Source organism: Oryctolagus cuniculus, chromosome 2, assembly GCF_051225735.1.
Source record: "Oryctolagus cuniculus isolate XC-2025 breed Fujian yellow rabbit chromosome 2, ASM5122573v1, whole genome shotgun sequence".
NCBI classification, from domain to species: domain Eukaryota; kingdom Metazoa; phylum Chordata; class Mammalia; order Lagomorpha; family Leporidae; genus Oryctolagus; species Oryctolagus cuniculus.
The window spans coordinates 82088315-82159717 of record NC_142868.1 but is presented as its reverse complement, the minus strand read 5'-3'; the positions used below and the strand labels follow the sequence as shown (position 1 = coordinate 82159717).

General features: G+C 45.6%; 2 long non-coding RNA genes and 2 pseudogenes across 4 annotated transcripts; 1 reads left to right on the top strand and 3 right to left on the bottom strand.

The window, feature by feature from the left end:
* Positions 1 to 20901: 20901 nt before the first annotated feature.
* LOC149127864 (sperm-associated antigen 7 pseudogene) lies at positions 20902 to 23079 on the bottom strand (annotated as a pseudogene).
* A 7090-nt stretch (positions 23080 to 30169) lies between these two features.
* Positions 30170 to 59313, top strand: LOC149127863 (uncharacterized). The gene is made up of 3 exons (XR_016230002.1): positions 30170 to 30285; positions 57241 to 57324; positions 59224 to 59313. It is a non-coding gene; the product is annotated as an uncharacterized LOC149127863 (long non-coding RNA).
* LOC100339297 (large ribosomal subunit protein uL11 pseudogene) lies at positions 52529 to 53001 on the bottom strand (annotated as a pseudogene).
* Positions 59314 to 61128: 1815 nt separating the features above from the next.
* Positions 61129 to 71140, bottom strand: LOC149127862 (uncharacterized). 3 transcript variants are annotated; one of them, XR_016229612.1, is made up of 4 exons: positions 70831 to 71140; positions 67008 to 67122; positions 63910 to 64057; positions 62604 to 62787 (listed from the first exon to the last, which is right to left on the bottom strand). It is a non-coding gene; the product is annotated as an uncharacterized LOC149127862 (long non-coding RNA). The 3 variants fall into 3 exon arrangements; XR_016229611.1 differs by lacking the exons at positions 62604 to 62787; positions 67008 to 67122 and adding an exon at positions 61129 to 61547; XR_016229610.1 differs by lacking the exon at positions 67008 to 67122.
* Between the last annotated feature and the right edge of the window lie 263 nt (positions 71141 to 71403).

The following is a 71403-nucleotide window of genomic DNA, read 5'->3' as shown; positions in this document are numbered from 1 at the left end:
CCAGATGACAAAAGTCCTCTCTCGGTCTGTTGCTTGGGGAGTTGCAGTCAATCTGGGTGTGCTCTTCCGTCTCCGAGACACATCGTCTCTGGGTGCACTTCCAGGTGCAGCCTTGGGTTTGAGGCTGCTGGGGGCGGCTTCTGAGAGGTGAGGGTGCTGTGGTGGTACTTGAAATGAACTGGGTATCAGCAGCCCAAGAGACTTGGGGGAGTTTTGTGCTGGTATAAACATGTAGATGCTGTTTGCTTTTGACCTCTGCTTCTAGTCCCTGCTGCACAGGCAGGCTTCCCAGGGTCCCAGAATCCTCCGCTGCCCTCCTGGTGTGTACCCTGCTCTTCTCCGGTCTCTTGCCACTATGGTTGAGGGGCGAGGTATACTTTTCTCTCTCTCTCTTTCTTTCTCTCTCTCTTTTTCTTCCTCCCTCCCTCTCTCCCTCCCTCCCTTCCTTCCTCCCTTTCTCTCTTTCTTTCTGATTTGAAAGAGTTACACAGAGAGAGGTCTTCCATCTGCTGGTTAACTCCCCAGTTGGCCGCAACAGCCAAGCTGTGCTGATCTGAAACCAGGAGCTAGGAGTTTCCTCTGGGTCTTCCCATGTGGGTGCAGGGACCCAAGGACTTGGGCCATCTTCTACTGCTTTCCCAGGTCACAGCAGAGAGCTGGATCAGAAGTGGAGCAGTGAAGGCTCGAACCTGCACCCATATAGGATGCCGGCACTGCAGGTAACGGCTTTACCCACTACGCCACAGTGCCGGCCCCAAGGTATGCTTTTCTTCCCAAAGGTCATTCTTGGTCTATTTTATTCATGAAAGTACACACTGGCCAAACTCATTAACCATCACTCTGGGCCCTGACAGTCCTAGAGTTAATACGTGTGCTTCTACCCATTTGTTCCCTGTTCCCCCTTCCCTGCGCCATCTGGGTGATGGTAAAGACAAGCAGGGCATGGTGCTGTCTTCTGATTTTCTCCCAGCGTTCCTGGTAGAACTCCTGATTTTTAGCTCAGCATACGGAATATGCTGGAGTACACTCTGTACTTCCCATCACTTTTTGCCCTGGATACAGCTTTATGACTAAATTCTGGCCAAAGGATGCAGGTGGGAGTACTGTGCAGTGAGTTTAGAGAACCTCTCGTCCTCGTTCTTCCTGGGAGCACATGCTGTCAGCTTGGATCGTGAAGTCAGGGCCCACTTGGTGGAGCAACAAGACAGAAGGAGCCCAGGGTTGACTTAAGAGAACCCACACCACTTCCTGTTTGCAGAAGCCTCTGTTAGCTTTGTTTATTGATCACTCCAAGCTAACTCCCAACAGGTAAAGTGCAATCTAACAGCAGCCTGGGTAGCTTGCTTCTTACGCAGGCCTGCTCAGGACCTGGAGATCTGTCTCCATCTCTCAGGCTGTGGTTCCTTCTAGTTTGTGATGCTGATACATAGTACAGGAATAAGGTTGGGATGTATAGTTACATGATTCGTTCCCTGTTTGGCCAGTAGGAGAAGCAATGAGTCAACAGCCCCCAGAAGTCCAGCTCATCCTATTACTGCACAAATCAGATTCTTCAAGTTTGTTCTTCGTCCAAAGCACAGATTCCCCCAAACTCCTCTTTTGCCCTTTTTCCTCCAAGATGAAGCCCCTTTCTCCTTATGGAGCGCAGTCTCAACATTACAGTTTTCTTCTTTGGAATATGTTTTTTTTCCCCTCACTGTAATATCATTGCCAAAAGAAGGGGAGTGGGCTAATAGGACAGTTAGCAGTGGGCACATGCAATGCAGCCTTAGCTGAATCCTTTGGGGACTTTTGAGGCCACAGGTGCACATCGTTCCACAGTTCTGCTTTTTATTTTATTATTATTATTTTTATTTATTTATTTTTTGACAGGTAGAGTTATAGACAGTGAGAGAGAGAGACAGTTGGTTCACTCCCCTAATGGCCACTATGGCTGGCAATGCACCGATCCAAAGCCAGGAGCTGGGTACTTCCTCCTGGTCTCCCATGCGGGTGCAGGGCCCAAGCACTTGGGCCATCCTCCACTGCACTCCCTGGCCACAGCAGAGAGCTGGACTGGAAGAGGAGTAACCGGGACAGAATCCAGTGCCCTGACCGGGACTAGAACCTGGGGTGCTGGTGCCGCAGGCGGAGGATTAGCCAAGTGAGCCATGGCGCTGGCCAAGTTCTGCTTTTTTATCTTTTCCTTTTCCCCACTGTCTGTGTCTTACTGCAAGGTCTGACTGCCCTGTTTAGTTTTCCCAAATTTATTAATTTAATTTTTCCCACCAGCCATCTTGATGTCTTTTTCTTTTCCTACAAATGAAATTCTCCCATAGACTCCCCGTTTCATTAACACACCAGTTGGAGCTTGAAGCTACCTATTCTTCCACTTGCCCTCTCCCCACTGTCTCCTGTTGCTAGCCAACTCCCAGAATAAGGACACCAGTGAGCTTTCAATGGTGTCAATTAAGGGCAATGAAAACAGCTTTGAAAAGATCAAGGGCTTTGCATGAGACCAGAGCATGCCCAGAACAACCCTGTGTGTGATTCCCTTCTTTTCTTTTTGCCCCCACTTTTACCTTTTATTGAGATCTATTTTCTTTTTTTTTTAAGATTTTTTATTTATTTATTTGTCAGGTAGATTTACAGAGAGTGAGAGAGACAGAAAGGTCTTCCCCTCCACTGGTTCACTCCACTAATGGCCACCACGGCCGGCGCTGCGCTGATCCGAAGCCAGGAGCCAGGTGCTTCCTCCTGGTCTCCCATGCGGGTGCAGGGCCCAAGCACCTGGGCCATCCTCCACTGCCTTCCCGGGCCACAGCAGAGAGCTGGACAGGAAGAGGAGCAACTGGGACTAGAACCCGGTGCCCATATGGGATGCCGGCACTGCAGGTGGAGGATTAGCCAAGTGAGCCATGGCGCCGGGCCGGAGATCTATTTTCAATTGACGTTGTACACATATGATTAGCTCTATGTTAAGAAAGGAGTTCAACAAATAGGATGAAGAAGAAAAAAGGTTTTATTGTTGGAAGGAAAGAGGCAAGGAAAGGAGGCTGGGATTGGAAGCTATGAGCGGCAGTCTGGAACTCTGAACACTGGTTCAGACACGGAATCCTGGAATTTGTTCCAACAAAAGAAGACCAAGTTTTATTTTCTCCTAATTGTAACACACACAGAGGATATTATACCATAAAGCTACGGGAACTCTCGTGATGGTTGCGTAGTGCCTCTGCCACAGCCGTAATGTTTTTGTTGGCAAGTGGGATGCATATTCCTGCATGCTGCAGTATTAATATTTCCTCGGGGCTTTATTTCTTGTGTAGTATGTTTATCATTATGAAGGCTTTTCATTTACTTTGTAAATTTTCTTCATTTTCCTTATCTTTCTACTGTTAAAAATTAATTTGCATACAAATTTCAGCCAGGAAACCATTTTTGTGAACACTGCTGTTATTTTCCAAGATTGATTTATTTGTCCCTGAACCATAATCTGGCCTGCTTCAAGGATATACTTTACATTTCTTTGTTCTGCTTTTGAGTGGTTTGGCTGTTTATAAAAACATTTTCTGGGCTGGATCTCTTTTTCCTTATCATGTATTTAGAGATACTTGGATAGTTGTATCATTGGTTTTTAGATGGTATGGGCCTGAGTGTGATGTAATTTGAGGTCTGTGCTATAACTGTTCCAGCGGCTTAAACCAAACCTTCAGGGATTTTTATTGTCAAAAATCCTCAATTGGCTGCCCTTATATTTTCCTAAAGCCCATTGTCAAGCTGTTTTGTAGACAATCACCTTGTTCTGGTACATTAGCTTTTTGTTACTACAGCAATTAAGACACGCTACTAAGGAAGGAAGGAGGTTTATTTTGGCTGAAGATTTTGGAGGTTCACAGTCTAAGATTGAGCAGCCCCGTCGGCTTGGCATCAGATGATGGCTTCCCTTAATGATGGCAGAGTCCCAGGGGGCACAGAGCTTCACGTGGCAAGAAGGAGTGCGTGTCTCTCCTAACGCCAAGAGGATTTGATCATGGGGGCTCCACCCTCAAAACTTAGCCCAATCCAATCACCTCCAAAGGACTTTCCTCTAGACACCATAATTGGTTTAGGTGTCCACTTTCTTAATACCGTTAGTTTAAGAATTTGGAAACGAAGCTTTTTGCCCATCCAGACTGATATCCGAGCCACAGTGTCTGCCTACTGCTTCCCTGCTTCTGAGAACACCTTTGGTCACCTGGTGAATTGATGAGACCACAGACTCTTTCTCTTGAGTCCAAGAACCAGAGGGAAGCACAGATCGACTTGACTCTTCTAAGCTGGGTTGTCATAAAAAATCCTGAACCTCAGGGACTTTACCCAAGAATAAGAACAAGCATTCATAATTTCATGAACAGGAAACATTTAAAATTTACCTCTAACCCATGTGTTTAAATTGCAGCTACCAGGTGTGAATGTGCAACTCTGTGTTCTGATGTTTGCTTGAGCATCTGATTCCAATTTATTTGTATTAGCATTTCATTTACCATAAATACTCATATAATTCATAAATATGGTTTTATTGATGGGCCACAATGTTTCTAATAATTTCTCTTTTTTTTACTGTACTTTTATTATGTTTTTTCAGTTAATAAGATTCTTAGTCTTGGAAGCAAAAGGGGGCTGCCACTGTGGTGTGGTAGGCTAAGCTTCCACCTGCAGTGCTGGCATCCCATATGGGTGCTGATTGGTGTCCTGGCTGCTCCTTTCCTGATCCAGCTCTCTGCTATGGCCTGCAAAATCATTAGTGGATGGCCCAAGTGCTTGGGCCCCTGCACCCACATGGAAGATCTGGAAGAAGCTCTTGGCTCCTGGCTTTGGATCAGCCTAGCTCTGCCTGTTGTGTCCATTTGGGGTAAACCAGTGAATGGAAGATTTTTTTTTTCTGTCTTTTCCTCTCTCTGTCTATAATTCTACCTCTCAAATAAATAAATAGAAATCTTAAAAAAAATAGCAAAGCCCTGAATGGACCATTTTCTAGGTATGTGTTAATAAGAACTAAAAATCAGTTTCTTAAAAAACTGAAAAAAAAAAACCAATTAGGCAAAAAACACATGAAAAAGTACTAGATATCTCCTACTTTAACATGTATTTTCATCATTTTTATAGTCTTTTTTTTTTAAGATTTCAAAATTTATTTGACAGGCAGAGTTACAGAGAAAGAGAGTTCTTCCATCCACTAGTTCATTCCCTAGATGGCTGCAACAGCCGGGGCTGGGCCATACTGAAGCCAGGAGCCCAGAGCTTCTTCCTGTCTCCCATATGGGTACGAGGACCCAAGCACTTGGGCCATCTTCTGTCTCTTTTCCAGGTACATTAGCAGGGAGATGAGTAAGAAATGGAGCAGCTGGCTCTCGACCTGGTGCCCATATGGGATGCCAACGTAGTAAGTGGCAGCTTAATCTGCTATAACACAACCCTAGCCTCAATCATCCTTTTATATTCTAACCCAGTATATGTGTATATCTATGCACTCTATCCATTTTCCAACATGTACTTATGCTGTTTATGGAATTTACAATCTTTTTTTCATTTTATATAAAACCATACACAGAGGCTTTGAAATCATTATTTTAAGTGAGTGAATGATATAATAGTAAAAAGCTATTGGAAATAAAGCTGCAATCTACATTTCTGCTCTATAATTTAAAAAAAATTAATGAATTATTTCCTGGAACCAGAATCAAAAGGTAACATATTTCATGATACTTAAATATAATGTCATGGTACTTCCCAATATATAGTGATGCCAACAAGATCTGAATTTATCAGTTTTTCTACAATGTTGATAACATTGGATGTTAAACATCAATAGACTAATGGATGTAAAATGATAACTGTTCCATGATTAAACATGGAAGCTACTAACCATTAGATAGTGAATAAATTATCCAAGTCTCCCTAAAAAAATCTTTATTTTATTCTGAATAATTCATCAAAGAATAGATCACCTTTCTGTGTGTGGCCAAGGTCGGTCATGGTAATGCAATAAGACATTAAGATGACATTAGATAAACAATCTACCACGTAGTAAAGGATATCTTCCTATTGTTTTAATTTGGCTTGTGGAGTTGTGGAGGGAGGTAAGGACGCGAATTGAACACTAGAGGGTACTCCTGGCTACTGAATAGCTCTGCCCTTTCTTCCCATTCATTTTTCCTTAGCATTGTCTCATAGAAAACAGCTGCACCATTGCACATGGCTGAATGAATACCGCTTCATTCATCCCTGGCCTGATGGTCTCAGATAACCTGAAATGCAGTGGGACTTGTGTCTTTTTTCCTTTTCTTGTATTAATGTATGACATGGTTGTTTTCAAGAGCAAAGATATTGAAGGAGTTTTCAGTGGCGGATATGACGACGCGCAAAGGATTCCACAGATTCCACAGGCGGATATGTGCAGCAAACCCACGCAGCACGGATCACTCAAGTGCTCTGCAGCTGGGCCCAGGCCTTGGCATTTGGAGATCTCAGTGCTAATTTGGATGGGGATGGGGACTGGATCAGGAGCGGCCAAAGGCAGACCCAGAAGGAGATGCAGGAATAGACACACAGGTTCCTGGGAGGGGTGGAAAACAAGGGAGAAGGAAAAAACTGTGAGCCCCTGGGGTCTTCCTGCAGGAAGAGAAGCAGCAAGGTGGCCCTTAATTATGTTTTGCCCTGTCTCTTATTAGCCCCGGAGATGGCTCTGTGGGGCCAGCTCCCAGGGTGCCACCTTGTTTCCTGAACAAGCATGCAAGTCCTGAACATGCAAGGGCAGCGAGCAGAAGCAGGGGCCGTGCTAACAGCCTACGTGATAAGGTGACTGTGGTTGTGTGCGGTTTCCCGGCGCTCTGAGCTCCAGAGCCTCATGTTTCAGTAACTTGGCTTTCTCCAGCAGCTCCAAGACTTTCAGTCTCCTGTCTCAAGTTCTCTTGTATCTGTCTTCAAACAAATTCAGCTTTCTCTTACATTCAAAACAAACACCCTCAGATTACGCTTCCTTCCACCTGCCATCCCTTGGAGCAAACTTCCTGTCTTTATCTATCTTTCCAACATCAAGAATGATGAATCTTTATTTAAAACAGTACAAGCTTTGAAAGAAGTCTATCCTAGATGTTGGCATAAATTCGAGTCTAGGCAAAAGTTGGGTCTAGGCCAAAAAATAAAAATTAAAACCAGCATTTGAAGACTTTAATTACATAGACAAATTCCCCCAGATATAATTTAAATGAAACATTCAGGAATGAACCATCATATAAAGCATGATTCCAATTAAAAAACACAGCCCTCCCTAATACATGCATAGGAAAATGTCTGGAGGGAACCATCCCAAGATGTTCATCATTTTTCTCTCTGGGCTTGGGAGCTTGGGGAGTGCAAGTTGTGTCCTTTGTGCTTCCTTAAAAAGGTTTGACTCTAAAATGATGCTGATCTCCACTCCCTCTGATTGGCTACCTTCTTACATAAGCCTTGCCCTTCACTGTACATCTCCCCATCTACTGAAGTGGTTCTCTGCAGGGTTGCTTGGAGAAGTGGTCACCTGTGATTTAATTTAGTGGATTTTTTTCCTCTCCTCTTCACCCAGTGGAGATCGTTCTACCTGCCACGCTGCCTTGCTGACATATCCAGATGAGTGCCCCCTGGGACTTCAGTCTCAAAATAAATACTCTTGGCTGGCGCCGTGGCTCACTAGGCTGATTCTACACCTGCGGCGCCGGTACCCTGGGTTCTAGTCCCGGTCAGGGCGCCGGATTCTGTCCCGGTTGCCCCTCTTCCAGGCCAGCTCTCTGCTGTAGCCTGGGAAGGCAGTGGAGGATGGCCCAAGTGCTTGGGCCCTGCACCTGCATGGGAGACCAGGAGGAAGCACCTGGCTCCTGGCTTCGGATCGGTGCAGCAAAAAAAAAAAAAAAAAAAAAAAAAAAAACCAAGTAAATAAGAGTATTTTTTTTTTTACAGGCAGAGTTAGATAGTGAGAGAGAGAGAGACCAAGAGAAAGGTCTTCCTTCCCTTGGTTCACTCCCCAAATGGCCACCATGGCTGGCGCGCTGCAGCCGGCGCACCATGCTGATCCGATGGCAGGAGCCAGGTACTTCTCCTGGTCTCCCATGGGGTGCAGGGCCCAAGCACTTGGGCCATCCTCCACTGCACTCCCTGGCCACAGCAGAGAGCTGGCCTGGAAGAGGGGCAACCGGGACAGAATCCAGCACCCCGACCGGGACTAGAACCTGGTGTGCTGGCGCCACAAGGCGGAGGATTAGCCTGTTGAGCTACGGCGCCGGCCTATTTACTTGTCTGGACCCCTCCCTCCTGTCCTCTCCCTGCCCAGATATCCTTCTCGTGCTTTTTTTCTGTAGATGGTATTGCCTTTCGGCCATAGATCCATATGGTGCTTCCTGTCTTCTTGTTCATTCCCATTCATTCTGTTACTGAATTCTCTGAGATCTGTTTCTGTAAGTTCTCTCTCCTCTATCCTCCATGCCCCTGCTTCTTCTTCTTCTTCTTCTTTTTTTTTTTGCCCTCACTGTGCTGCTTTTTAGCTATGAAGCTCCATGACTGTTATCTGGGTGGTGTTGATGGTATCCCAATAGCTTGCTCTGTCTCTAGTCTCTCCCCCATAGCAGCCAATTGGCCCAGCCACAGAGGACCAGAGCCTGGCTCTGGGCAGATTTCTACTCGGCAGAAATCTCCGTAGGTTCCTCATGATCTCCCAAACCCAGAGCAGGTGTTCTCAGGCCTCACCACTCCTTTCAGTTTTGTTTTCTGCCGTGCCCCACTCTAAGCCCTGTGCTTCAGACAACACACCTTCATCCAAACATATTCCACTCATTGCGCCATTCAGAGAATTGCAGATTCAGAAGGAACCAGGCACGACACGTCTAATGCCTGGTATTGTTCTGCCTTGTATGTGGCACGACGAATTCTGAACAGACTACATCTTGTTCAGGATCCTTTAAGAGCTGGTCTGCAGAGCTAGCTTGAGCACGCTGAGTTTGGCAAGCTTTGTGCTGGGAGGGGGAACGGAGCTGTGGAGTTGATGCTGGAAACACCTGATCTCGGGTGGCACTGAGGGCAGGTTCCCCTGGAGCCAGGACTGGAAGCCGGTGTGTGACTCTGACCCCCACTGTGGGCCAAGGTTATAAAAACACATCTCCTGGGCTGAAGTGGCTCAGACAAGGAGATTGAGGTCCCTGAGGGGAACTCACTGTAAAGACAAGGCCAGGTGAGCTCGAAAGACCCTTGGCCTCCGTGTTGGAGATTCTTGGAGATGTGTAGGGCGAGAAATCCCAGGAATAGGCAGACTTCTTGTGAGGCAGTTGTTACGGAGGTGAGGAACACCAGGATCTGGAGTGAAATTGTAGGTGGTTCTCAGTTCACTCGGGCTGCTGAGGCCTGGGACACCAGTTCTACAAGTGTGGCCTTCTTCCAAAACGTTGTAAGTTTTGTGAATATAGGGCTTTGCCTGTCATTTTATGTTTTCAAATTTATTAATTTATTTATTTATAAGGGAGGGAGAAAATGAACTGGCAAATTCCCACTTGCAGGTTCACATCTCAAATGCCTGCAATGGTAGTGACTGGGCCAGGTACTGGGAACTCAGTCCAGGTCTCCCAAGTAAGTGCAGGGAGCACCCTGCTGCACTTGGCAGCACAGCCAGGATGTGAACCCAGGCACTTTGATGCAGGATGCCCATGTCCCAGCTGGCCTTTAAACTGTTAGGCTCAATGCCTGCTCATGTGTCTGGCTTTTAATTGTAGTAAATCCATGCCCAACTTTCAAAATATACTTCATCAAAGCTTGATAAATCATTGAATGGATCAATTAACAAGGACAGCAGTCTCCCCTTATCTGCAGCTTTGCTTTCTGTAGTTTCAATTACCTGTGATTAACCATGGCCTGAAAATATTAAGTGGAAAATTCCAGAAATACACAATTTAGCAGTTTTCGATTGCATGCCTTCTGAATAATGTGATGAAATCGCATGCTGCCTTGTTACCTCCTGTATGGGGTGTGACTCTTGCTTTGGGCGGTGCATCCACGCTGCATATGCGTCCCGCCCATCTGTACCTGTCTCAGTAATCAGGTCAACTGCTGTGGAATCCCAGTGCTTGTCTGTGGAGCTCAGTGCTGTCTGTGCCTTCAGGCATCCACTGGGGGTCTTGAAAAATGTCCTCCCTGGGTTGGGGGAGGACTGCTGTAGTTGGTCGACAGAGAATGAGATGTGTGATCACCTTATTGTAGAGTCTGTTTTATTCATGCGGCCCAAGACTGGAAGTGTGTGGGTGCCAGGTTACGTGCGTGGCTGCTGCTGAGTTTGCTGTAGACTGTGGTCTTCAGGGTGAGGTGTACGGACACGGTGACATTCACAGAGCATACAGTTTCTGGGCCCTCTGCATCAGCATCCCAGGGCTCGGGGCCCAGCTTCTGTGTCCCATTGGGTTCTCATGGGTAGGCAGCTGTGGTAGACTGTTGCACCTATCTAGTTTTCACAGGTGTTGCTGCTAAATCCTATTTCCTTCCTTCCCATGTTTTTGAAGTTACATTTTTGGATTCCTGGTACATTTTATCTCATCAGTTTTTGGCTCATTGCCCTAGCTCATCAACATCTTTTTGATCATGGTTCTATCATTCATTATATTAACTATTTCCCCTCACATTTGTGTCACATGCAAATTAGTAAGCTCGCCTTCTCTACCTTCATGTAATTCACTGAAAGACACGTGGAACATAAAAGTATTAGGGTTGAAATTGATCCATCAGTTAACACCCAGAAATAAAATAAGCTTACAGTTTTTAAAAAAGATTTACTTAATTATTTGACATTCAGAGTTACACAGAGAGTGAAGGAGAGGCAGAGAGAGACAGAGAGAGAGAGAGAGGTCTTCCATCAGCTGGTTCACTCCCCAATTGGCTGCAATGGCCAGAGTTGAGCTGATGTGAAGCCAGGAGCCAGGAGCTTCTTCCAGATCTCCCATGCTGGTACAGGGGCCCAAGGTCTTGGGCCATCTTCTACTGCTTTCCCAGGTCATAGCAGAGAGCTGGATGGGAAGTGGAGCAGCCAGGCCCTGAACCAGCGTCCATATGGGATGTGGGCACTGCTGGCGGAAGCTTTACCCACTACACCACAGCACCGGTCCCTACAGTTTTGTTTTAAACAAAAATTAATTTTATTTTTTAAAGGTTTATTTATTTATTTGAAAGGCAGAGTTGCAGAGAGAAGGAAAGGCAGAGAAAGAGAGAGAGAGAGAGAGAGAGAGAGAGAGAGAGGTCTTCCATCCACTGGTTCATTCCCCAATTGGCCGCAATGGCCGGAGCTGTGCAGATCTGAAGCCAGGAGCCAGGAGCTTCTTCTGGGTCTCCCATGCAGGTGCAGGGGCCCAAGGACTTGGGCCATCTTCTACTGTTTCCTATGTAATAGCAGAGAGCTGGATGGGAAGTGGAACAGCTGGATCTTGAACCGGTGCCCACATGGGATGTCGGCACTGCAGGTGGTGGCTTTACCCACTACGCCACAATGCCAGCCCCAACAATTTATTTTCAATCTCACAAACACAGTTTAGAGGGACACAGTGGGGAGATTTAATTTGTATGTCCAGTTCTGCCACCAAAAATTTCTGTGATTATGGGCAAGTCATTTACTTTCTCTGGACCTAAATTTTTTTATGACAAAAACCAGGGGGAGAACAGATTACTGCTTTGAGCTGACCCAAGTTGTCATCTTTTTTTAAAAAAGATTTATTTATTTATTTGAAAGGCAGAGAGAGGAAGAAACAGAGAACTTCATCCACTGGTTTGCTCCCCAATAGGCTGCAATAACCCGAAGTGGTCCAGTCTGAAGCCAGGAGCTTCTTCCAGGTCTCCCACGTGGGTGTAAGGGCCCAAGCATTTGGGCCATCTTCTGCTTTTTTTCCCAGGCCATAGCTGAGAGCTGGATCGGAAGTGGAGCAACTGGGACTCGAACTGGCACCCGTATGGGATGCGGGTGCCGCAAGCGGCAGCTTTACCAGCTATACCACAGTACCAGCCCCAGTGTTCTCCTTCTGAGTGTGTGTGTGTGTGTGTGTGTGTTTCCTTTGGGATCTGCTCCAGTTCCATTCAACATTCATCCTAGGACCTTAGCCTGATGTGGTTCCTGTGGTCACTACGCCTGGTCAGAGGCTATAACTTCCCTGCTCTCATGTGTGGTGTAAACAGATCACCTGTTTCTCTAGACCAGCCTGGATAAGGTAGAAGTTTTTCAAAGGAGCTTTTCTAATAGAAAAAAAAAAACCCTCCAAAAACACGAAGTAGCTAAGAAACTCTGTAAACAGAGAAATGCAGGATTTGTCGAGTCTCTATGAGGTGTCAATCACTGTTCTGGGTTCTGGGGATACAGCAAGGAAGCACAGTGCCTGCCCTGGTGGAACTAAGATTCTGCTGCTGGGGGAGGGGCAGCTAATAAACATACCATCAGATGCACTAGGTGGGTGGTGAATGGACTTGGCTGAAGAGAGTCTGCAAAGGTGATGGGTAGGTGGCTGCTAGTTTATGTAGGGTGTTAAAGGCTGGCTTCTCTAATAGCTGCCAAGGAAGCAGGGATGAGGAGGGCACGAGAGGAAAGGGAGGAGCATTATGGGCAGGGACAGAGAAGAACGGAGCAGACCTGTAGGGTCTAGGAGCAGCAAGGAGGTCTGGACAAAAGAGGGGCCATGGGATCACTGGGAGGCAGGAGCCAGAGGGAAGAGGCTGCAGAAAGACAGGTGCTTCGATGAGGTCCTTGTGGTTGTGTAAGGGCTCGGGACTTTGAATGAAATGAGAAGCCCCTGGGGAGTGTGTGAATCGAGAAATACCAAGATCTGAGTGATATTTTTAGAGGATCATCACTGCTGCACTGAATAGACTCTTGGGGCGAGTGTAGAGGGGGGAAGATGTGCTGGGGTTGGATGCAGGGTGTGTGTGTGTGTGTGTGTGTGTGTGTGTGTGTGTGTGTTGGGGTGGAGAGAGGGAAGAAGAGAAATCAAAATCAAAGGAAATGCAGAGATTTTTCTTCCGAGCAGCTGGAATGACGAAGTTTCCATTTGTTGAGCTGGAAAGGCTTGGGAGTGAACTTGTCTTTGATCTTGGGCGTGTTAAGTTGGAAGTGACCCGGGAAGACTTATCCGGATGAGCCAGGTTTTGCTCTGGAAACCCGGACCCGCTGCGGCTGTGTCAAGGAGGATCGGCATCATGAAGAGGAGTGCTCCACATGGAACTTAGCACTTCTGTGTCTCCAGGCCTTGAAATCTGGCGTGGGCCCTGCAGATTCAGCCTGACTCAAGGAGTATCCTTCCTCACCATTCATTTACCACCCACAGGCGCCGGTTGGTTCCTGTTTCAGAGAAGCCCGACTTTCTTCAGCTGTCATGATCCAGCACCATCTCTCGCATGACGTTCCTGATGTTGGCTAGGCCAAGCTCATGGCCAATAACAAGACTTTTGGGCTTTTTCCCCAAGTTAAAGCTGGAAGTTGTTGCGTGCCTGCTAAGTGCTCGCTTCCTCTTGGAGGATTAGCGCCATCACTACCTCATTTGCAGAGGGAAGATAACTAAGATACTGTGACGGGGTGCCTTCCCAGGGGTAACCACTTCCCCGGTTCCCTGTGGCGTCTCAGAACAGTGCTCCCTCCCCCTTCCTCCCCCTTCCATTGCCTACAAGAATCTGAATGCTGCAAGCTTCCAATGGAAAACTACTGTGGATAAAGTCTGAAAAAAGAGAGCAACCGACCCATTTGTAGTCTTCCTGTAACTAAGGGGGTGGTTTTCACGAATGTGGACACCCCCCGCCCCAGATTCTGGGGAAAAGAGAAAAGTGAATAGGGAACAGGGAACACTGGTCCTCACCTTGACTGTGTGGAGGACGTGGTCGTCAGAGCTGAAGGATTCTTGCTTTGGCAGATCTCAGGCATGAATGGAACCCTTTCTCAACACTAGAGACTCTTCTCCTTTCTAGTTCCCTTCCTCTGTGTTCTGTGAAGGTGTTAATGAACTGTTAATTGCATAAGGGTGGGCTTGCTGACAGACAAGGAAGAATTAAAGGCAGGAAACTAATGACAACAGGAGTTTCAAAAACTACTGGTAGCAAATCAGAAACGAAATCTACAGACCCCCAGCTGCGAGGCCTTGAAGTGGAGCTGCGAGGCTTCTGGCTCCCACCACCTCTTCTACTCCCACACCTTCTCAGTCCTCTCTTTTTGCATTAGCTGTGGGTGTTTTCCTTGAAGACCAGAGAAGAATGCTCTGTGTCCTATCATCATTGATTGTTAAGGGCAAAGAGACTGCTGGGAAATCCTGGAGGTGTTTTTCTTCATCAGAAAGGATCTCCTTCAAGCTTAGAGCTGACAGCTGAGAACTTGGGAGCCACGTGGAGAAGACCCTGGGCTGGAGCTGCCCATTGTTTTCATATCTGTGGACCTGAAGCCATTCTTTGGTTATACCAACCTGAGACTGACGGTCTTGATGCTGTTTGCCTTGTAACTGGGAAAGCAGTCAGGGCAACTGAGCAACAGAAGGAGGTGCAGGGACTGTATACCCCGTACCCTTGACCTCGGCAGGGGCCTTTGTCCTCTTCTTCCCAGTTCCCCAGAGCTCTCTGTCTTTGTGCCCTCCACTCCCGGCTTATCGTTGCAGTTATTTTTACCGTGAAAGCAAGCACACTGGCCCCAGACGGCGGTTTCAGCTCGTATATAGGGAACAGCCTGTCGGTGGCAGCTCCTGGCTTTGAGTGGTGGTGGGAAGGTGATGGGCTGTGACTCACTCCCAGAGTTTCCTTCATCTGTACAAGCGAGTCAGCCCATCCATTATCTGTGGTTTGTCTCATCTGTTGTAAGCCTATTAGCTCATCTCTTCTTGCCAAGTTGACATTTGGTTCTCTTCCTTTATTCGAGCCCCTGGGACTGTCTGCCGCATTACCTTCTATGTGCTCATTGTCCACACGGTGTCATCGGCAGACGACGTTAACGTGCCATGTATACTTTCCTGGATCACTAATAAAAATGGTAAATGAGTCAGAAGTCAACACCTTGCCTTTGCCACCTGCAGCATGTCATTCTAAGGCAAGAGCTCAGACCCTGCAATCGTAGCCGTCAGAACTGGACTCACTCACTCAAAGGCACTGCCAGCATGCGCAGTCCTTAACTGTAGTCTTCAGTTGTGTGCACCCATGGAGGCCTGTGTGGCACTCCACGAGCTGACCAGGGTCGGGGATAAGGAGCAGGGGAGTGATGAGATCTGAGCTGAGGTTGCCAGAGCTGAGATTCAGTGGGTTTGTCTCTCTGGGTACTTGAAGTCTGTAAGTAAATTCCAGTGGCTTGTGTTGTTGCTAGAATCTGCTTGCTGAGGGCAGTGCTGACCCAGGGCTAGCCCTGCTGAGCCCCTGGAGAGGCAAGGCGGATTCTTTTTTGGCTTGAATTATTTGGCTGTACTACCTACTGTGATGAAACCAACACTTTAGCATATACACAGTCCAGACATGTATAGGATGTTAGTTATCTTATTTTCTTGGCTGAACAATTAGATACTGGTTGAAACACTCTAATTTTTTCAATTTTGTGGTTTGACTTTTTAAATTTTCTTTATATAAAATTGTTTTCAAAATTTCTTATTCATTCACACTGCTTTTCTCATATGTTAACTTTATTTCTTGACAGGAAATTGTTTTTTCTTTTTTTCTTGAAAATTGAATGTATTCTCTAATTGTGTGTGTATGTGTATAACTCTGGATTTTATACATTGATAGGATTCAGTCTTCCCAAATTTAAAATTTTTAGATTTTATTTGAAAAGTAGAGAAACATAGAGAAGGATGAATGGGGGTGGGGGAGGGAGAGAGAGAGAGAGAGCGAGAGCGAGCGAGCCAGCCATCTGCTGGTTCACTTTCGAACGCCCTCAAGAGTTAGAACTGGACTAGGCTGAAATCAGGAGCCAGAAACTCAATCTGAGTCTTTGGTGAGTGGCAGGAACTCAGCCACTTGAGCCATCACCTGCTGCCTCTCAGATTGCAGATCAGCAGGAAGCTGGAATGGAGGGCAGAACTTGGACTTGAGCCCAGACACTCAGATCTGGGCTGTGGGCATCCCAAGCAGCGACTTAACCTCTGCTCCAAGCCCTGTCTTGCCTATCTTTGGTATGATGATTCTTTTTTTTTTTTTTTTCAGTAGAGGCTTGAATGATCCTTCAAAATTCCATGCTATAGGCATGATTTCTCAGGAGAATGGACATTTCACTTGGAAACATCCCAGTTTGATTTCTGTACTTCCAGTTGACTCTAGGATGGACTGTGTGTGTGGGGGAGAGCAGGGACATAAATGACGTAGAAGAAGGGTCAGTGACATCATGTTGCCACCAGCTGAGACAGTGATGCAACCCCTGTCTTGGGGACACAGGGAAGCTGTGCTCATCACAGTGTCACAGTGGGAAGGAGAAGCCAGAGAAATTCTGAAGTCAAGGACACTTTTATGCAGAGTGGTAGAACTTAGAATGTCTGCCGAGAGGCTGAAGGCAGGAAAAGAGACTTTTACAATGAGTAGTCATCTGCATCATTTTTTATCAATCTTGGAACAGTTTCCTGGAAAAACTGTAGCATAAGCAAGAAAGGATTGAAAGATGAGCTTTTATGAACTTTCAACCATTTATTTAGCCATGACTGATTGGCACTGAATGAAACGCTCTCCCTGCATTAATGATAATGATAATTAGCTCCACAATTATTGAGAGTAGTAATTCTCAATAATCATCCCATCAGCCTAGAGAGGTTAAGTCATGAACGCTTTTGAAGGTCCACGGCTCATGAGAGGAAGAGCCCAAAGTTGGAGCCGTCCCTGCTACTCTAAATGTCAAAGGTGCGGAATGAATCAGAGGTGCTTGCTCTCAATGAATGTGAAGGAGATGGGATTTATGTACCTAAATTTAAGAAATTCACCCAGTAATCAAAGTGTGCAGAGGGGTCACTGAGCACAGAGAGCGGCCAGTTGAATGCTATGTAATAGGGCTAGTGAGTCAAGAAAGAAGGAGGGGTCAATGAGCCGACTTGAAAAATGGTTTGGCTGGAAGTTCCTTTCAGACCAATGTGCCACACTTTCCTTGGCTCCTGAGACCCCAAGCTGTCCCGGATGCACTTGAACAGTCAGGAGGGTCAGTGCTTTCAACACCGCATGGACTTATTGGGAACCTGCTACATGGAAAGCTGTTGACTACAAGTTGAGCAAGAATACATAAAAATCTCAGACTTGCTCTAGCTCTACAGGATAGAATGAGAGAGAATGAGGGGCACAGACGTGCAAAGCTCAAACCACTCAAGGCAGGCCAGGTGGGGAGGGGTAGACTGTCCCAGACACTTCCGGTCAAAGGCAGCATCAGGGTTCCTGAGACGAGACTGGGGAAAGGGTGATGCCCCTCTCATGGGGGCGTGATGTGTGAAAAGGCTTGGAGGTGAGGCTGAGCGTGTTACGGTCAGAGGAGTGGCAAGCTGGTCGGAAGCAGAGGAGTCTGACTTTGGTAATAGGGGATGTCAAGTGCGAGCAGGAGGAAAGAGCGTGCTTCTGGAAATTCTTTTCCAACGTTGGGCTGAGGATACTGTTCTACAGCGATGTCACCCTCCAGCTGCCAGCGCTGCCACCCAGCTCCCTGCCAAGTGACACTCTCACTCTCCCAACTCTGCCTCTGAAATGTCTGACCTCCTCCTTCCCCACCCCCGCTGTCAGGTGAGGAGTCAGCTCCCTGACACTGAGGTTGCATTGTCACTGTCCTCTTAGTTATTTCCGGTGTGGATTCCATCTCTTCCGGAGCTGGAACTTTTCAGATTACACATCTACATCTCTTCTCCTGGGGACCGACTTTGAAGTCTCTACACAACCGTAGCATCCCCTGGCCTCAGGCACTGCCTTGGGCACCATTGTTCAGAGTCTCTCACTGGGTCCAGTTATGCTCAGAGAAGACATGAGCTCTGTGTACCGAGCTACTAGTTCGCCTTTGAGGATAAACAGGTCAAACCTTAATCACTGGTGCTGGGCTCTCTTGCACTTCTACTGTAATGGAGGGTGGATACTTTTCTGTATGTAGAGGAATTGCTCTCAATACTGAATTTTCAGAAGTCCTTGTCTTTCAGTGTATGAAAATTACTCTTATTTTTTTAACCACAATTCAAATTTTTTTTTAATCACAGAGATCATCATCACTAAGTAGGTCCTTCCCACCCTTCTATTCCCCAAAGGTTTCAAGTCTCCCTATAAATAATTTTTGAAAAAGGGGAGGAACGGGCGGTGGGTAAAGCCGCCGCTGCCTGCAGTGCTGGCATCCAGTATGGGCTCCAGTTTGAGTCCCAGCTGCTCCACTTTTGATCCAGCTCTCTGCTATGGCCTGGGAAAGCAGTTGAAGATGGCCCAAGTCCTTGGGCCCCTGCACCCATGTGGGAGCCCCAGAAGAAGCTCCTGGCTCCTGGCTTTGAGATCGGCGCAGCTCCGGCCGTTGTGGCCATTTGGGGGAGTGAACCAGGGGATGGAAGACCTCTCTCTCTGCCTCTTTGTAATTCTGCCTTTCAAATAAATAAATCATTTTTTTTTTTAAAGAGACAAAGCTAGAGGCAGTCTTAAGCAGTGCATGGGAAGTGGTTTTGTTTTCCTGATGGTCCATCTTGGACTTTTAGATCAATTTACTCAATGCAAATTCAGTGTCCTTCTCAAGCAATAAAAGTCTTTGCTAGCCCTGTGGGCAATGCCAGTGTGTATTAGTCAAGCCACTGCCTTAACCTGCTGTGAGATGAAAAAAAAAAAAAAAAAAAAAAAAAGAAATCATGTGAGTGGTGCTTGAGAAAAAGGACTTTACACCTCTAATTTGGTTAACGACCTCAAGATGAGGAGATCATCCTGGAGTGTTCCTGTCGGCCCTGAATTCAAACACCAGTGTCCTATGATAGAAAGGTGGAGGGGATTGAAGACGTGCAGAGAGCAGAGGGAGATGAGAGGATGCTGCGACAAGCCAGCGGGTGCCGACAGCCCCGGAAGCTGGGAGAGGCAAGGCGCTGAATCGCTCCTCGGGCCGCTGGAGGGAGCGTGGCCCTGCTGACTTACTGACTCCAGACTTCGGACTTCCAGAGCTGTGAGAGTGTAGATGTTTATTGTTTTAAGCCTCCAAGTTTGTGGTAATTTGTTATGACAGTCACAAGAAGTGATAGGCAGAGTTTAGAAAGTATAAGGGCATTTGAAAACATTTTTGGAAAGTGAAATTGAAAGATTAAGTATATTTTGGTTCAAAGAAATTTTGGAATCCATGCATAGTTTTTCATAATAGGCATTTTCCCATGAACTTTTTGAAAATCTTTTGTGTTAAAAAGAATATTAAACCTGATATGGTATTTAGGTTACTTATGTATCCAAATATTCATTACATTTGGTATATTGATTTTTTTTTCTTTGACAGGCAGAGTTAGACAGTGAGAGAGAGAGAGAAAGGTCTTCCTTTCGTTGGTTCACCCCCCAAATGGCCGCAACAGCTGGAGCTGTGCCGATCCAAAGCCAGGAGCTAGGAGCTTCTTCTGGGTCTCCCACGTGGGTGCAGGGGCCCAAGGACTTGGGCCATCTTCAACTGCTTTCCCAGGCCATAGCAGAGAGCTGGATCAGAAGAGGAGCAGCCAGGACTAGAACTGATGCCCATATGGGATGCTGGTGCCACAGGCGAAGGATTAACCCGTGTGCCATGGCGCCGACCCCCTCTATATGCTTTATTTTTTAAATTATTTATTTATTTATTTTGACAGGCAGAGTTAGTGAGAGAGAGAGACAGAAAGGTCTTCCTTCCATTGGTTCACTCCCCAAATGGCTGCTACGGCCGGTGCGCTGCGCCGATCTGAAGCCAGGAGCCAGGTGCTTCCTCCTGGTCTCCCACACGGGTGCAGGGCCCAAACACTTGGGCCATTCTCCATTGCCCTCCCGGGCCACAGCAGAGAGCTGGCCTGGAAGGGGAACCACCAGGACAGAACCGGTGCCCCAACTGGGACTAGAACCCAGGGTGCCGGCGCCGCAGGCGGATGATTAGCCTAGTGAGCCATGGCGCCGGCACCCCTCTATATGCTTTTTTAAAAAATGATTTATTTTTTATTTATTTGAAAGAATATCAGAGAGAATGGTAGAGAGAAAGAGAGGTCTTCATCTGCCGATTCACTCCCCAAATGGCCAGAAAGACCAGAGTTGAGCTGTTCTGAAGCCAGGAGCCAGGAGTGAGGAGCCAGGAACTTCTTCTGGGTCTTCCACATGCATGCAAAGACACAAAGACTTGGGTCCTCCTCTGCTGCTTTCCCAGGCCATAGCAGAGAGCTGGATTGGAAGTGGAGTAACTGAGACTTGAACTGGAGCCCATATGGGAGGCCGGTGCTACAGGCCGGGGCTTTAACCCACTACGCCACAGCGCTGACCCCAATTCTGTATGCTTTATTGCTTGTCATTGTGATTGCAGTTCCACTCTTCATGTTTGTTGAAAATAAGAAGATGCAAATAGGTTTCTAGGTCATTCTATTTTTTAACCAGGCAGGGTTTATTTTTTGCGGGGGCTACAAATAATGTTTATTGAATGATAAGTGACTGGAGCCCCGGGGGAAGAACAGTCTAAGGAGAACAGAGAATAACGCAGATTAAATACCCACCTGTGCCTTCACACTGTCTTTCACACAGATGCACACATACCACAGACACATGCAAGCTCCGACAGTGACAAATTAAACACCTGCTTCCTCCCGCCCTAGTGACAGCTGGTCACAGGTGGTTAAGAGGTGGGGCTCCAGGATGGGTTCTGATGGCAGCAGCCTTGTCTCTCCCTGTCCTCTGCCCTGCTGCAAAGGCCAAACGGATCTCCTGGGGTGCCTAGGAGGTAGGTGGCAACTCTTCCTCATGGCCACACCTCATTCATGGTCTCTTCGCGGAGTGTGTGTCCCTCTTCTTGGCTGTGGGCCTGCAGCCCTAGGTCTTACTGGCTTGTAGCATGTGGGCTATGTCTTTGGCTGCTCCCTTGCCAATGAGGTGGCTGTACTTGTCCTTATAGTCCCTGGTGGGCTCAGCACACAGGTTCCTGCTGGGTCAGCTCCTTTAGCCTCCTGGGGGTCCTCTTTGCTCTCCATGGCTGTAGGAGTCCAGCTCTTCACCCGAGGGTACAAGCTCCTTTTTGAGGATCGCGACATAGCTCCAATCATTGTCTTCCCTGGAGGGGAAGGATGTCAGGTCAGCCACCTCCGCCACAGTGGGCAGGATGCTGCTTTCTAATCTTGTTCATTGACCCAGAGTGTACCGTGATCTGCTCACTGTCTGGGACGAAATCGGATACCTCTTTCTCCATCCTTTTATGAAACTCTAGTTTCTGTTGTTTCTCTTGGTCTTTTAGATCCTTTAGGCGGGCAGCTTGCTCTCTGGCCTTGCGCCAAATCTCCTGGTCTCTGGGGCTGGGTGGTTTCTCCAGGGAGCTCCGATTGGAGCCCAGTAGGTCCACCACCTTGGGAGTGATAGAGAAGGGGCAGCACCTATATAGTTTTCATTTTACTCCCTAGAAAAGTAACATTTTAACTGGAAAAACTTATGATGACCCAAAATATTGAAAAATGTGTTGGTGTAGGAAACTGTAGTCATTTGCTTACATCCTAAATTGTTTGTATGGAAAATTGCATTAGCTTATTTAAAGTATAGAATAGGAGCTCTGTAGTCCTAGGTTAATTAGCCTGCTGCTCTCATAAATGAAGTCACTAGCTTTATGTGAATTGACTTCCCGCTACATATACAGTATGTGTTTACCTGTTAGAAAGTAAATAGTTCTATCCAAGGTTTTCCCCCTGCATGCCTGTTTGTAACAATGGGCGATTCATGCAATTTTTAAAAAATTACAATAATTTTGCACATTTATGAACTACAGTGGGCTATTTCAATACACCTATTGGATGCATACTGATCAAACAGGGTAAGCAACATTTCCCCTTCTTTGTCATTAATTTATGATTGGCGGCTTGGAGCTTCTCCCTTCTACTTGTTCATAACATATCTACTCGGTTATTGTGAACTGTAGCCTCCCCACTGTGCTGTGTGACTCTGGCAGTTTACTCCTTTGATCCAGCTTTGATGTGGTATCCATTATCCAAACTCCTATCTTCTCAGCCTTTGGTTATCACTATTTTGTGTTCAGATTGAGTTTTTTTAAATTTCCACATATGAGGGAGAATATGCAGTATTTGTCTCTCTGTGTCTGGCTTACTTTTTTTTTTTTTTTTTTTAAAGTTTTTAAGCTTTTAATTCAGTGGGATAAATGCATAGGAGAGTGAGGGCCCTATCTAAAAAATAGAGAAATCTGGGTTCATACCTAGTACCAGGAGGCAGCCACGTAGAGGAACATGTTGGCCAGGAAGCATGGGGCAGGTGGACCAGAGGCCACCTGACCTGGAGACACAGAGACAGCAAGCGCCCCAGTGGCAAAAGGCCAAAAAAGAAGGGCTGGGCCCACCGTGTTCCAGGCCTTTAATCCACTTCCAAAGTGGCATGGTTAATTAACCTGATTGGCTGGTGGGCACTCAGGTGTGGCTAGGTAGGGGCATGAGGTCACACAGGGGGCGTGGTGAAGGCGTGGTCTTCCAGCTCACAAACCTGATCAGTTTTATCCTATATGTCTGCCACAACATTCCCCCCTCAGAGACTCCATTCACTTAATCTTAAGGGCTGTTGAAGGGTGTGGAATCATCATGTCTTCTATAGCTGCTTCCGGCTTAGGAGGGGCATAGTGCAGGCCCTGCCTGTCCAGGTCTGGAAGTTTCTGTCTGTCTCATCTAACAAATTTGTTTTGTGAGCTGAAGCAGTCTCGGTCACTGCCAATGTCTGTGTCCCCTGCATGGTCAGTTATTCCCAAAAGTCGAGTTCTGAAACATAGACGTTTGTCAATCAAAACGAGCAAAACTGAAACAAGACCAGTTGAGAATAGAGTGCCCCTTAAAATGGAAAAACACATCTAGCCATCTCCCAGATAGTAGGTGGTAATAGGCTACCCCTGTGTAGACTGTAAAACCATTTAGCTTGAGCATAAAGGGCTTTGATGTCCTTCTCTGTGAACATGCTAGTATTTGAGTAAAGGTGGCAGATTCCATTCATCACTGGGCACATTCCCCCTTGTTCTATTATGTATTCTAAGGCCTGTCTGTTGTCCATAACTATGCTGGACAGGGAGTCTGCTGAAGCCAGGGCTTGCTGTAGAAGCCGGCCTGCAGTGTAGGCAGATTACCCAGAGCTAAGGTCAGGTGTCTAAAATCAGCTTCATATGGCTCCTCCGGACTTTCACTGATTACCATTGAGGAACCCACTAAGCAGTCCTTCTGCCAATAATAGCTCCCAGAAAGAATCAGAAGAGGTAGGTACACTAGGTATGCATTAAAGTCTAGCATTTTGGTGTGGCTGAGACGAGCTTTACTTATCTTTTTGCTTTTGAAGAGATACTTGAGGTCTCTGGCTTACAGGAATAGTCAGGCATGTCTTTTGAGTTCACCTGTGAAGCCTTAAGAGGTAGAAGCTTAATCCTAATTGTACTGGGGTAGTCACATTCAGTAGCACCTGGTAAGGTCCCTTTCATTTAAGCTGCAACTGACCTAAAGAGGATCTTTCTATGAATGGCTTGCTCAGAAATTCCTAATAGAGTTTTTGTTTAAAACTCCTTAATTCCTTGGAACACCTTCTGAAGCTCCCCTGTCCAGCACAGTGTGTCTGGGTCAGGGGCTTTTTAAGCAAATACAAGGCTTAGAATCCAAATCCTGGAATCCATATTCCATAGAGTCCTGTCATCAGCAATTCCCAGTGTTGGAGCTTCTATTAGAAGCTCCTTAATTCCTTGGAACAACTCTTGTGGCTACCCTGTCCAGCACAGTGTTTGCGTCAGGGCATTTTTAAAGCCGTGTACAGAAGCTTGCAATCCAAATCTTGGAATTCAAATTCCACAGAACCTTGCTGTTCCCAGAAATATCCTTAGCTGCCTTTTATTTTTTTAAAGATTTATTTCATTTATTTGAAAGAGTTACATAGCGAGGTAGAGGAAGAGAGAGAGAGAGAGAGGGAGGGAGAGAGAGAGAGAGAGAGAAAGAGAGAGAGAGGTCTTCCATCCGCTGGTTCACTCCTCAAATGACCGCAATGGCTAGAGCTGAGCTGATCCGAAGCCAGGAGTCAGGAGCTTCTTCTGGGTCTCCCACGTGGGTGCAGGGCCCAAGGACTTGGGCCATCTTCAACTGCTTTCCCAGGCCATAGCAGAGAGCTGGATCGGAAGTGGAGCAGCTGGGTCCCAAAATGGCACCCATATGGAATGCAGGTGCTGCAGGCCAGGGCTTTAACCTGCTGTGCCACAGTGCCGGCCCCCAAGCTGCCTTTTAAATATCTGACCTTGTGTTAAAACATGCAAGATGGCCGGCGCCGCAGCTCACTAGGCTAATCCTCCGCTTGTGGCGCTGGTACCCCGGGTTCTAGTCCCGGTCGGGGCGCCGGATTCTGTCCTGGTTGCCCCTCTTCCAGTCCAGCTCTCTGCTGTGGCCCAGAAAGGCAGTGGAGGATGGCCCAAGTGCTTGCGCCCTGCACCCCATGGGAGACCAGGAGGAAGCACCTGGCTCCTGGCTTCGGATCAGCGGGGTGCTCCGGCTGCAGCGGCCATTGGGGGATAAACCATCGGAAAAGGAAGACTGTCTCTCTCTCACTGTCCACTCTGCCTGTCAAAAAAAAAAAAATGCAAGATATGAATTTCAGAGAGACAGTGTTAAGAGGGAATTTTACAGCAACTGGCATCTACATCAAGAAACTGGAGGGGCTGGCGCTGTGGCGTAGCAGGTAAAGCCACTGCCTACTGTGCTGGCATCCCATATGGTCTCTGTGATGTATTTGAAAGGCAGGGTGATAGAGGGAAAAACAGAAGGAGGGATCTCCCATCTACTGGTTCACTCCCCAAATGGCCACAACAGCTGGAACTGGGCCAGGTTGTAGCAGGAGCCTGGAATTGCTTCCAGGTCTCCCACATGGGAGGCGGGGGCCCAAGGACTGTGCTGTCATCTGGTGTTTTCTCAGGCACATTAGCAGGGAAGTGGATGGCAAGCAGGGCAGCCAGGACTCCTGCTGGCACTCTGAGATGGAGTGCTGGCATTGCAATGCAAGCAGAGGCTTGACATGCTGCACCACACAACACCGCCCTCATTTCAACTGATTTTTGGTGAAGGTGCCAGGAATATCCAATGGAGAAAGGACAGTCTTTTCTAATGGATGTTGGTGGCAAAACTGGATATACATATGTAGAAGAATGAAATTAAATCTCTACATCTCCCTATATACAAAAATCAATTCAAGGTGGATCACAGACCTTCATGTAAGACATGAAGCTATGAAATTGCTAGAAGAAAACATAGGGAAAACATTTTAAGACATTGGTGCAGGTACTTTTTTTTTTATAAGACCTTCAAATTGCAGACAACAAAAGTGAAGCTAGACAAACTAGACTCAGAAGCTTCTGCACGGCTAAGCAAGCAGTAGGCTGATGAGACTCCTGACAGTGTGGTGGAAAATATATGTGAGCTAGTTGCTCAGCGAAGGGTTAATGTCCAGCATAGATCAGGAATTGAGAGAAGTCCACAACACCACCAAAACAATCAATCCAGTTAAGAAATGGACAGATTTTGACCCAAATATTATGTTTGAGCTCATTCTCCCACAGTTCGCCCTTAGCCTGTAAGTGCTAACTCTTCAGACTCTTTCTTTTCTTTGTGCTTTGGTCTTTGTATTTCTCAATCAATGGTCATTAATGCCCACAGGGAAACTGTTTTTATACAGTGATTGCTCTACCATTCTATCCTGAGTTAAGTGTATTTTGCAAAGCACGGTGTTTACTGTGCTCTTTCTGCCATGACTCCGTCTTCTGGTGAATTGTCCTGACTCATTGTAGCTGTCATAGATGTGTGAATGAGGGGGGTAGACCCCCAAGAGTAAGAGGAGAACATCAGGTTGGATGTTAAAGTGCAGGTTCCAAGGTGTTGGGGCTTATTCCAGGACCACGTGGAAGAAGCAGAGGGTGAAATTCAGTGAGCAGTTCAGGATTTGTAGGTATCATTTGACATTATGAATGCCATCATAAAAATGACTACAACCTGGGAATTATTGGTCACCAATTGAATGAATGGAGGTCAGGAGAAACTGATTGGAGACCTGTTTGGAAGTCAGAGGATTTAAAGAGATTGGAGCTATCATTGCTAGTGCCCAACTCCAGGGACACATCTTCAACTGGGAGGATACAGTAACCTGTGACGGATGGAGTCAGTGCTCCACTTCGCAGGAATATGCTCCTGTGTTACCTCCACCAAGTAAAAAGAGGGTATTTATGTATTGCGCATGGATGAAGAACTAACCATACAGAGAGAGGAAAATGAAAAATACAGGTCTCCATCTTCTCTTTTCCAGTTTCATTCTGTAGGGGTGACCGCTGTTAACCTTTCAGACATTTTTAATGCATGCATCTACTTACTGATGAGTAGAAGCAGAGGCAAACTTCATGCATTCAGGTGGCAGGATATATAATTAAATTGTTTCTGTAACAGGAATTGATTCACATTTGTAAGCTGCCATCGGGAGCTGTGACCTTGGGAACAGACACTCAAGGTTTCCTCTTGCATTGCCCTGGAACTGTAACGAAGCTTTGAGGGTGGGCTGGACAGAGTTGGTGGAGCACCAAGGTGTGAGGCAGCTGAGACATGCACTCGTCAGTGTCACCTGCTGCCCTGGCATCTTGGAGTCCTTGCTCCAGGCAGTGTCCAGCTACCGGTCACTGCAGGTAGCTGTTGCAGCCTTTCTCACTCTGGACCCAAGGCCCCCGAGGTCTGGCCTCTCAGCTACTTGTGGGCCCCTTATGGTAGCACAGGAAGCATTCGGTTCTTCCCATTCCTCTCTGGGCATTACACAGGGGAAGAGTATGATGTCTCAAGGCCACCCACTTGCTGTTTCACTCCTCTGCGTCCTTGTCACTCAGCACATGAGGGATGCTGTCCTGTCGGCCACTCCATAAAGTAGGGCCTGGGTCTTCCCTGCCCTCAGATCCCCCGAGTCGCCGGGGATTTCCATCATCCTTTCCTGGTGGAGGAGGGTGGCAGCTATGCCCAGGGCCCTCTCTTAGGGACCCAACAGTGGTTAAGTCACTTTCCTCTCCTAGTCCATTAGATCTGCATTTAGAGTGAACAGAACTGGATTTGCCTACATAAATATTTTTCTAGAACTATGGCTTGTGGCATAAATGATGTGCATCTCAAAAGGCACCTTTTAATAACTCAGAAGTACCTGCCTTTGAACCTCGCAAAACTTCTTTTTAAAAGATTTGTTTATTTATTTGAAAGGCAGAGTTAGAGAGAGAGAGAGAGAGAGAGAGAGAGAGATTTTCCATCTGCTGGTTCAATCCCCAAATGGCGGCAATGGCTGGAGCTGGGCCAGTGCAGAGCCAGGACTTTCTTCCGGGTCTCCCACATGAATGCATGGCCCAAGCACTTGGGCCGTCCTCTGCTGATTTCCCAAGTGCATTCGCAGGGAGCTGAATTGGAAGTGGAGCAGCTGGGACTCCAGCTGACACTCATATGGGACGCTGGAGCCATAGGAGGCAGCTCTACCTGCTATGCCACAGTGCCGGCCCCCATCTCAAAACTCATACCAGGAGCTTCCAAAGCCTGTTTAAAAGCTTCAAAGCCTGAAAATGAAGTCTGTTTGAGCCCTCATGGGAGTCCTTTTCTCAGGCAGTGTGTGCTAAATATTCTGACTGCCGCTTGCAAGGTGGGGCGCTTGTGGAGAATCAGGAAATATCAGGAACGAAAATCACATCCTGTTCAAATAATAGTTCACCACTGCAGATGTGGATCCTTGGAGAACAGACTCATGGGAACAATATTTGCCCTCTGCACCATGGCATCTGCTTGTTTTTGTTTAATTGTATATTTTGGAGACATTTCCATACTACTACCTATAGACCAAACTCATTCTTCCAAGCATTAGCTTATGATTCTTTGGAATGGCTATCTCATAATTTACTTAAATGGTGTTTTCTGGTTTCTTTTTTGGTTGGTTGATTTGTTACTGTCAAGAATGACCCGAGAGGTCATGGCCACACAGGCTCCCTCCCCAGTGGGATTCAGACCCACATTGCGTCCTGCCCTCTTATTTCTTCTGCCACTGTTGGAGTCCTCTGCTTGCTAAGAACTGTCCCAGGGAGGAGAAGAATGTGGGTCCACCAGGAACACTATGCTCCCCCGCAAGAGGTTAAACCCCTCTTGTAGATGGTTTTCTACGTGCAGTGAATCTTGGCTTGGCACTTCTGCTGTGGGCATCTGTGTGGGTTACATGGAGAAAGATCTGTCTGCCCAGGATGATTTTGGCCAGTTGTTAGCTCAGCCCACGAGGGACTCATCTGAATGCTGTCCCAGGTCCTTGGCCCATTCTGAGGGCTGGTGGAGGTGGCAGCACCTCAGGGCTGCCATCACCGAGACTTACCGACCACCTTGCGGTGGGCTTCTCTAACACAGCCCCCTCACCTCTGAGCAGTCTTGTCGAGGTCGCTGAATTATCCCAGAGTCCTCTGCAGAAAAAAAAGGTAACTGGCCAAATTCAGCCTCACAGTAGGTGCCCTTAATACTGAACAGAGCTAACTGTAACAAATGTTTGTAGATTCCAGTTGATAAATTCAGATTCAGTGGCAGGAATAAATTACTGAAATAGGCTTAATAGGATTAAAAATTAAAATTCCTTTAATAAATACAACCTCAAGGCTACTGAACTGAACTTTTAGGTACAACTGGTTCTGACTGTTGTGAGTAGGGGAGAACATCACCTTATATTGAAAAAAATACTTATTTTAAAATTTAAGCACTTATTTGTGCATGTGTTTTAATAAATGTTTATTGGATACAAATGTCTACTGACTAGACACAGGGTGAGAGACCCTCGTCTTAGACCTTTTTAAAAAATCATTCCTTTCATCCACATTCCTACAGAATTCCCACAAAATGCTGGTGCTCCTTTCATGTTAGCATTTCCTTCTCACTCTCGTCTTCTGCTACCTGCTGTAACATTAGTGTGACCTGTTAAGATCAGGAGGGTGCAGAGCATGCTGCATTTTTCCACGTGCCCTCCCTATCCATGTCTTAATCACATAAGGGCCAACTGAGGATCACCTACCTAGAACCAGAGGTGACACATTCTGCCCCCAAAGACACAGAGGGACCTGTTGATACCAAGAACAGGAAGCACTTTCACTGAGACAAGGGAAGTTGATAGGTGCTGAAAACTTGCCATTGGCAGGGGTGGGGTGAGGTGGGGGTGGGTTGTATAGCACAGTGGCAAAGTGCCACTTGGGATGCCCGCATTCCATACTGGAACGCCTAATCCAGCTTCCAGACATGTACCATGGGAGGTAGCAGATGATGGCTCAAGTATGTGGGACCCTGCCACTCACACGGGAGACCTAAATGAAGTCCTGGCTCTTAGCTGTGGCTTGGCCCATCCCTGGCTATTGCGGATATTTGGGGAGTGAACCAGAGGATGGAAAATTTCTGTCTCTGCATTTCTGCCTTTCAAATAAAAAATAATGCAACTTAGCACGGTGCCCATCCATGCGAGGCACTTGACAGATGCTGTTATGAGGGTTACTGGTCTTGTCTCAGGGTGGATAGAAGTCTGACCGGTGGGGAAAGCGCATCTGCTCGCCTTGTGGTGACTTTCTGAGTAAGTGAAAACTCCAGAGGCTGCTCTTCAAAAGGGAGGCTATGGCAGAGAAGGTCAAGATCAAAATTTTTTTTTTCACCAGGCAGAGTGGACAGTGAGAGAGAGAGAGACAGAGAGAAAGGTCTTCCTTTGCCGTTGGTTCACCCTCCAATGGCCGCCGCGGCTGGCGCGCTGCAGCCGGCACACCGCGCTGATCCGATGGCAGGAGCCAGGTACTTATCCTGGTCTCCCAGGGGGTGCAGGGCCCAAGCACTTGGGCCATCCTCCACTGCACTCCCGGGCCACAGCAGAGAGCTGGCCTGGAAGAGGGGCAACCGGGACAGAATCCGGCACCCCAACCGGGACTAGAACCCGGTGTGCCGGCGCCGCAAGGCGGAGGATTAGCCTGTTGAGCCGCAGCGCTGGCCAAGATCAAATTTAACTCAGCTGTTTATCACATAAATGAGGCTGAAGAGGGAGAGAGCGTGGTTCTGTATAAAAGGAGGTGTGAGCAGGGACATGGCCTGTCTCCTCGCCTTCTCCCTGACCTTCCTGGCTACAAGAAAAGCAGTAAGTGTAATTACCTAAAGAGGCTGAACTTCAATTCACTTAGGGACTCCAGTGTGTAATAGAGTTCAACCTCAAGTTTGTGCCCCTTTCTGAACTTGCTGACAAAGGGATTCTGTTTCCAGAATCTTGGGTCAATCAATAGACTGAATTTCCCTCTTCTCTAAGGGCTAGTGGAAGACATTCTTACCTGTTTTGCTTTGCCGGTCTTCCCAGTTTTTACCCAGAATCTTCCTGTACGGCCCAAGCTGGGCATGGCTCCTTCACATTAGAAGTGTGGTAGAATTGCAAGTGCTCAGGAATAAAATCCCATCTCCTGTCCTCAGCTGTAAGAGACTGATGGCAGTGAGCATGACCTCCGTTATTTCAGCCTACCTGCAGTAGTTTTCACAGGCTACCCTAACAAGAATCGATGGCTTATGTGGAGGCTAGATCCAAGGTCAAGGTGTGGCAAGGGCTGGTTTCTGGGGAGAGCCTTTTCCTTGCCTTGAAGTTAACCGTCTTCTCATTGTGTCATCATACTGTGCTTCCTCCTGTGTGATCACCAAGAGCCTGGTCCCTTCCTCTGCTTAGGACGCAGGACCTGTGCCAGTTCCCAAAAGGCCCCATCTCCAGATAAAGTCACATTGAGGCATTCAAGGGATTTATCCAATGGTGCTTATGGAGAAGCATAGGAAAGAGGGCTTTATTCAGGACCATTGTCACAGCTACAGGGACCACTGCAATCAAATTTTGCGCTGGGGTTGAGAGACTAGGCTCAGCCCAGAATGCAGAATGTAGAATGGCTGGGGGTCAGTGCAGGGAGAATGGCTAAGAGTCGGGGGTTCTGGCTAAACTGATCTAGCAGGATTCTTGCTGAAGACAGGCCAGGAGGTGGTGGGGAATGATACAAGCCTGAGTAGATATAGAGCAGGGTGGGGGGTCCTGGCTAAACTGACCCAGCTGGATTCTTTGGCTTATACTGGAATTAAAAAAAAATTTTGAAAGAAAGAAATAGAGGACAACAGCGAGATAGAGAAATACACACATACATCTTCCAACCACTGGTTTCCCCTGCAAATGGCCAAAATGACTGGGGCTGGGCCAGGCCAAAACCAGGAGCCACGAGCTTCTTCCAGATATCCTGTGTGGTTGCAGAGAGTACAAGGGCTTGGGCCATCCTCTGCCACTTTCCCAGGCATTAGCATGGAGCTGGATCGGAAGTGGAGCAGCCAGGACTTGAACTGGTACCCATGCGGGATGCCGGCACTGCAGGCCTGGCTTAACCTGCTGCATCACAGTGCTGGGCCTGCTAAGACTGGACTTCATGAGGAAGTGCACAGATGGGAGAAGGTTCAGAAACCCCTGACTAAATTTTGGCCAAGCAGAGTCTTTATCAGGGTTTAGGGCTGGGGGATACAATTTAATTTATAATTTTGTGTGAATGCTTTCTTTTACTAGATATGTTGGCCTGCTATTGCTATGGAATAACCACCTCATTACACAGTGGCTGCAAACAGTGATTCCACGCCAGCTCTCATGTGCCTGTGAGACCAGCTGGGCCAGGCTGCTCTCATGTGTGTCAAGTTTAGGCAGCTGGGCCCACTCTACTCCACATGTCCCTCATCTTCCTCCTGGGGCCAGCAACCTAACCCTGGCACATCCTCCTGGTGAAGGCGGTGGGCAGTGGCCAGGGTACAAGTCCCTGCCTGTGACTCACCTACTCCCACCCCTTTGGCCTAAGCAAACCACACAGTCAAGCCAAAAGGTCAGGGGTCAAGAGATAAGCTCTGCCTTTATTTTATTTTATTTTATTTTTTATTTATTTATTTTTTTGAGAGGCAGAGTGGACAGTGAGTGAGAGAGACAGAGAGAAAGGTCTTCCTTTACCGTTGGTTCACCCTCCAATGGCCGCCACGGCTGGCGTGCTGTGGCCCGCACACCGCGCTGATCCAAAGGCAGGAGCCAGGTGCTTCTCCTGGTCTCCCATGGGGTGCAGGGCCCAAGCACTTGGGCCATCCTCCACTGCACTCCCGGGCCACAGCAGAGAGCTGGCCTGGAAGAGGGGCAACTGGGACAGAATCTGGTGCCCCGACCGGGACTAGAACCTGATGTGCCGGCACCGCTAGGTGGAGGATTAGCCTGTTGAGCCGCGGCGCCTTTAGAGGACTGCAAGTCACGTGACAAAGGGTGGCCACACGGGGAGGGATGAAGAGCTGAGGCTGATCATGGAATCCACCTGTCCGTCCACAGGCATTTCCTACTTCCTCATACAAAATATGCTCTCCCCTCTCCCAACTTGCCCCCTTCTACTCTCCTCCCACCCCATGAAATAGGATGAGACATCTGCTAAGCTACCGAAAGGAACATGGCTTCTGATGACCTCTTTGGAAGTGTCTACAGGAATGCTGAGAAAAGGGAGGGCATCGCAGAGGGCACAGCCAAAGACATGGAGAGCGGTGGATGTGGAGAACTGCATGGAGCGAGAGACTAGGCAAGGGGCATTCCAGGGGAAGGCCTGGCAACGTCGGACCAGGGCGTTCCGTTTTTCTGGACTGCTGGCTGCTGTGTGGCTACACTTCTTTGCTCTTTCTAATGGAATGTGTATTGCAGCTGCTCTGGCTCACCCTGTGTGCTGGGAGTATTGGCACTGTAAACCTTTAAGTCAAGTGTCAACATATCCACACCAGACACAGATCATGGGATCCTAGACTTTAAGCCAGAAGCTATGGTAAGATGAGACTTTGGGCTGTTAGGGTCAGGGAGAGGAGCTGGGTAGAAAGTTTTATTGAGTACTGCTGGGAACTGGGATTAGGTACTTCTTTGTATTAGGTAAGCTTGCAAAGGATCCTTCCCCCAGGAGCCCAACCTTCTGTTATCTGTGTGGAGGAAATTATAAGCAATGCTAACACTGTCTTCAGTCTATATTTGCCTGACATACACATTGGCATCTAAAAATTTTTAAGTATATTTTATTTTTGAAAATTTTTATTCATTTTTTTAAAGGCAGAGAGATAGAGGGAGAGAGGTCTTCCATCTGTTGGTTCACTTCCCAAGTTCCTGCAACACCCAGGGCTGGGCCAGGCTGAAGCCAGGAGCCAGGAACTCCATCTGGGTTTTCCACAGGAGTGGCAGGGACACACGTGCTGGAGCTATCACCTGCTGCCCCCAGAGAGTATATGTTAACAGGAAGCTGGGTCCAAAGTGTGGGAGAGAGGACTTGAACCAGGCACTCTGATGCAGGATGTGGGTATCCCAAGTGCTGTCTTAACCACTGTGCCAGACGTCCACTCCTGTATTTTGTTTTTTAAGCATCGGTTTTAATGAGGGGACATGTAACTTTGACTTTTTATTCGGTGTTAGGATGAGGCTTCACACCAGTTTGACACGGACCAGGGAAAGCTCAGCATGTTGATTTTTCCTTCCAAATCAGGACTGGGAGAAGATGAGGAGACAGAGAAAAATCTAGGGTGAGGATGGTAGTGTGATGTGATAACATTCATACTGGCCATTGTCTTGATAAGAATAACAAGTGGGGGCCAGTCCTGTGGCCTTCTGGGTAGAGCCACCTGCAGTATGGTATCCTATGTAGGTGCTGGTTTGAGACCCGGCTGCTCCACTTTGAGCTATCTCTCTGCTATGGCCTGGGAAAGCAGTGGAAGATGCCCAAGTCCTTGGGCCCCTCTGCCTGCATTGGAGACCTGAAAGAAGCTCCTGGTTTTTTTGGATCGGCCCAGCTCCAGCCATTGTGGCCATTTGGGGAGTGAACCAACGGATGGAGGATCTCTCTCTCTGTCTCTGTCTCTGTCTCTCTATAATTCTGCCTTTTAAATAAATAAATAAATAAATCTTTTTCTTAAAAAAAGAATACTTTTGCTTTCCCAAGTGTCCCTAAATGCTGTTGCAAACTATAAATAATTTGTGATTCAATAAAAATGTAACTTGGTGCTTTTCTTAAAAAAAAAAAAAGAGAGAGAATAACAAGTAGTTTTGAGCATACCTTGTGACTGAAGTGGTTCTAAGGACTTCACATGTTTTAGCTTCATGATACTATAAGGCAAGTACCACCCTTGCTCTCCCATGTTTTTTTTTTTTTTTTTGGTGAGAAACTGAAATAAAGAATTTAAGAACCTTATCTAAGGCCACAGAGATAATAAATGACAAGGTTGGGATTTGAACCCTGGGCAGAATGATTCCACATCCATACACTTAACCACGATGCTTTTCTGTCCCAGTGATTCCAGGAAAGTCCCTGCTCGTGAAACAGATTTATGATACGAAGCAGAGGTCAGCTCCAGAAAATACATGCTTCAGTTGTTTAAAAATATTTAATAGGACGTTTCCTCTGAGAAACAAGTGTAGGCTATTATGAAAGATATGTGAAAAACACAAGACAAGAAAAGACTATAATGAAGCTAAATATAACAGCAAAAGATACCAAGCAGAATACTTGAAACCAGGGAAAAAGGGATTCATGTAGTAAGAGAAACACTTGGGAAATGGTTCAAAAGCAAGCATCAAAGAATTAAAGCCTAAAGGGGCCGGTGCGTGGTGCACTAGGTTAATCCTCCGCCTGCGGTGCCAGCATCCCATATGGGCGCTGGTTCTAGTCCCGGCTGCTCCTCTTTCAGTCCAGCTGTCTGCTGTGGCCTGGGAAAGCAGTGGAGGATGACCCAAGTGCTTGGGCCCCTGCACCCACATGAGAGACCGGGAGGAAGCTCCTGGCTCCCGGCTTCAGATCAGCGCAGCTCCAGCCGTTGCGGCCACTTGGGGAGTGAACCAGTAGGTGGAAGACTCTTCTCTCTGTCTCTCTCTCTCTCACTGTCTGTAACTCTGCCTGTCAAATAAATAAATAAAACCTTAAAAAAAATAAAGCCTAAAAATGATAAGCTAAACATTGATGTCATGTCTTGAAGATCCCAATTCTTTGAGCAACAATTGTTTTGAAGGAAAAACAACAAAAGTACAGTATAATCAGGGAAGTAAAGAAGATAAAAGTCTTTATTCAAAGAAAGCATTCAGCTTAAAAATTAATGAGTCTATTGGTTAGGAATAAAACTAACCAATGATTGTATTAATTATCTGTTGTTAAGTAGCATTCTACCTTAAAACCTAGCAGCATAAGATAACAAACACACATTATCTTGCCTTGTTTATGAGAGTCACGGATCTGGGGGACACTTACCTGGTTGATTCTAGAATCAGGCTGTCAGCAGGGGCTGCTGTCATCCACAGGTAAAGTTCTACATTTGATAACTAAAATATTTAATGCAAAATGAAAAAAAGAAAAGATAACTTTGAAAGAAATAACCTACAATAATTCTTCCTTATGTGCAGTTGTACCTTCCATTGTTCTAGCTACCTGTGGTCAGTTGCGGTCTAATGGAAAGTTCCAGAAATAATTCAGAACTTTTAAGTTGTAGACTGTTATCATGCCATTCCACTCTGTCCCACCTGGAGCATGAATTCCTCTTTTGTCCAGCATATCCATGGGGTATGCACTACCCTCCCGCTGGTCACTTTGTAGCCATCTTGGTTATCCAGCGGACTGTCACAGTGTTAGGACCACAGTGCTTATGTTCAAGTAACCCCTGTTTTACTTAATAATGATCTTAAAGCACAGGTAGTCACACTGGCAATCTTATTACAGTATATTATTATAATTATTTTTCATTTTCCAAAAAGTTTTTTTTTTTAATTTCAGGGGTGGGGAACCTTTGTTCTGCCAATGGCCATTTGGATATTTATAACATATTTGTGGGCCATACACAATTATCAACTTAAAAATTCATCTGCTCGGAGCCAGCGCTGTGGCACAGGGGGTTTAAAGCCCTGGCCTGAAGTCCTATCATTCCATATGGGCGCCAGTTCAAGTCCCGGCAGCTCCTGTTCCAATCCAGCTCTCTGCTATGGCCTGGGAAAGCAGTAGAAGATGGCCCAAATCTTTGGGACCCTGCACCTAAGTGGGAGACCTGGAAGAAGCTCCTGGCTCCTGGCTTCAGATCGGCGCAGCTTCGGCCGTTGTGGCCATCTGGGGAGTGAACCAGAGGATGGAAGATCTTTCTCAGGCTGGCGCTGTGGCTCACTATGCTAACTCTCCGCCTGCAGCGCCAGCACCCAGGGTTCTAGTACGGGTCAGGGCGCCGGATTCTGTCCCAGTTGCTCCTCTTCCAGGCCAGCTCTCTGCTGTGGCCCAGGAAGGCAGTGGAGGATGGCCCAAGTGCTTGGGCCCTGCACCCCATGGGAGACCAGCAGAAGCACCTGGCTCCTGGCTTCGGATCAGTGCGGTGCACCGGCTGCAGTGTGCCAACTGCAGTGGCCATTTGGGGGGGGGTGTGTGAACCAATGGCAAAGGAAGACCTTTCTCTCTGTCTCTCTCTCTCTCTCACTGTCTACTCTGCCTGTCCAAAAAAAAAAAAAAAAAAAAAAAAAAAAAAAAGAGAGAGAGAGAGAGAGAGACTTTTTTCTGTAACTCTTTCTTTAAAACAAATAAAATCTTTTTTTTAAAAAAGTTCGCTTGCTATAGGTTTATTGAATTCCAAGTCCTTCCTGTGGTTGCCAGACCAGATGATTTTTGGGCCTTATATGGCCTGCGGGATGGACCGTCCCTACCTCTGATTAAAAGAGACGGGGTGGGGGGAGTGTGGGGGAGTGAGAGAGGGAGGGAGAGAGCACGTCCATTTGCTGGTTCACTCTGCAAATGGCTGCAATAGCCAGGGTGGGGTCGGGCTGAAGCCGGGAGCCTGAAACTCCATCCGGGTCTCTCACGTGAGTGGCAGGGACTCCAGTACTCGAGCCATTATCTGCTGCTTCCCAGGAGCATCAGCAGGGAGTTGGCGTGAAAGTGGAATCGTGAGGCCTCGAACCGGCACTTACCGTGCTGTGTCACAGTGCCCTCCCCTGTTCTAACTATGCTATTTTATGAGTTATTATTGTTAATCTTGTACTGTGCCTAATTTATAGATTAAACTTTATCAAGGTTATGTGTGCATAGAAAAAGCACAATGTGAATAGGAATTGGTACATCTATGGTTTTGGGCATCTACTAGGAGTGTTGGGGCGTAGCCCCAGTGGATGTCCATGGTTAAAATGGAAAAATAGTGGAATACATGTAGTGAAAACACCTGCTAACTAAACAGTGTAGAGAAAAAGTGACGTTTTCATACTAGGTTACCTGCGAAGCATTGGCCTAACAATTCTTTATGTATTCACTCATTTGTTAGGGTTTTTTAGGTTGTCAGTGACAGTGACATGACCCTAATTTAAGCAAAAGAATTTCTTGGCTGGTGCCGCGGCTCGCTAGGCTAATCCTCTGCCTGCGGCGCCGGCACACTGGGTTCTAGTCCTGGTCGTGGCGCCGGATTCTGTCCCGGTTGCTCCTCTTCCAGTCCAGCTCTCTGCTGTGGCCCGGGAGTGCAGTGGAGGATGGCCCAGGTCCTTGGGTCCTGCACCTGCATGGGAGACCAGGAGGAAGCACCTAGTTCCTGGCTTCAGATTGGCGCAGCGCACTGGCCGCAACGCGCCAACCGTAGCAGCCACTTGGCGGGTGAACCAAGGAAAAAAAGGAAGACCTTTCTGTCTCTCTCTTTCACTGTCTAACTCTGCCTGTCAAAAAAAAAAAAAAAAAATTCCTTGGTTTACTCATCAGAGTTGTTCAAAGTGTGGATAGATGTGGCCAGCCTAGGGGGACGCATGTGTCTCTCACTCAATTACAGATTCATGTGCTAGTCCTTTTATAAGTCATAAGACAAGGGGACCCTCACACTGTCAGCCTTTCAAACCAGATGGAACTGGACAGTCAAAACAGGATTCTTCTTTCACGGATATGGCAATAGTTACATAAATTCAAAGCATTTCTTTCCCCTCTGTTATGGCGATTTCTTTTTCTCTTAGCTTTCTAACAAACTGTTTTTCTAATACTCTCTTTTTTTGAGATAAGCTCGCTTTTACTTTTTGATCTTTGCTTTGCAATATGGTCTAGTAACTTTTATTATGAAATACACTTAAAAGGAGCCTATAGCACATAGGTTTAATTTGAAGAATCATGATGAAATGAGCATATATTACTCATTGTCTATGTAAAGAATGCTCCCAGAGCCTTGCAGCTCCTCTAAGGATATCCTTCACTTCTAAGGTACCCACTGGCTGGATTTTGGCTTGCTGTTGCTGCTGCCTTTCTAGTTTTACTACACACCTTGCGTGACCTATGTGACTGTGAGAACATTACTTACCCTCCCTGTGCGGCAGTTCCCTCATCCCTAAAGTAGGATGTAGTGAGAATCCCCATCTCGCAGAGCTGCCGTAAGGATGACATGAGTTCATAAGTTGCAGGATCCAGCTTGATGAGACTGTAGCCATCGTGGTCATAAGCAACATCCTGCCCTGTAGGTGACCCTGACAGTCACCCCAGACTCTGTGGGACAAAGACATGAAGATAACCTGCCACTCTTATCTGACACCTGGACTACCTCGTAGGAGTGTTAGTATCCTTGGAGAAAGTCCAGGTGCCCTTGGGTTAGCCACAGGCTGCCTTTGTGTATACAGCACCTTCCGACCGTGTTGTGTGAGGGTACCCTTGTCTTATGACTGCCCAAGACTACACTTCTGTCCCTAAGCTCCCGAGAAACTGGACTCTGCATAATTTATGGGTTTGTCCCCCTGTTTCTACCACAGTGCTTTCTACCATTGGTGGCTGATTCTTCTACACTGAGTTTTTCCAAAACAAATTTGTACAAGGTACAGACTAGTGCTTGGCACAGAGCAAGCGCTCTGACATAATTAGTTCTTATTCATTCCTAAATAGTACGTGATTTGTTTTGCTTATTCTTTGAGCTATATATAAATGGAATCATTCTGCACATATCCTTCTATGACTTACTTTTTTGCCTCAATGCTCTGAGAGGTTTAGCCATTTTGATAGATTTTTGTAAACACTTCATTCTTTTTTTTAACTGCTTTGTAGAATTCCATTGTATCAATATGCCCCAGAGTGTCCATCCTATTCTTGATGAATGTTTGGGTTGTCTTTCTCATTTTCTTGCTGTTATGAATGATGCATAGTTTTTATGCACATGTCCTGGTGTGAGTGTGCTGGAGTCCCTCTAGGCAGCATACCTCGGAGTGGAGCTGCACAATCATACGACAGGCACATTCTCTATCTTTCTTGGCTCACCATCTTTCTTTCCCATTTCCCAGCTCTTTGCCTCACTATGCTGTGTTCTGGGTATCTTCTTCAAAACAACTGTGGCCAACTGGCACCCACAGGGCCGATGGCGTCTCAGACAGTGGCTTTACATGCTAAGCCACAATGCTGGCCCCACTTTCTGGCTTTTTGACAGCATTTCTTTTCTTTTTTTATAGAAAGCTTTTATTTAATAAATATAAATTTTGTAAGTGCAACTTTTGGATTATAGTGATTCTTCCCCTCATACCTGCCCTCCCACCCCCAAACCATCTCACCTCCTATTCCCTCTCCCATCCCATTCTTCATCGAGATTTGTTTTTAATTATCTTTATATACAGAAGATCAACTCTATACTGAGTAAAGATTTCAACAGTTTGCACCCACACAAAGTGTAAGTACTGTTTGAAGACTAGTTTTACCGTTACTTCTCATAGTACAACTCATTAAGGACAGAGGTCCTACATGAGGCGCAAGTGCACAGTGACTCCTGTTGTTGATTTAATAATTCACACTCTCATTTATGACATCAGTGATCACCTGAGGCTCTTTCATGAGCTGCCAAGGCTATGGAAGCCTCTTGAGTTCACAAACTCCGACCTTATTTAGACAAGGCCATAGCCAAAGTGGAAGTTCTCTCCTTTCAGAGAAAAGTACCTCCTTCTTTGATGGCCCCTTCTTTCCATCGGGATGTCACTCACAGAGATCTTTCATTTAGGTCATTTTTTGCCACAATGTCTTGGCTTTCCATGCCTGAAATGCTGTCCTGGGCTTTTTAGCCAGATTGAATGCCTTAAGGGCTGATTCCGACGCCAGAGTGCTGTTTAGGACATCTGCCATTCTATGAGTCTGCTGTGTGTCCTGCTTCCCATATTGGATCATTCTCTCCTTTTTAATTCTGATGATAGCTTTTTAAAATTTTTTAAAAATTTTTTTATTTATTTGAAAGAGAGTTACAGAGAGAGGTAGAGACAGAGAGAGAGGTCTTCCATCTGCTAGTTCAATCCCCAGAAGGCCGCAACTGCCGGAGCTGTGCTGATCTGAAGCCAGGAGATTCTTCCATGTCTCCCACGTGGGTGCAGGGGCCCAAGGACTTGGTCCATCTTTGACTGCTTTCCCAGGCCATAGCAGAGAGCTAGATTGGAAGAGAAGCAGCTGGGACTAGAACTGGTGCCCATATGGGATGCCAATTTTTCAGGCCAGGGCTTTAACCCACTGTGCCACAGCGCCGGCCACTGATGATAGCTTTTCTAACAGGGGTGAGGTGCTATCTCTTTGTGGTTTTATTTGCATTTCTCTGATGGCTAGTGATATTGAGTGTTCATATATTTATTGGCCATTTGTATTTCTTCTTTTGAGAACTATCTGTTCAAGTGCTTTGACCAATTCTTAACTAGATTGTTTGTTGTTAAGTTTTTTGGATTCTCGGTATTATCTGGATCTTAATTCTTTGTCAGACGAGTAGGTTGAAAGTCTTTTCTCCCATTTTGTTGGAAGTACCTTCACTCTATTGATTGTTTCCTTTCCTGTGCAGAAGTCGCTGGGTTTGAGATAATCCCATCTGTCCAGCTTTGCTTTTTGTTGCCTGTGGTTTTGGGAACTTCTCCAAAAAAAAAATCATTGCCTACACCAGTGTCTTGAAGAGTTTCTCCTGTTTCCCCTGGCAGTTTCAGAGTTCAGTGTCTTCTATTTTGTCTTTGATCCATCTCTCATTGATTTTTGAATATGGTAGATAGATAGAGCCAGTTTTATTCTTCTACATATCATATCCAGTTTTGCCAGCACCATTTATTGGAAAGACTATCCATTCTCCAATGTATATTCTTGGCACTTTTGTCAGAAATCTGTTGGCTGTATGTGCATGGATTAATTTCTGTGTTCTCCATTCTTTTCCATTGATCTATGTGTCAGTTTTTATGCCAGTTCCATATTGTTTTAATTACTATGGCTTTGTAGTATGTTTTGAAATCAGGTAATGTGATGACTCTAGCTTTATTATTTTTGCTTTGGATCATTTTGGCTAATCTGGGTCTTTGTGATTCCATATAAATTTTAGGATTATTTTTCTAATTCTCTAAAAATGTCTTATATTTTGTTGGGGATTGTTTTATATCTAGAGATTTATTTAGGTAATATGGACATCTTAACTATTAATTTTTCTAATATATTTACAAGGAATACCTTTCCATTTTTGTCTCCTAGATGATTTTTTTCCCCAAAGAAACCTTTTATTTAAGGAATACAAACTTCATGCATTTAATAAGTACAATTTTAGGAATATAGTGATTCTTCCCACCATACCTGTCCTCCCATCCCACTCCCATTCCTCTTCTCCCCCTCCTCCCATTCCCAGTCCCATTCTCCATTTTCAATTAACTTTATACACAGAAGACCAACTCTGTACTAAGAGTTCAACAATTTGCATGAAAGAGAAAAAAAAAACCATCCCTCAACAGTTGAGACCTGGGCTGTTCAAAGTCACTGTACCAGATGATTTCTTTAATTAGTGTTTTGTACTTTTCATTGTAGAGATCTTTTACTTTTTTGATTAAATTTATTTCCCTAATTGCTCTTTCTAAAACTCCCAATACTATATTGAATAAATGGGAAAATGGGCGTCATTGTCTTGTTCCAGGTCAGGGGAGTGCTTCCGGCTTTTCCCCATGCAGTATGATGGAAATCTAAACATCTGATTCACAAAGTCGCCACTGCAGTAGCCAATGTGTTTTTAAAAATGATTCATCCTGCTGACTCCCTCATTCTCTGTAATTTAAATATTGAACATTCTTTTTTTCTGTTATATATTTGAGAATTCCAGTATTGCTTCCTTCAACAAATACTGAATGCCCTCGAGTATGTCCCAGGTCCTCCTCAAGAGCTTTAGTGTGAATGAACCAAGCAAGACCCCCGATCCCATGGCATTCACATTCCAGATGAGTATACAAGCTCAGGATATCGGCTGGCGCCGCGGCTCACTAGGCTAATCCTCCGCCTTGCGGCGCCGGCACACCGGGTTCTAGTCCCGGTCAGGGCGCCGGATTCTGTCCCGGTTGCCCCTCTTCCAGGCCAGCTCTCTGCTGTGGCCAGGGAGTGCAGTGGAGGATGGCCCAAGTGCTTGGGCCCTGCACCCCATGGGAGACCAGGAAAAGCACCTGGCTCCTGCCATCGGATCAGCGCAGTGCGCCGGCCGTGGCAGCCATTGGAGGGTGAACCAAGGGAAGGAAGACCTTTCTCTCTGTCTCTCTCTTTCTCACTGTCCACTCTGCCTGTCAAAAAAAAAAAAAAAAAAAAAAGCTCAGGATATCATTGCTGGTCTCTTGTTGTTCTAATGGGCTCCTTGGTAAGTTATGATGTAAACAGGTGAACCATGCTGAGAAGTGTAGTAGGTAGTATTTTGTATTTGGTTGCTTTATTTGAAAGACAGAGCTACATATAGGGCAAGGCAGAGAAAGAGATCTTCCATCCACTGGTTCACTCCCCAGATGGTGACAACAGGCAGGGCTGGGTCAGGCTAAAGCTAGGAGTTTCATCTGGGTCTCCAGTGTGGGCGAGAGGGGCCCAAGTAGTTGGGCCATTTTCCACTGATTTCGCAGGTGCATTAGCAGGGAGCTGGATCAGAAGTGGAGCAGCTGGGACTTGAACTGGTGTCTGATATGGGATGCCGGCATTGCAGGTGGCAGTTTAACCTGCTGTGCCACAACACTAGCCCCTTGATTACCAAGTTAGTCAGCTTTTCATTACTACAACGAAATACCTGAGGCAACTCCCTTTATAAGGAGAAAATGTTTATTTAGCTTACAGTTGGGGGAGAGGGAAGTTACACTCCAAGATGAGGTAGCCTCTGATGATGGCATTCTTACTGTTAGAATCCCAAGGTGGCACAGGGCACGAGGCAGCGAGGTCTGTCTATGGCTATGTAGGCTTCTATAGCACCGTATTCAGATTAAGTTTCCATCTTAGTATCATATTATTGGATTTTATTTAACTAAAAACGTTAACAAATGTATTTATTTGAGGCAGAGTAAGATTGAGAGAGGAGAGAAGAAGAGACACAGAGGGAACACCCTGATCTCCAAATACAACATCTGGGGCTGGGCTGGGCTGGGACCAGGAGCTGGGAAGTCAATCCCGGTGTCCCAAGTGAGCGACAGGAGCCCAATTACTTGAGTCCCACTGCTGCCTCTCAGGGTCTATATCAGCAGGAAGCTGGGTCAGGAGTTGGAGCCAGATATGAAACCTGGTATTCTGATGCGGAGCATGGGCATATTTTCTTGTTTTGAAATTAAGCATTTATTTATTCAAGAGGCAGAGGGATGGGGGTGGGTAGAGAGTAGATAGATGATAGCCAGACATATAGATAGATAGAGCTTCCATTTGTTGATTCACTCTGCAAACGTCCAAGAAAGCCAAAGCTGGGTTGAGGCCAAAGCTGGGCACCAGGAACTCAATCCTAGTCTCCCACACGGGTGACAGGAATGCAACTGCTTGAGCCGTCACCACTGTCTCCAAGAGTCTGCATCAGCAGGAAGCTGGAGTCTGGATCTGCAACTAGGAATCACAACCAGATACTCTGATATGGGATGTGTGTGTGTGTGTGTGTGTGTGTGTGTGTGTTTTAAAGATTTTATTTATTTACTTGAGAGGTAGAGTTACAGACAGTGAGAGGGAGAGACAGAGAGAAGGGTCTTCTGTCTGCTGGTTCACTCCCCAAATGGCCGCAAAGGCCGGAGCTGCGCCAATCCAAAGCCAGGAGCCAGGAGCCAAGAGCTTCCTCCAGGTCTCCCACGTGGGTGCAGGGGCCCAAGCACTTGGGCCATCTTCTACTGCTTTCCCAGGCCACAGCAGAGAGCTGGATTGGAAGAGGAGCAGCTGGGACTCGAACTAGTGCCCATATGGGATGCTGGTGCTGCAGGCAGAGAATTCACCTACTGTGCCACAGCACCGGCCCCGTGGGCAGTTTTTTTTTTTTTTTTTTAAGATTTTTAAATTTATTTCTTTGAAAGGTAGAATTACAGAGAGAGAGAGGGAGAGACAGAGATAAAAGTCTTCCATCTACTGGTTCACATCCCAAATAGCTGCAATGGCTAAGGCTGAGCAGATCCGAAGGCAGGAGCCTCTTCTGGGTCTCCCACATGGGTACAGGGGCTTGAGCATTTGGGCCATCTTCCACTGCTTTCCCAGGCCGTAGCAGAGAGCTGGATCAGAAGCAGAGCAGCCAGGACTTGAACTAGCACTCATATGAGATGCTGGTGCCGCAGGCAGAGTCTTAGCCTACTATACCACAGCACGGGCCCTGGGATGTGGGCATTTTAATTGGTGTCTTAACCACTAGACTAACCACTCACCCTCGTCACCTTGGATTTTAAACTTCTGTATGAATTTGGGGGGTCAAATATTCAAACCATAACAGTTGCTGATATCCTCAAGTCAAAATATTAAAAAATCATGACATCTTAATTTTACTGCTTGGAAAGGTTAATGAATTGTATCTGGGTCAGAAGATTCAAAGTAGATGGGGCTAAGTGTGTATAAATCTTTTGTGCATATAGTGGAGAAAAGGATTTGGACTCATTAAACACTGACTGCTAGTCTCACTCGTGCAGCAACGTGCAAGGTGCTTTGTGTATATACTGTTCTTGAGCCCTGATCCTCCTCCTAGACAAATCCCATGGCATGGATGTTAGCTCTGTGTTCAGGTAAACTACAGTGTGGTGGAAGCAGCTTGCTAGCCCCTACTGCTTTTTCCCATTCCTCAATAGCAGTAGGTATTTTCAGTTGGTAACGTGATGCTTAGCCTAAAGACAGGATTTTCCTTCCCATCCCTTGCAGTTAAGTGTGGCCATATCACTATGGCCAGTAGAATTCAGAGTTCAAGTATCAGATGACGGCTTATGGCAAACTGCCCTAAGGATGGCTGGCATAACAGGCTTCTTATCCCTCTGCCTATTCCTTTTTCCATCCTGGGATGTAGATACTGTGTAGATGTGATCATGGGGCCATGCTCTAGGCAAGGGAATTGAGGCTGAGAGGAGTCAAGTCCCTGAGGACTTGGGTCAGCCACAGCTTCATACCAGCCTCTGACCATGTATCTCTGAAGTTGTATAGCAGAGAAAAAAACATCTGTCCTCTTTAAGGTACTGCTGTTTATTTTATTTTTTTACTCCTGAAGTCTGCCATCAAATTTAATCCTAGCCTGTATATTGAGGATTATGTAATTTACCCAGAGTATTATGCCTGGGCAGAGTGTGAACCACGTAAGTCATTCGGCCGACTACATGATGGCATTTGGTAAGATGGTTGGCTTTTAGCGTTCCTTTAACTTCCACCCACTTTACCCACTTAGCTGGCATTTCCCCCCCAGTCTGTAAATCCATGTGCACTTCCTCCTTCAGGCTGGCCTCCTCATAGCCTCTCGTTCATGCTGCTTTAATGAACGCTTCTAGGTGCAGTCTGGAGATTGAACACCAGGCTGTCATTGAAAGACTGAGGCATATTTCAAGCAAGAGAGAGAATTAAAGGTAGAACCTAGAGGTATACAGGATTTAGCTGGATGGGGAGCAAGCAAGGGAGTAAAGACACAGAGGTCCCATCAATTTTCTATGCAAGGTGGGTCCCTGGGCAATATATTATGTCTCCCAGTAATTAAATTTTATGTGCTAGGAAAACCACATTAACAGCATGAAAGCAACCAGGAATGGGCCACAACTTTAAGGGTAATGAAACCTTTCAAGAGTTCACTTTGCCTCCATTAAGTCATTTCAGAGGCTGTGAAGACAGCATAGAATATTGCTGCAGGATATCCTGGACTTTGCCCTTACAATTAATTTCATGCTAAAATGGGTATCCGAGCAGCGTTAATATGAACTGGTGATTTAAAAATCCCCTTTCCCATCTTATTTCATTTCTATCTATCATTCTTATTTCCAGCTTAAATACTACTATGCACATTGATGACTGAGTCTTTGGGCTGATTTTTTTAAATTTAGAAAAGGAAGGAGTTACTTTTGGATGGTTTTTAAAAACTTTCTTTATCCTCTTTTTTTTTTTTTTAAGATTTATTTGAAAGGCAGAATTACAGAGAAGCAGAGGCAGAGAGAGACACATTCCATCTGCTGGTTCATTCCCCAAATGATTGCAAAGACTGGACTTGGGCCGATCCAAAGCCAGGAGCCAGGAACTTCTTTCGGGTCTCCCACATGGGTGCAGGGGCTCAAGCACTTGGGCCATCTTCTACTGCTTTCCCAGGCCATAGCAGAGAGCTGGACTGGAAGAGGAGCAGCTGGGCTTGAACCGGTGCCCATATGGGACGCTGGAACTGTAGGCAGCAGCTTTACCCACTATGTCACAGCACTGGCTCCTATTTATCCTCTTTCGATACAGCTTCTTAAATAACTCATGTAATGCTGAGTTCAGAAATCTGCCTCTACTCAAAGTGTGCATGTGGTTGAAATTTTTCGTGGGTGACTGCCCCATCTCTCCAGAGTTGTGGGTGATAATAGGATAATTCTGAGAGGCTTACTTTTGGTACCAACAGACATAGCTTGAGCATGTAACTCTCTGCTGCCTGCTACTTGCTGACGTCTCTTAGCTCAAGAGGGAGAAAGAAAGGCTCAGGGTGTGTTTGAAGGTAACTGATTATTATTAATCCAAATCATTCCTTCACAGAGTGGGACCGATGACCCTTATTTGGTATAAGGACTTATGGTCAGTTTAGAAGATGTTAACCTGAACAAAGGTACTCCGATTTCTTGGTTCTGGAACTTTCCAGGGTCTGTAATGTGCTCACATGTGTTGTGACTAATTTGAGTGGAGGGAGTGCCTTCCCAAACTTTGATTCCGGGACCCATTTTTAAGTGAGCAGCTCACAAAAATGAGGCTGCGTGGAGACTCCTTGAGTAACACTGAACCACGTGATTAAGAGGTTTTGGGCTGTGTTGAAATGAAGGCTTGGACGCTAAGCACGTGACTGGTGCTTTCAGTAGTCTGCTCTTTGAGATCAGACCACGTCTGAGTATAGACAATTTTAGTTTTCCGCCCAGATATGCCACAGAGATCTCATTGCAACACCTGTATGTTATAGGTCAAGGAAGAGTAGGGCAGGGAGGTCAAGTTGCTCAAGGTTGCGTGCAAGTTAGTGATGAGCTGACTCTCAGAGCCCGCACTGCTGCCTTGTTGAGTGTGGTGAGCTGCAGGGGACACAGTGAGTTGGGTTAGTGGAGCCAATGTTTGTGGTAGAGCGAGCTGTGGGAATGTGCTCGATTAGTGTTGGTGGGGGGATATCTCTGTTACATTTCATCAATAATTCCTTGGGTGGCATAGTCTAAATGCCTTACCATCTTGGTCATTGAAATTTAGACAAATCCTAATTTGTCAATTTCATCTTAAAATATGCAGCCCATGTTTAATTTTTTTTAAAAAAACCAATTTTTATTTATGAGAGGCAGAGTGAGTGAGCTCTCATCCTCTGGTTATTTCTATTTTTAAAGATTTATTTATTTGAAAGGCAGAAAGGCAGAGGCAGAGAGAAAGAGAGAGAGAGAGGTCTTCCATCTGCTGGTTCACTTCCTAGATGGCTGCAATGGCCAGAGCTGCACTGATCTGAAGCCAGGAGCTTCTTCCAGGTCTCCCACGCAGTGTAGGGGCCCAAAGACTTGGACTATCTTCTCCTGCTTTCCCAGGTTATGTCAGAGAGCTGGATCAGAAGTAGAGCAGCCAGGACTTGAACCATCGCCCATATGGGGTGCTGGCACTGCAGGCTTTACCCACTACGTGGCAGCGCCGGCCCCACTAGTTAGCTTCTAACTGGTATCGTTAGCGTGTTCCCCACCATGTTTTACTTGTTGCTGCATTACAAATAATATCAATACAACACACAATTGTTTTGTTGCTGTGGGTCAGGAAATCCAGCCGTGGCTTACTTGGGTCTTCTCCTGTGGGATCTGTCTTGGGTGGTTACAACAAAATATTGTAGACTGGTGGCTTATAAACACACTTTTTTTTTGTTTGTTTGTTTGTTTGTTACAGTTCTGGAAGCTTGGAAGTCCAGGATCAAGGTGCTGGTACATGCTGTGTGTGGTGAGGGCTCACTGCCTTTGTAGAGGGATGCCATTTTTTTTTTCTGACTGTGTCCTCACATAGCTGCCATCTCCTTTATAAGGGCTCAAATCCCATTCATGAGGAGCCCACACCCAAATAGCATCATGTTGGGGATTAGAGTTCAATATGTGAATTTTGAGGGGAACATTCAGTCTATGGCAGGGGGTCTCTTGTAAGTTTGCATGCAGGATGTTGACCAGGGATGCATGCTTTTTTTTTTTTTTAAGATTTATTTATTTGAAAGACAGAGTTACAGAGAGAGGTAGAGACAGAGAGAAAGGTCTTCCATCCACTGGTTCACTCCCCAGATGGCTGCAACGGTCAGAGCTGTGCCCATCCGAAGCCAGGAGCCAGGAGCTTCTTACGGGTCTCCCATGTGGGTGCAGGGACCCAAGGACTTGGGCCATTTTGTACTGCTTTCCCAGGCCATAGCAGAGAACTAGATTGGAAGAGGAGCAGCAGGGACTAGAACCGGCACCCATATGGGATGCCGGCACTTCAGGCCAGGGCTTTAACCCGCTGTGCCACAGCGCCGGCCCCCAGGGCTGCATTCTTATCAAAAGGCTGGACTGGGAGGGATCCTCTTCCAAGTTAGATTGTGTGATTACTGAATGAGTCAGCTCCTGGGGGGCTGTTGGATTGAGGGTCTCTGTTCCTTGCTAGCGGTCAGCTGGAGGTCACCTTCAGTTCCCTACCACGTGCACCTGTTCTGTGTGCCTCATCAGAGCAACCACACAGATAATGTGTGAACCCAACAGAAGTCAGTCTTTTGTATTATAACCACATCCCAGAAGTGGCATCTCGCTACTCTTGCTGTATTCCCTTAATTAGAAGTGAGTCATTAGGTCCAGCCTACACATAGAGGAAGGAGTGAAAACCTGGAGGCGGGATGATTAAGGGCTATGCCAGCAGCTGCCCACCACATGCCAATGTCTTCTTAACAGCTCATACAAAATGTCTTAGTCCAGGCTTCCAAGGCCTTGCTATTTCTGCAGAAAACTACCCAGGGAAGAGTCTTGAGTGTGAGTTGTAGTCATAATTGTAACTGTTGTGACTGTGTGGCTAATTTTCCCTGCTTGGCTTTCCCTCCTTTGGAATCAGTGCAGAGTGATTGTAACCGTATTGGGATGGCAAACTGGGGGCTTCCTTCCCATTAACTCATCCTCTGTCCCCCATCTCTCATTCCTTCAAGGAAAGCTGTAAAGCTCAGGTCTTTAACTTTCTTATTCTCTGCAAATAACTTGCAACTGCACAGAGAAAGTAGATGAATCAGTTGTGATAACTCTTAACTCTTGGAAAGGATGGGAAATCATTTCTTTTGTTTAGCTCTTCTCTAGTAAATTATCTCCTTTTTTCTTCATATCCCTGTGAATCAGTATCTCTGAGGACACCCCAGTAAGTAGCCCTCTGTCTTTCTACCTGGGTGCTGAAGAATTTGAAAAATAAACCAAAGAATCAAGACAGAAGCTGCAGCATTGTGGTGGGCAGAGCTGAGCTGGATGATGTGACTTGGTGTTTGGGCCAAATGGGCCTCAGAGCTGACCCTGGAGCCCGTCCTGGGCACTTCTAGATAGAAGCCTTACCAAGCTAACATGACAGCAGGGAGGAGCAGAGTTGGGTCAAGGTTGCCCATTTCTTTGTAAGTTTATTGATGAAATGAGCTGTTTGTTCTCCACTGTGATGGGATAAGTGAAGGAGTGCAGGGTAGCTTAGGAAACACTAAATTGAGATTTACCTACAGAAAGGAGACACCTGGAATGGGGAAAGCTCCTCCACCGACCTCTTCTCACCTCCTTTCCATTCTCATTAGCTCCTTTTTCTTTAGTCAATAAATACACTTCCGTATTCACCATCTTAACACAAATGCTTCCCTGAGTCATCCTCCGATTTTCTGCCCTGTCTGTTCCCTCCTGTTCACAGCCATGATTCTTGAGAATGTAATCTGAGTTTTCAGAATCCGCTTACCCATTTCTCACCCATGTCTCAAGCCTATGAGTTCTGACTTCTGTTATCACCGCTGCATAGGAATTGCTTTGGCAGTGGCCACCATTGACTTCCTCCTTGTCTAAACAAATGGACCTAGGTTAGTCTTAATTTGACCCAGCTTTTCTTCCGTGTTTGATGCTCACAGTCTCTCTATCCCCTGAGAAAAGATGAATTTATGTCTGGTACTCATTGCTGACTTCTTCCTCTCTGTTCACTAGTGATGCTTCCCTGGGCTTTTCTCTCCAATTTTATTAGTTCTATTCTATTTGTCCTACAAGGGTGTATTTCTTTTCTTTAAGCTGTGTCACCTATTACTAGTTATGCCTGAGTCCAAACCTCTGTCCTGAAATCTATATGCATGTGGTACATTTCTTGCTGGGTAACTTCGTTTGAACACTCATGTGTTTTTCTTTTTTTCTTTTCCCCCAAACAAACCTTTTATTTAATGAATACAAATTTCATAAGTATAAATTTAGGAATATAGTTATTCTTCCCAACATACCTACCCTTCCACCAACACTCCCACCCTTCCTTTTCCTTCCTCGCCCCTTCCCAGTCCCATTCTCCATTAAGATTCATTTTCAATTAACTTTGTACACAGAAGACAAACTCTATACTAAGTAAAGATTTCAACAATTTGTGCACACACACACACAAAACTGTTTGAGAACAAATTTTGCTGTTAACTCTCATAATACAGCTCATTAAGGACAGAGGTCCTACATGGGAAGTTGTTGCACAGTGACTCCCATTGTTAATGTAACAATTAACACTCTTAGGTATGATGTCAGTGACCACTCAAGACTCTTGAAATGAGCTGCCTAGGCTATGGAGCCTTTTGAATCCACAAACTCCATCAGTATTTACAAAGGGTATAAGAAAAGTGGAAGTTCTCTCCTCCTTTTAGAGAAGTAACTTCTTTCTACTGGGGTCTCACTCAAAGAGGTCCTTTATGTAGAACACTTTTTTTGCCACAGTGTCTTGGCTTTTCATGCCTGAAATGCTCTCATGGGCCTTTTAGCCAGACTAGGATGTCTCAAGGGCTGATTCTGAGGTCAGAGTGCTACTTAAGAGTGAGTCTACTATGAGTCTGCTGTGTGGACTGCTTCCCATGTTGGGACATTCTCTCCTTTTAAATTCTATTAGTATTATCAGACACATGATTCTATTTATATGATCACTTTAACACTTAATCCTACTATATTTTCACTTTAACACTTAATATGATCACTTTAACACGTAAGATGGCACTTTTACCATGCAGCTTAATGGGATTTGGGGTCCCATGACAAGTTTTTAAACTGTACCCCTAGAAGTAAATCTGTAGGAATGTATGAAGAACTATGCAGCTTTACAGTTACAAACTTACTCTTCCCTCTCTTATTTCCACTCTTATTTTTAAAATGAGATTCATCCTCAGTTGACTTTATACACATATGATTGACTCTGCTAAGAGTTCAATAAATATTATGAAAAAATAACATAAAACTGTTCTTCGACAGTCAAGATAAGGGACACTCAAGCAATTCCTTCTTGAAGTGTCAATTTCACTTCTACAGATTTCATTTTAAGGTGCTCTGTTAGTTCTCACAGATCAGGGAGAGCATATTGGTATTTTTCCCTTTGAGTCTGGCTTATTTCACTAAGTATGATGTTTTCCAGATTCATCCATTTTGTTGCAAATGACTGGATTTCTTTTTTTTTTTTTACCCCTGTGTAGTTTTCCATAGCATACATATCACGTAATTTCTTTATCCAGTCTTCCATTGATGGGCATTTAGGTTGATTCCATGTCTTAGCTATTGTGAATTGAGCTGCAATAAACATGCTGGTGCAGATGACTCTTTCATATCTGATTTCATTTCCCTTGAGTAAATTCCCAGGAGTGAGATGGCAAGGTCATATGGTAGGTCTATGTTCAGATTTCTGAGGTGTCTCCATCCTGTCTTTGTTGTTGTTGTTGTTGTCAGATGATCCTTTATTGAAACAATTCCTCCGTACTTGTTAACTAGCCGGACGTTCCACTGCACCACTGTTGATCTCATGAGGGTGGCGGCCATCCACATTGCAGCCCACAGACTGGGTGGTCCCCAGGATCTCTTTAATGGTTCCGGAGAGTTCTCTGGCTAAAGATTGGTGGAGCATCTGCCGGGCAATGTTGACGGTCTCATTGAAGGTGATGTTTCCAGTGTTTGATGTTCTTCTGTCTCTGGCTGGTTCCTTAAGGGCTTTGATGATGAAGGCAGAGGCAGAGGCACCACTTCTATCTTGGCGTGTCTGTTCTGAATGGTCAGTTTCACAGTAATCCTCAGCCCCTTTCAGTCCTCAGTTGCCTTGGCGATGTCATCACCAACCTTTCTCAGAGACAGGCCCAGGGGGCGGATCTTGGGGGCCAGGGCAGTTGTGGCACCGACCTCGTGGCTGGTGCACCACAGGTATATGACTTTGATCTCATTGGGATCAAACTTGGGTGGCATGGTGGAGGTGCCTTGTGTCAGATGAACCTGGATTTGGGACGACTGAAGACAGTTGCACCTTGGCCTCCTCCGAGCCGAATACCAAAAGCCATACTGCCTTCCATTGTGGCTTTACCAGTTTGTATTCCCACCAACAGTGGATTAGTGTACCTTTTCCCCCACCTCCTCTCCAACATTTGTTGTTTGTTGATTTCTGTATGAAAACCATTCTAACTGAGGTGAGGTGAAACCTCATTGTGATTTTGATTTGCATTTCCCTGACAGCTAGTGATCCTGAACATTTTTTTGTGGGTTTGTTGGCCATTTGGATTTCCTCTTTTGGAAAATGTCTATTTAAGTCCTTTACCCATTTCCACCACTCGGGGCAGAAGCTGTAGTGTAGCAGGTAAAACTTACACCTGCAGTGCCGGCATCCCATGTGGGCACCAGTTTGAGTCCTGGCAGCTCCACTTCCCATCAAGCTCTCTGTTACATCCTGGAAAAGCTGTAGAAGATGGCCCAAGTGCTTGGGGCCCTGCACCCACGTGGGAGACCCAGAAGAAGCTCCCATCTCCTGGTTTCGGATCAGCCCAACTCTGGCCACTGGGGCCATTTGGGGAGAAAACCAGGAAATAGAAGACCTTTCTTTCTACAGCACTACCTCTCAAATAAATAAATAAATAAAAATCTAAAAACAAGTCTGCTCCTTGGTATCTAATATGCCTGTCTCTCATTTACCCATGTTTTCTCTACTCACTCATTGAAGGACCTGGGGGAGATAGTGGGGCCTCTCCTGGAGAGTTTACCGCTTTGTAAGGAAGTGCCTTAATAAAAAAATCCGTGATGGCTCTGCTGTCACTGCACTCAATTATGTATGCACAGGTGTCTCTTTTATAAGCTCTGTGACAGAGGAACTATGTCTTATTCATCTTTATGTCATTTTACCTAATATTTTGTGGGATTCAATATATTTTTGTCAAATCAGTGAATGAATTATCATTACTAACACATCTTAGATAAGAAGAGAAGAGGGCCTAGAACTGAGTTTTGGAGACTTGTGACGTAACAAGGCAGGGCAGAAAGGGGTGAGCCGGCAGACAAGTGTGAGGAGGAGATGCCGGGGAGGCTGGGGGCGCAGGAGGACAATGAGGGAGTGTGGCTCCCAGATGCATGTCTCGGCAGAATGGTTGGGTCTGAGGCTGAGCAGTACCGAAAGGCTTCCATTCCCTGAAGGTGCCCTGCTGTTTGGTATATCTGTATTCTGAACATTTGGTTCCCTCTGCCTGTAGTGTTCTTCCTTTTCTTCCTGAAAAAAATCTTCTTCCTTTATCTCATCCTCAAAGAATTAACTCCAACAACAGTTCTTTGTGAAGTCTTCCTGTCTTCCCTAGAGCGTCCTCTGTACTCTGCTGTATCTCATATTTGCTTCAATGATTGCCTCTTGGTAGGTTCAATTACCTATTTATGTGGTGTCTCTTTTCCTATTTTATAAACTGTGACAGCAGGAACTATGTCTTATTAATCTCCATATCATTACATTTAATATGTTGTGGGTTCAACAGATATTTATCTTTTCTTTTGCTGGAGGGAAGAAGGGTATTGTTATTTACATGGTATGATTCAATGAAGCAATATTTATTTATTTATTTATTTATTTTTTATTTTTTGACAGGCAGAGTGGACAGTGAGAGAGAGAGACAGAGAGAAAGATCTTCCTTTGCCGTTGGTTCACCCTCCAATGGCTGCCGCGGCCGGCGCGCTGCGGCTGGCGCACCGTGCTGATCCGATGGCAGGAGCCAGGAGCCAGGTGCTTTTCCTGGTCTCCCACGGGGTGCAGGGCCCAAGCACCTGGGCCATCCTCCACTGCACTCCCTGGCCACAGCAGAGAGCTGGCCTGGAAGAGGGGCAACTGGGACAGAATCCGGCACCCTGACCGGGACTAGAACCCGGTGTGCCGGCACCGCTAGGCGGAGGATTAGCCTAGTGAGCCGCGGCGCCGGCTGAAGCAATATTTATAACTAAATACCCACTGATATCACATGCACACAACTATACTCTCTCTACATATTGACTTCCACAAGGGAGAGAAAACATGATATTTGTCTTTCTGGGCTTGGCTTATTTCCTTAGCATAATGTTCTCTAGTTCCATCCATTTTGTTGCAGATGTCAGGATTCTATTTTTATGGCTGAGTAATATTCTGTCATGTATCTATACATCACATTTTCTTATCCAGTCATCAGTTGATGGACATCTAGGCTGATTCCATGCCTTAGCTACTGCGAATTAAGCTGCTATATCAACAAATGTCTGTGAAATCAGCGAATGAGCTATCCATTGTTCTCCCCTAATCCTGTACATGCGTAAGAAGTGAACAATAACAGTAATGGAAGGTGCTTCGGACGCTAACAGCTGATGACTGAAGCTAGCCTTGGCTTCTCCTCTGTTCTCATTGAACTTGGATATCACACTCTCATGAGCCAGTTCTGCTGATTTTTTCAAATAGCCTATTTTGTTGAACTTGGGATGCCATTGATAGCAAGACACAATACTGTATTTCTTTCTAAGAGAAAATTGCCGCTACATAAACTGTGTCATGCCATTGACTATAAGATATATCCTAATTCCATGGGTTATAAAATGTGAAAAAAAATGAGCATCTTAGAATTGATGAACTAGGTACATTCTGATTTTAAACACTTTCCCTGCCTCCACCCCTAATGCACTTGTCTAAAGCAGCCCTATATCTCATGTAGAAAAGGCAGTATTCTCATTACTGGTCCCTTATAAAAAAAAAGATTTATTTATTTACTTGAACAAGTTACACAGAGAGAGGAGAGGCAGAGAGAGAGAGAGAGAGAGAGAGGTCTTCCATCCGCTGGTTCACTCCCCAGAGGCTGTTATTCATAAAGCAGCCAGAGGAATCTTCTTTTTTTAAAGTGAACCAGATCACAGCACTCCCTTGTTCAACGCCTTCAGTGAACCAGTAACCACACAACAAAATCAGACTCCTTAGTGTGATGTGCCAGTCCCTGCACATACCGGCCAGAGCCTACCTTTCCAACGTCCCCCTTGCTCACTGCGGTCTAGCAGTACAGACAGCACCCAACTCATGACGGTCAAGGTCCAGCTTCCCCGCTGATGATGGTGTGAAGGTGGTAACATTCAGTAGAAACCGTGCTTCTGATCTTGATCTTTTCCCAGGCTAGTGACATGCGGTAGGTGTCTCCTGATTCTGAGCAGAGGCAGACACATGATCACAAGGGGAAACAGCTGGTATTTTACAGTGTGCTGTGCTGCTCAGCTATGACGTGGAGTAGGTTAGGTGTATTAGACCCACTTCCAACTGTTGTTTGATATTTTTGGCTTGTGATGGAGTTACTGGGACATTATGGCAAATAGAGGAGAGTCTGTGTTTTCTTTTCGTCTATTCTTGGGTCACACTTAGCTTATTTCCTCCTCAGGACCTTAGCAGTCACCACTCCTTCTGCCTGCAAAGCTGATCCCTAGAGGTGAAGCTCATTTGCTTACTGTGCATCTTTGCTAATGTATCACAGCCTCGGCAAGATCTTCACTCACCATCGCCACATTTAGTTATAAATTGTCATAGAATTTACTGCAGTGTGTGTGTGTGTGTGTGTGTGTGTACTGACCCTAGAAGAATATAAGTTTCTTGAGAGCAAGAATTTTAAATTGCTTACTTTCGTATCCCTAAGACCCATAATAGAGATGCTAATGACGTTTGTTGAATGAATGAATCCATGTTTGCTTAAAGTCTGTCTTTCTGACATCTTCTCTGGTTAACTCCCACAAAGTGGGTTGATCATAACCTTGATAATACCTGATAATGAATATGATCTCAATTTCCTCTATTTAGGAATTTTCTTCTAAGTAAAAAATTCCATCAACTGAGGATGGAATTTTATCTTCTTATGAGACTTGCTTGGCAAGTTAAATATAAATCATTTGGTTTTCTTCAGCAGAAGAGAGTGCTCAGAGGGTTTGCTGTCATGGTCAAGGCTGGGTTTTGCAAGCTGGCACTCTAGGCCTTTGCCATCTGTCCTTTCCTGCCTGATACCTTGTAGTAGGGCTCCCATGAGTACTGTCCTAAAATACCAGCAGGAAGGTTTCTTGCCCTTGACCCCATGCTGTAAGGGCCCCACTCTAGTCTTGCCTTTGTCTTGGCCCTCCCCATGGAGTGAGAAGTCCTTGAGATCAAGGCAGTATAACCACTTGGAACTCTTATTACTTCCAGAACAGATTCCTGGTACATAAGGCCTCAGAATTCCCTGCAACTCAACCTCCAAGTCTTGTGGGCTCTTTCTTGGATCTTGTCTCCTTCAGGTAGGACATGTTGACTGTGTGGGCACACCTAGGCCAAGAAGTGGCCTAGGAGCTGACTGTTCAAGCCCGTGGATGGGGTTTGATGTGTGACTTGAGCTGGTTACAGATGTGTGTGCCGTGTCTCTCACAGTGCAGTGATAAACCCAGGGGTAGTAGGAGAAGGGGCAGAGGTTCACTCTTCAGGCATGGATTTTCCAGAGTCTGGGGATTCAGAATTCAGGTATACTCATCAAAGTAGAAGTACAGGTATGTTAATTGATGATGTTAGTTTGAGGAAGCCAGCATTGTGGCACGGTGGGCTAAGCCCTGTTTGCCATGGAGCCATCCTACATTAGAGAGCCAGTTGGAATTCTGGCTGCTCCACTTCCAATTAAGCTGCTGCCTAATGCATCTGGAAAAGCAGCAGATGATGGCCCAACTATTTGGGTCCCCTGCCACCCAAGTGGGAGACCTGGATGGAGTTCCCGGCTCCTGGCTTCAGCCTGGATTTGTCCTTGCCATTGCAGTCACTTGGAGAGTGAATCGGTGGATGGAAGATCTCCTCTGTCACTGTGCCTTCCAATAAATACGTACATTTTTAAAAAATGATGTTAACCTGATATATAGTTTAAACATTAGCCTGATATATAGTTTTTAAACATTATGAGGAGTCTTCAGAAAGTTTATGGAGAATATATGTTATTTAAAACAACTGTGCGCAGATTTTACTTTTTTCTAAATCAAAATAAACTCACCTTTTCATTTCATTTTTCCATGAACTCTTTGGAGTGCCCTTATCTGGGGGCCTCCATCTGTATCCTTGGCCACTGCTTTGCCAATCTTAGGAATGAGCCTGGCTCCACAACTGTATTTATAGAGCTGCTGCTGCCCTAGACTTCTCTGTGTGTTGGTGTGCTGATTCTAGATGAGATGTTGTAATTAAAAAAAATAGCTGAATTTTTAGACCACTGAATTCTTACCTGGAATCTAAGTATATGGAGACATAGGCGTACGATTCCTTTGACTGCAACAAGAGTGCAAGATTCAGAGTTCTGTGGCCTCAGGGACCTCTACCTGCTTGTCTTCCCTCACTCTTCCTTCTGCTCCTGGAGTAGCCTCGAGGCACACCGCTAGGATTTCATGGGCTAGATCATGGCTGTTGGTCTGCTTCTCACATTGGTGTGTAACATGCTCATGTTCAATGCAGTGTCCTTGAACCAGCTTGGGAGAGCAGGCACTGTTAGATCTCTGGCAGTGCTCAGCCTAGTGGAATTCCTGCAGGGAAGGGACTGGTTTACCTTGATTAACCCAGTTTCTTCTCACAGAGGCCCTTTTAATAGCTGTGCCACCTACTTGCTGGAATGTCCAAGACAGTTCCCTAATGTGGAACAGAGTAAGAGCCCCCATGAAATCTACTCACTTATAAAAATTTGCAAAGTAATTATGAATGATGAATATAAAATTTAGATGCAAAGGAAGATAGCCCTTATAGAACGATTGTGATAAATTTCTCCTGACATCAAAGCTATTTATTTTCACTACCTTAATTTTGTGTTGTGTACTTTAATAATGTGTTTTGTTTCAAGGGGACTCGTTTAGCTGTCACTCATTCACTGAAGGTATAAAAAAGCCCTTGAGGCTTGTTCACACCTCCTGGCTTATTCTTGCAACTACCTTCTGTTGCTAGTGTTAAATGTCTGTGCTGCAAGTTCTAGTGGCAATAGCAAGAGACTGAAATCTTCTGATCATCTCAGGCTGCCAAGGTTTCTGAATATTCTTTGTATGAGAACTGATTTCCCATTCAAACAGCTGCTATATACGTCTTTCAGCTTGTTCTGTTGAAAGCTACAGACTAAGCACTGTATTGGGTCTATGCAATGTTTAGATCGGCAATGAAAGGGTTTCTCCTGTCTCTTTCAGATTAGACGACTCAGTCTCCTGACCACTTGTGACACCTGCAGTGGTGTTATCCATTCATTCCATGTAAAGATTTCTATCAGACACTGCAAGGTATTTCTCTTCCAGCTCTTCTCCAAGTGCTAATTAATGGAAACTTCAGTATTTAATGTTTAATCTTTCAAAGCTTCATATACAGACATTTTCTTCTTTCTCTTGAAAGATGTATCAGGAATAACAGAATATAGTTCTTTTGTTTCTTAGCTTTTAATAAGTTCTCTTGAATAAGGAGAGACACGGTGGACAGTCAGTTCTGCCAGGTTCTCACCTGCTTCCTGCAGATGCGTCTGGCTGGTTACCACCTCCTTTAGTGTTCCATGCTGTGGCTTCTGCTGATGGTGTTGCATGGATGCCATGGAAACCCACTGATGACTCACATGCATAACCTGGAATCGCTGGGGTGGGAACTTTCATCAGTGGGCTTTGGGTACTGGTAAGTAAATTTTTCTTCCTCCACTCACAGTTTTAGGATATATGCTTTTAAATATGCAGAGTACATTGTGGATTGGCTTACTCAAGCAATTTAACATACATCTAATGTCATACGCTTATTTTTTGTGGTGAGAACACTTCAATCTGCTCTCTTTGTAATTTTCAAGACTATAAGGCATTGCTATTAAGTATAATCACCGCGTCGCACACTAGGTTTATTGAACGTCTTCTCCCTGTTGAACAGACATTTTGCATCCTTTGACCAACACCTCCCGTTGCCGGCCCTTCCTCAGCCCACCTTGCTTCTGTGAGGTGGCACAGTGAGAGCACGCGGTGCTGGTCTTTCCATGCCTGGCTCAGTTCACTGAACAGAATGTTCTCAGGGTCATCCCTGTTATCACAAACGACTGGATTTCCTCCTTTCTAAAGGCGGAGTAATATTCTATGGTGTGGCTGGATCACATTTGATTTGTCTCCTCGTCCATTGATGGATACTGAGGTTGCTTTCATATCTTGGCTATGGTCTATAATGCTGCAGTAAACGTGAGCACGCAGGCATCTCAGTAAAACATGTTTCCTATGGCTTGTCAGATAGTCTTTCAGGATCAAGCGGCCTTTGACCTATGGGGACACGAACTTGAAGATACGGATCTGTAGGTGTTCTTCCTCCTTGCCTGCTTTGCTGAGACTGCTACGCCATTTCCTTTGAATCAAGTATCTCAATAAAGGATTCACATATACACGTTTGTCTCTATCTCGGCTTTCAGGAAAACCAAGCTAAGTTAAGGACCAAGTTATCACTGCAGGTTAACAAAAAGAATAGTCATTTTATGATTTTGCATGCATTTATGAAATAAGCTGAGAGAGGTGTAGACACTGACTCACATTTGCCTCTGTGTTTAACAATTCTTGCAAGGGTGGGGAATGTTTTCTCTCCAAGGGCCAGCTGGATATTTACAACGTCATTCACAGGCCAAAACAAATGAGCCACTTAAAAATTAGGCTGCTGAAGATTTACTGACTTTCTAATCCTGCTTGCAATTGCCTTGGCAGGGCCAGAGCAAATGATTTCGTGGGTCTTCTATGGCCTGCGGGCTGGACGTTCCCCACTTCTGACAAGACTGCCTCAAGGGTGTCTCTAATTCCTCCTTCCATCCTTGGTCTCTAAGACCAATCTGAGAAACCTCAGGTGGAAGCTTTTCTAGGCATGGTGAAAGCCAGTCATTTAGTGGAACTCAAAGATTCGATGAGTAACCCTGGCACATCGACACTGGTCTCAGACTCACTGGGGTCCATCATTAACCTCCTCTTCCAGGACACCTGTTTTCCATGGTTTATGGTGATGCCATTTGCTGCATAAATTGTAGGTAGATCTATGTCAACCTTTATTATTTTTGGCTGAGATTTTATTTTTTAGATCCTATGGAAATAGTATAAGAGGATAAAGGATAAAATGCAAACAATGAAGTCAGTGTTAAGGAAAAGTGAGGGCAAAAAATAAACACCAAATGTGTGCTTAGGTCCTGTGTTATGACTTTAAGACAATTACAGCTGAAGGTGTGCTCCTGGTAGCCAAAGCAAAGGGGCAAATAGGATGAGTAACAGTAGTCATGGTGTCCATAAAATAAAAACTTAGCTGTTTCTTAGGAGATTAGGAGTTTGTTTTTCAGAGAGAGGCTGAGAGAGAAAGAGAACGAGATCTTCTTTCTGCTGGTTCTCTAAGTGGCCGTAGTGGTCGGGGCTGGACCACATGGAAGCCAGGAGCCAGGAATTCCATCTGGGTTTCCCATGAGGGTTGCGGGGGCTGAAGCACTTGGGCTATCTTCCGCTTCTTTCCCGGCTGCATTATCAGGGAGCTGGAATGGAAGTGGAGCAGCCAGGGCTCAAACCAGTGCTGACACAGGGTGCTGGCTTCACGGATATGGCTTACTCTGCTGCACCACAGCGCTGGCCTCTCAGGGCTTGTTTTCTACCAAGATCTGAGCACAACTTTTCAGGATGTTTCCTGGGAAGGTGCGTATTATATGGTTGGTTCACGAACAACCTCTGTGCCATGCCTGCAATATAGGCAAGAGGAGTGCTTAACCTCACTCCACTGTGGCCGAGGAGCTCTCTTATGGTCTTAGTGACTCAGAGGTGGTAGAGAGCTCAGCTCTGAGGCCATCTTTGGCAAATGTCACTTCTCCCAAGCGAACTTCTGACGATAACTGAGCAAACCTGGAGTATGCCCTGGGAGTACAGCTTACATCTTATTGGCACCGTAGTGTTTAAATATGCGTTTTTTTTTCCATATGAGAAGGGCTTAAACTCTATAGGGGTCTTTCAGGTTTTGGGGTAAAAAAGTTAGTGAGTAGGACTGAAAGCTTTTTATATTCCTTTTGGTATCACACTGAGACAGGCTACACTCTTACTAACAAGTGTCAGCTTGCTTTTGCATTTAGTTGAATTTTCTATGTCTCTGTCTTTGTCTTGTGACATATAAGAAGGCATTTTGGAAAATTCGTGGAAAATAGAATTAAAAGGTAAGTTTATTTGGTGTAAGAAGTTTTGAAATACAAGCACAATCTTTTCATAATACTTACTTTCCGTTAGCTTTTTCCAGACTCCTTGTAAGTGGGGATCTGTCTATCAGACATGCTCTCCACTTAAAACATTTCCTAAGCATCTTCACGGACTTGCGCTGTTTGGTAGTTGTGGTAGATGTGGTAGTTGTCAGAGGAGGAGGGTGCTTGTCTGGGGGAAACCTGTGATCTCAGCCCCTGCTGTGGGGTGCAGCCCCCCATAGTGGGGCACTTTGGGGAGTGTGGAGCTGGAGGTTGACTCTTGATTTGGCAATGTTTCCCACTTCAGGAGCCCAGTTGTCCCTTACAATCTTTTCTTAAAGATTCATTTATTTGAAAGGCAGTTACACACACAGAGAGAGAAGCAGAGAGAGAGAGCGAGCGAGCGAGCGAGCGTGATATCTTCCATCCACTGGTTCATTCCCCAAATGGCTGCAATGGCTGAGCCCATACGAAGCCAGGAGCCAGGAGTTTCTTCTTCGTCTCCCACGTGGGTGCAGGGGCCCAAGGACTTGGGCCATGTTCTGCTGCTTTCCTAGGCACATAAACAAGGAGCTGGATCAGAAGTGGAGCAGCCAGGACTTGAATGGGTACCCATATGAGATGCTGGCACTGCAGATGGTGGCTTAACCTGCCGTGCCACAGCGCCAGCCCCGTCCCTTACAATCTTTATGTGAAGGGAGTTGATGTTGTCAGCCTAGTTTTGCAGATGAATAAACTGACAGATAGTCATATGGACAAAGCATTTTGATATTAGACTTCTCACTAAGGAATTCATTTTTTTCTAAATTGCTGTCTTCTTGACTTTATGGCTTTAGATCCTGTGAAGCTAACTCAAGTCTGAAGTTTTCTGTAAGGCTTTCTCTGACCTCTCCTGATGGAGTAAAATCTTACTTTCTCCAGGCCCTGAAGGAGCTTTGTCCAAACCTTTATTTTAGAACTTTCCTAGTTATTTGATAACATGAGATCCTCAAGGTCAGGGGCTGATGCTCTCTATTCTGGAAGCCTGCTGGCTTGCACAGTATTTGGATAAAGCCCTTTAAAGCACTTTTATGTGATTTACCTCTAGTGAATTTACTCTGGAACTTTCCTTTTATTGCAGGAAATTACCATACGTATGAAATCCCACTCTTAGACACTAACAGTTTTTGATAGACAATGAAAAACCAAACTTTCCTTAACCTTATAGGAATCCAAGAAATTTTACTACCCAGAGGAGAACCCTAATCAGTATGAATAAACGAATCTGCTTGTCATGGGATGGACAATCCCGTGTTGCTTTTCTCTCTCCTGTTTAATGCTCTAAAATCATACAATAATAAAATGCAGGGACTGGCGCTGTGCCATAGCAGGTAAAGCCAGCACCTGAGTGCTGATCTCCCATATGGGCGCCGGTTTGAGTCCTGGCTGCTCCACTACCTATCCAGCTCTCTGCTATGGTCTGGGAAAGCACTAGAAGAGGGCTCAAGTGCTTGGACCTCTGCACCCATATGGGAGATCTGGAAGAAGCTCCTGGCTCCTGGCTTTGGATCGGCCTAGCTCCAGCCATTGCAACCATTTGGGGAGTGAACCAGCAATATGGAAGACTGATCCCCCCCTCCCCGCCTCTCTGCCTCTCTGTAACTCTGTCTTTAAAAAAAAAATAAATTGCACGTACCGCATTGCACTGTTGTGCTGGATCCTTGCATATGTGTTGAGGATCAGAATTCATCTCATGAAAAGCTAGACTTGTTGCAAAGTAGCCCCTCCACTGTGCAGGTGCCAAGTTGACGTTACTACTGGGAGTACTCCAGCTCCCAGCGGGCCTGTGTCAAACAGTAAAGATACTCTCAGTTGAAGATCAAAGCCATTTACCCCAAGTCTTTAATCTGTAGTAGCTATGTCCATCTTTACCCTCTTCTACCACTGAGTGCAATAGTATAAAGTGGGACTAAAACTAGTTGAGAGTTAACAGTAGTTTTTATAAGGGAGAGTGATTATGATCTTTCAGACTGAGAAATTTGGGTGGATTCAGTGGTTGGTCTTTATTGGAAAATAAAAGACTGAGGTGAGAGGATATTTTAATAAAGGGAAAATGGAAAAAAGCATTGTGCCTTGATTAGCCTAAAAGTCACAGGCTAAGACAGCTGGAAGTAATTGAAAACACTTGAAATCAGAGCTATGCTTTGCACCTTTGAATCACTGAGACTAGCGGAGATGATCCAGCCGATGATAGAGAATATGAGCTTGTATGGAATGAATGGTACCATGGAAATCCTGGGCACCAATCAAATAGAACCGTACTCATGTCTGGGCTCTCCCACTTATCAATTGTGTGTGTATCTGTTGCTCAGTTACTTTAGATGTAGAAATAGGATAACACGTAGTGTGTAGGTTTTGTGAAGAATAAGTGTGATCTTGTGTGTAATGTGCTAATGTAGAGATGCTTCCTAAATGATCATGTATTTGCTGAGTCAGTTTGGGATGAGTAGAGATGAATGCCTCAGGTTTTTCTTCTGTGAAATATGTTCTTTTAAAGTTTTCTTTAAAGAATAAAATAATAATAAAAATGTCTGCACAGGATCTAAGGTAGCTAAAATACTGTTGAAAATAAGAATAAAATGGGAAGAGTCAACTAATCTTTAACAGATATGGAGCATCAACTATAATCAAGGCAGTGTGATAGAGGCAGACAATAGGCACATATATAATTGGAACAGAAGAGAGGACTTAGAATTACAATCCCATCAAGGTGGCATGTACTAATGCCATCTCACTAGTCCAAGTGATCAATTTCTGTTCACAATTGATCATAATGAAAGGACTAAGAGTCAAAGGGATCACATAAACAAGTCTAGTGCCTGCTAATACTAACTGATAAAATAAATAAAGGGGAGAGTGATCCAACATGGGAAGCGAGATACACAGCAGACTCATAGAAAGGCGGATGTCCTAAACAGCACTCTGGCCTCAGAATCAGCCCTAAAGGCATTCGGATCCGGCTGAAAAGCCCATGAGAGTATTTCAGGCATGGAAAGCCAAGACACTCTGGCAAACAAAACAAAACAAAACAAAACAAAACAAAACAAAACAAACAAAAAAAACCTAAATGAAAGATCTCTGTGAGTGAGATCCCAGTGGAAAGAACAGGTCTTCAAAGAAGGAGGTACCTTTCTCTGAAGGTAGGAGAGAACTTCCACTTTGACTATGACCTTGTCTAAATAAGATAAGAGTCGGTGAACTCAAAAGGCTTCCATAACCTTGGAAACTCATGACTGGAGCATAGGGAGATTACTGATACCATAAACAGGAGTGTCAATTTGTAAAGTCAACAACAGGAGTCACTGTGCACTTACTCCTCATGTAGGATCTCTGTCCTTAATATGCTGTACATTGAGATTTAATGCTATAACGAGTACTCAAACAGTATTTTTCACTTTGTGTTTCTATGTGGGTGCAAACTTTACTTAATGTATACTAAACTGATCTTCTGTATACAAAGAAAATTGAAAATGAATCTTGATAAGAATGGAAGGGGAGAGAGAGCGGGAAAGGGGAGGGTTGTGGGTGGGAGGGAAGTCATGGGGAGGGGGAAGCCAATGTAATCCATAAGCTGTACTTTGGAAATCTATATTCATTAAATAAAAGTTAAAAAAAAAGAATTAGATTGACCCAAATATGCTCAACTGGTTTTCATTTTTGAAAATTCAATTGTGCTAAAAACACATAGCATAAAATTGATCATTTTCGCCGGCGCCGCGGCTCACTAGGCTAATCCTCCGCCTAGCGGCGCCAGCACACCGGGTTCTAGTCCCGGTCGGGGCACCCGATTCTGTCCCAGTTGCTCCTCTTCCAGGCCAGCCCTCTGCTGTGGCCAGGGAGTGCAGTGGAGGATGGCCCAGGTGCTTGGGCCCTGCACCCCATGGGAGACCAGGAAAAGCACCTGGCTCCTGGCTCCTGCCATCGGATCAGCGCGGTGCGCCGGCTGCAGCGCGCCGGCCGCGGCGGCCATTGGAGGGTGAACCAACGGCAAAGGAAGACCTTTCTCTCTGTCTCTCTCTCTCACTGTCCACTCTGCCTGTCAAAAAAAAAAAAAATAAATTGATAATTTTCATCACCAGCTCAATAGTGCTAACTACATTGACATTGTTCTGCAGCAGATCTCTGTAACATTTTCTGCCCAGAAAAATTTTGACAAAGATGCAGCAGCAGTTCTTTGGTGGAGAGTAAGTCTTCTAAGCACATGGAACTGGAGCAATTGGACATCTACAAACAAAACAAATGAACCTGACCTAAACCTTATACTTTACACAAATGTTGACTCAAAAGGGATCATAGACTTCCCTGTAAAATGCAAATTTAGGAAAAAAAAATTGAGAAACTCTTTGGGATCTAGGGAAGAGTAAGGATTTAATAGACTTGACACCAAAATCATGATCCATACAGAGAAAAATGGACAACTCAGACCTCGTATGAATTGCAGACTTTGTCCTGTGAAAGAGTCTATATGAAGAGGATGAAAAGACAAGCTACTATATGGGAAAACATATTTGTAAATCATATATCTTACAAAGTACTAGTATCCACAATGCATACAGACTCAAAAATTGGCAGTAAAAGCACACAGAATCCAATTAGAAAATGGGCAAAAGGCATAACAGAAGTCACTGCACAGGCTCCACAGATGGCAGATAAGCACATGGAAAAGATGATCAGCATCATTAGTCATTAGAACATGCAAACCAAAACCACTAACAGATATCAGCGCCCACCTACCAAATGGCAGAAATGCCAGTGCCAAGTGCTGATGAGGAGTGGGGAAATGGATCCACGCTGTGTTGCAGGTGGGGAGTAGACCAGACAGCCGCTCTGGAAAACTGCATGGTGGTGTCTTGAAAAATGAGACCTGTATTTGCCATATGATCTGGAGTTTGTACTTTTGTGCATTTATCTCAGTGGAGTGAAAACTGTGTTCACACACAAACCGTGCACAAAATGCTCGTAAACGTTTTATGTTTAGTTGTTGAAAACTGGAAGCAGCCCAGATGTCTTCAGGGGTAACTGGTTAAGCAAACTGTGGTGCTGTCCATACTGTGAAATGCTGTCCAGCAATAAAAAGGAATGAGCTACTGATACAGTCAGCATCCCGGATGGTTCTCAAGGATTGCACTGAGTGGAAAAAGGTCAGTGTTAACATGTTAAATACTGTGTAATTCCATTTATATAGCATTCTTGAAATGACAAAATTACAGAGATGGAAAACAGATTAGTGGGAGCTAGGAGCTAGGAAGGGAGATGGTTGTATTATAAAATGGTAGCAGAAAATGTTCTTGTTATGGAGCTGTTCTGAATCTTTTTTTTTAAAGATTTATTTGAAAGGCAGAGTGACAGAGAGGGAGAGACAGAGACAGAGAAACCGATCTTTCAGGTGCTGGTTCACTCCCCAAATGGCTGCTGGGGCTGGGGCTGGGGCTGGGGCTGGGTCCGACCACAGCCAGGAGCCTAGAACTGCAACCACGTTCCCGAATGTGTAGCAGGGGCCCGAGCACTTGGGCCATCGTCTGCTGCTTTCCCAGGTGCTTTAATAGGGAGCTGGATCAGAAGTGGAGCACCTGGGACTTGAACTGGTGCTCTGATGTGGGATGCCGGCATTGCAGGCAGCAGTTTAACCTGCTGGGCCATAACGCTGGCCTTCAGATCTGAATCTTGACTGTGCTGCTGGCCCGTGTATGTGCACATGTAACGGAACTGCATGGAACCGTGTATGCAGAGGCTCACACGCATACAGACACAAGCCGAGTGCAAGTAAAGCTAGTGAAGTCCGAAGGAAGTCATGGATTACATCAATTATATTATATCATGGATTTTACCAATGGATTATATCAATTATATTATATCAATGGATTATATCAATTGTTTCCTGGTTGTGGTACTGTACTGTATTTATATGAGATGTAGCCACTGAGGGAAACAGGGTAAAGAGAACGTGTGACCTTTCTAAATAGTTTCTTACAGTGGCATCTGAATTGAGGATTATCTCAAAATAAAACATTAAAAATGTCTGGGTTAATTATACCTTTGTGAAACCAATGGTTAAGAATGTTATACTACTATAGTTTTAATGATCCATGATTACTTTAAAATTCACTGTATACAGGTGAGATGGTCATTTTTTCCCCATTCAATTACTGTTTCTAGCCATTGTCTATATTCCCACTAAACTAGGATCTTTTTGGCTTTTTATTTGTTCAACTTCTTGTTCTTGAAGTTATTACGCTTTTTTACTGTAAAGTGAATTTAAAATACATTATCTCAAAAGTGAAGAAAAAGAAAGGGAGGAGGAAGTGGGTGGGGAGGGAGAGAGGGAGGGAGAGAGGGAGGGAGGGAGAGAAGGAGGGAGGGAGGGAGGGAGGGAATGTCATTATGTTCTTACAATTATATTTACAAAGCATGTTGAATCTGTTAAAAAATGAACATGAAAATTAAAATAATTTAAAGAAAATCTGGGTGAGGTTGCTAAGTCCTCCTCTACACATGAAACGCAGACTTAATGGGGGCTCACTGTGGCAGGGCTGGGTTCAGAGCTGCAGGGTTGGAGAGGATGAAGGCCTTCAGTGCAGCTGGGAACGAAACTGCAGCTCCCAGAACAACACTGCTAGGTGGACACTCAGGCTCCGTCTGAGCTGACGTGCAGTTACGGACACACGTGGGTAGTGAGCAATGACATGTGGCTAACGTGACGGAGGGACTGAACTTTACTTATTTTAAGATTTATTTATTTGAAAGACAGAGTTACAGAGAGTGAGGAGAGACACAGAAAGAAAGATCTCCCATCTGCTGGTTCAGTCCCCAAATGGCAGCTCCTAGGCTGACGCCAGGAGCCAGGAGCTTCTCCCAGGTCTGCCACATGGGTGCAGGGGCCCAAGGACTTGGGCCGTCCTCTTTCCCAGGTACATTAGCAGGGAGCTGGATCAGAAGTGGAGCCAGGACTCGAACCAGCACCCATATAGGATGCTGGCAATGCAGGCCATGGCTTGAGGGGCTGAACTTTAAATCTTATTGTAATTAACATTTAACTTTACATAGCACGTGTGTCTATTGCCACCACTTTGGACCATATAGTTCCAGAGAAAACAGTGGGAGGAAGCTTTTAGAACATAAATTTGGATCAGTGCTCACCTCCTACATCAGAGTACCCTAGCTCTGACTCCTGACTCCAGCTCACTGCTAATGCAGGTCCTGGGAGGCAGTAGGTGATGACTTTAGCAACTGGGTTCCTTCCACCTGTAAGGGAGACCTGAACTGAGCTCCTGGCCCCTGGACAGCCCCAGCCATTGCAGACATTTGTGGGGGGTATACCAGCAGATGGGAGTTCTCTCTCTCTGTCTTGGTCTTTCTGCCACTCAAACAAAGAAATAATCACATAGGCAGCTCAAGGGAGTCAACCCAAATCACATTTTCTCATTGAAGGGGGAGTTAGGTAAGAAGCAGATTTTTGGTTGGAATTCTAGAAATCACTGAGTCAAACGACTTTAAAGAAAAACAGAGTGGAGAGGTCGAGCCAAAACTCATTACTTTCCCTATGACCTAGGGCAGTGGCTTCACACTGGGCTTGGGCAAAGTGGAGAGTTCTGGACTCTATGGAAAAAGCTGTAGAAGCATTCCGTATAAGCAGTTCTGGCCAAAGCTGACTAGCATGCGACGTTTTCCTCCAGTTGGTATGTCAGTGTCCTGAGACTCTAATCCTACAGCGGTGAGGAGCACGATGCACAGAAATGACTCTTGTCTGTTGACTTGAATCTGAAATCCAGGTGCTGCTGTCAGCTCTTGCCCTACCCATGGGATGTGGGGTCCCTCTCTGGGCTTCCACTGGGGGGGGGGCTATGACTTTTGATTCTCCCAGCTCTCAGATTTTGCTTGTCTGTTTTAGCATGCATACTTTAATCCAGCAAACCTGAGAAGACTGTGTGCCCCCAAGACTTCAGTGTGTGAAGTGCAGTGGAATTGACCTTTGATGGGGAGACCGTGCCCCACCTCAGCTCATTGAAGGTGATGAAGGTGGAATGCTATACTAATGGTAAAGACACCACATGAGAAGTCTTCTATTTGGGGTCTGATCTGGGTTATGATATCACAAATGCAATGCTTGATTACTCAAAACAGTTAAAGGATTAGAAAAGCCAGAATTGATTCAAGGATGATTTGTTGGAAATGATGACTTTTCCCTCAAGAACCTTGGAGAGTCTTGGCTTAACAGAGAAGTGTTAATTAAGCTTACTAGACAGTTTGCATATGTGGGGCATATTTAAGTTTCTTAGGATAAGAAGCCCTGCTTCTGTCATTTTAAATGCCTATAATGCAGCTCTAAATAAGATATTCCCCTTAATGTTTCCCAGATTGACAGAACCATGAGACATCTTATAATGTCTTCTGGCTTCTGAAGTGACATTTCTAGGATTTGATTTTAAAAGGAGAATGCTTGCAAAAGAAACTGCATGCATAGGCCTCTCTCTTGCAGGTGCCCCAGAGGACTTGTCACTCTCTGCATTGTGCACCCAAGGTCTCCAGCCCCAGACTGACTTGCTCGTGGTTCCCCTACCTTCTCTTGCAAGAAAAGCCTCATTCACGAGTAGAATGGTGAGCGGATGCAAGAGACTGAACTCCTTGGTGTCGCTCCCCGTCTTCGTGGAGGAACGACACAGGACCCTGCGTTGTTCTTCTGTCTGCTCGGCCCTCCCCGGGTTTGCTGCTGGTTCTTCCCGGGTTGGCTACTGTCCCTTCCACCTCCCTGCCACATTCCCCACTTCCGCAGGGGAGTGGCACACCGCCGGCCGGCTCTCTCGGGGGCTGCACAGGTGTTCCCCTTAGATGTTCCTGGTGCATGTTGTCTCTCTCCTCCTTTATAGTCCTCTTCCGCCAATCCCAACTCTGCTACCCACATGCAGAGTACGCTGCTCTCCTCCAATCAGGAGCAGGTCCTGCTGTTTATTGGTTGAACTGGAGGCAGCTGTATAGAAGCTGTTTCCTCCCTTCTCAGCGCCATATTGTGGGAGAGCAGATGCATAGAATAAGTCTTAATTCCAGTAACTTAGTCTAGTCCGGGTTGCTCCCCACACTTGGTGCAATTAAGTTCTAGAGATCCCCAAGGAATGGTTGATGATCAAGCTCCTGC